Source organism: Balaenoptera physalus, assembly GCF_965194825.1.
Source record: "Balaenoptera physalus genome assembly, chromosome: 15".
In the NCBI taxonomy this organism is placed as follows: Eukaryota; Metazoa; Chordata; class Mammalia; order Artiodactyla; family Balaenopteridae; genus Balaenoptera; species Balaenoptera physalus.
This window is the reverse complement of record NC_138894.1, coordinates 25535778-25596725: the sequence shown is the minus strand read 5'-3', so window position 1 is coordinate 25596725 and position 60948 is coordinate 25535778. Positions and strand designations below refer to the sequence as shown.

At 35.3% G+C, this 60948-nt stretch overlaps 1 pseudogene across 1 annotated transcript; it reads right to left on the bottom strand.

The window, feature by feature from the left end:
- Window positions 1-20030: 20030 nt before the first annotated feature.
- Window positions 20031-30832, bottom strand: LOC309644409 (putative high mobility group protein B1-like 1 pseudogene; annotated as a pseudogene). Its single transcript has one exon. The product of its transcript is annotated as a putative high mobility group protein B1-like 1 pseudogene (transcript).
- Between the last annotated feature and the right edge of the window lie 30116 nt (window positions 30833-60948).

The following is a 60948-nucleotide window of genomic DNA, read 5'->3' as shown; positions in this document are numbered from 1 at the left end:
TCTATCATCTATCTATCTATCTATCTATCTATTTCTATCCATCTAACTCACATCTTGTTTATCCATTCATCCATTGACAGACATTTAAGTTGTGTCCCTATCTTGGATATTGTGAATAATATTACAATAAACATGGGAGACAAGAGTTCAGATATCTCTTCAATATCCTATCTTCATTTCTTTCTGTTTTTTTTTTTTTTTTTCTATCTTCAGGTGGGAGATAATCTTTATTGGTCCTGTTAATATCTGGAGCTTTCTCTGACCTTTTATGGATGCACCTGTTCCATGCTTCTTGTTCTCTCTCGTGGCTGAATTCTTAAGCTCCTATGTCTTCTTTAAATCTTACAATGCACTTGGTTGACTGTTGATCACCTCCGTTTTGTTTTCCCCATGGTGACACTATAACCCAAGACTGTGGTTCTCCCTTGCCCACAGATCCTCTTTTGTTTTCTGCACACACTCCTGTGTACCTGTATTTGTTCTCTACTCTGTCCTCTGGAGCACCCACAAGGAGCCAGCCACAAAGTGGTGGCAGTTATGTGTTTGGCATTTAGGGCATCTGTGGTACCCACTGACCAGTTGGGGGATCCTCAGGTGAGATTTCCCTGTGGTCGTGGGTAGGCTTCCTATTGGAATCTACAATGGAGTCAGCTAGAACCTTGTCCCTCTCATGTCCTCTGATATTTTTTATCTGTCTCTTTCCTAATCTCTTCCCTCCCCCCAGTGAGGAAACTCTCACTTTTATACTCTAGGAGAGAAATGGGTTTCTTTAGCATTATCGCCTACAGCTAAGGAAGCCAGACCTTCCCTCATCATTATTTTTTCCTGCAGAAACGATCCCTGGCCTCCTCTTTCTCTAAGTTATGCCACACTGTGAGGAGAGGTGATCCTGCCAAATTTCCTCTTGCCCACTCCAATGCAACAAAACTCTTTGCTCTACTAAGTGCTGGAATTTCTCCTCTAGAAATCTCCACTTCTACAAAGGCTCTCATGTCCATGGATATCTATCCAAGTCAGTGTCTTTCAGGTGATATTGTTGAAAGGAACTGGAGATCATTCACAGGATTCTGCCTGTTCCACAGCCAATGCCAGGGTTCGTCAACCCAATACCCCCACACACAGGTGGGTAATACTACTCCTGGGTCCCTTGGCCTATGGTGTTGCATCCCACAGCTCCCACAGAGGCACTTTTGTTTGTGGATAGTTGTCAAATTTTAGATGTTAGGAAGAGTCAAAAGCAAGGGTTGGCTTATGCTGCCCTGATGCTGATGTCACTCAGTACATTTTTTATTATAATATACATATTATAATATAATAATATTATAATATCTATTCTTAATGGAACAATGTAAGGGACCTCCTTCAAAATTTGACAAATTGAGTAGAAAAATAAATTCATGAAGGATAAAGAAACAAGCTTAATTGAATTAAAATATCTTTATAGAATTGGTAGAATAGCTACCATAGCATAAGAGCACTTAAATGCTCTTTCACTTGTAGTTATCTGTTTGTCTTGCTGCATAGCCAACCTGTGTAGAGCCAGAGCTTTGTTTCCCTCATTTTTATTTTACAACTTTTCATTTCTAATGGGTGCTGGTTATACCCTAATAAATTATAGAGTAAATTTTATAACTACGATAGCCAGTTCAGAGGTAAGGTAGGAATAATGAAAGGAGGGAGAGAAGAAAGAAAGAAAAAGGAAAACATAAAGTTAAAAAATAATTTATATGTAAACCACATTTTATGCATTATATTGGGTGATTTCAGAAGCACCAACCAATTATTTTTCAGAAACAATAGTTAAAATGCCACAAAGACATTTGTATGCAAATGAATCCATGATAGCAAACCATGCACTTAACCTTTCCTGCAGCTTCAGATGTAGAACTGTGTCTTTCCTACTTTTGCACAGTAATCCACGTTACTGAAAAATTTACTTCACAAGTCCTTGTTACGTAGTCTCTGTGGCTTGGGCAGTTGTATTCTATTCTGTAAGTAGTTTCAAGAAGTCCCATGAAAAATGACCAGTGATTTTGAAGTCTTCCTGCTCTCCCATCTGCTCCTGGGAGCTGCTCTACTTAAAGTACAATTTTTATGTCAGCAGGTTAACAGTCTGCCAAAGGATAGGTTCACAAACATTTACCTGTCAGAGTCTTTAGCAAGAGATCAAAACTAATCTCACATATTACAATTAAATGTGCTCAGTTTTTCATAACACTGTTTGGCACATGCTCTATCATGAGTGGTCAGTGAAATATGTATGTAAATAAATACATGCACATTGCCTTAGCACTTACTTACATAAGTATTCCCAGTGACATTAAATTCACATTCAAATGTCTAACCAGCTGTCTAACCCTTCTACCCCTTTTTTGTGTTTGTCCTGATGAATGTGAACTGATAATTACTAAGCAAATTTATGTATAAACTATTTTGGCTGACTAGGAAATCTATAGAAAATGAAAGAAAACAGAATGTTCTAAGTTGCTTAAAGCACATTTATTTTTACAAAGTAATTATTTAAAGTTGAATATGTTAAACTTTTACGTTTTACATGCTTTACTTTTCCTTTGGTTTATATTTCTCTTATGTTACTTATTAGTCCTCTGTGATGTCGATTGGTAAAAAGTAACCATCTCCAAATTACAAAAAAATAAATAAATAACAACTAAGTGAAAATAAGCTTAGTACAGTTGTTTTCAGAATCTAAACCTAAGTAAAGATCCATGGAAAAGTTTTTACCAATCCAAAACAAAATATTTTAAAATGTGATTACTTGGTGATTTTGTCACATTAGCAAATTTATTCAATTTATTGATGTGCCTTTTTACTCTGGGATTGTGCTCTTCTTACTCTTTCATTATTACTTTATCTTTCTTCTTATAAAGTGTGATAATAGGCAACAACTTTTATTTTAATGTTTTAATGAACAGATTTGAACAAATAACTTACTGTTCTTGTTTTCGTGCCCCTTGTCCTCCGTTCTTATTTTATTTCATCTTTTGGTCTCCTTCTTATCCATCCTTATTTTATTTTATTTATCTTTCAAATCCACCAACATGGGACTAATTGGCTGGATGACAAATAGCACATAATTGGTGAAGTTGATTAAAAAATTAGTTCTTTTTATTCTCATCCAGTTTATTTTTCCATTATAAAGGACTTTCTCTACATTTAAAAAAAAGAAACAGATCTGAGTTTTATGTACTTCTGTAATCAATACAGAAAGAAATATTCAAAATGGTACAAGTATATTTTCAATGTACTGTGTGGTAAGATGAATTGTTATGTCACATACAATGGAGATTTATAATAGTCATGGGAGTAATTGATCATCTTTAAGCACTGTAAGGTCTAATCAATCAATATGTTGACAGTATAGCCATAATAATAACCTCTTCTTATCTAAAGATAATCTTAAGAATCTTTCTTTTGTATTTTTGGATAAATAAATTGTATTCATTGACAACTACTGAAATACCATTGAGCGCATTGATTCTTTAAATTATGTTCCATTATCTAAAAATGAACCTCAAATTATTCTTAGTCCAAAATAGCTGGTGGAATAATTTAGAGGGTGTTCTTTAAGAACATGACCCTTCAACATATTTAGAGTAAAATTATTCCTCTGGTCCCCTAAGGCTTTTCTTCTTTCTGTGGGGGGAAAAAAAAGAAAAGCCAACAACAAAAAGTTAACATAACTTTGTCTAGACAGTTGTGAATGGATGTTTTTGTGTGTGCAATGCTATTAAGTTTCTAGCAATGAAAAATATTAATTCTGTATTAGATGAGCACTTGTTACTGGGACATTCCCAGTTTATACATTTTTACTTGAAGTTACATCCAGTTTAGAATTTGTCATGGATTTTTCAATATAGATTATGCTTTCCATATTGAGTCTATAAATTTTTGCCTATCCTTAGACCTTGAAAATTTTCTGTAGTGTTTCTAAAAGTTTTACAGTTTTAATTTCTAAATTTAACTCTATAATCCTTTTAAGCTGTTATATATGCTATTATTTATATAATACAAAAAACATATATATTTAAAGTTAAACATATTCTTAAAATTTTAAGCTCTACATACTTTTCTATTTATATAGACACACATACATATACATATATAAGTATACATATTATATATTTATGTATAATATATATTATATATCATTATTATATCAGGTATCATATATAACTATTACAATGCCTACAACTTCCAGTATAATGTTGAATAAGGGTTATGAGATTGAACATCCTGGCTTCATTTCCAATCTTAAGGGTAAAGCATTGTAGTCTTTTACTATTAGGTATGATGTGGACTATAGATTTTTGGTAGATGATATCAATACTTATCAAATCGATGCAATTACTTCTTATACCTAATCTGCTGAAAAAGATTTTTTATTTGAAAACTTTCCTTGTTTTAAATATTTAGTTCTATATATACTTTCATACTTAATGCTAAGAAACTAGATACTTTCCACCTAAGACCAGGGACAATGCAGGGATACTTTCTGTCTCCACTACTAGGAAATATCACAGTGGAAGTCACAGCTGATCCAATAAGAAATAAAATGAGTACCAATTGGAGAGGAAGAAAAATTGTCTTTGTTCACAGATGACATGATTATCTATGTAGGAAATCAAAAAAATTGACAAAAATCTACTGAAATTAATAAATGATTATTGCAAAGTTTCAGGATACATACAAGGTTAACATAAAATTGTCAAATGCTTTCCTATATACTAGCAATAAACAATTAGAATTTAAAATTACAACATAACATTATTCATATTAATACCTAAATATGAAATATTTAGATATGAATGTAATAAAATATGTACAAAATTTGTATGAGGAAATCTATAAAACTCTGATACATAAATTAATAGAGAGATGTTCCATGTTCATGGATAAGAATATTCAATATTATAAAGATGTCTGTTTATCCCAAATTGATCTACAAATTAAACACAATCTCAATCATAATAACAAATTATTGTGATGATATTGACAAACTGATTCTAAAGTTTGTATGGAACTGCAAAGACAATAGCCAACACTATATTGAAGAACAACAATTTCAGAGGACTAACATTACCCAACTTCAGAACTTACAGCTACAGTAATTAAGATAGTATTGTATTAGCAAAAGAATAGACAAAGGGGTTGATGACACAGAATAGAGAACCCAGAAAGAATAATCCCACACAAATATAATTAAATGAACTTTGAAAAAGGAGCAGAGACAATTCTTTGGAGAAAGGATAGTCTTTTCAACAAAAGGTCCTAGAACAACTTGGCCTCCATATTCCACCCCAAAAGTTAATCTTGACACAGATTTTACACCTTTCACAAAACATTACTCAAAATGGACCTGTCTTCTTTAGCTTGCTCTGCCATAACAAAATATCATAGACTGGATTACATAAGCAATAGAATTTCTTTCTCACAGTTCTGGAAGTTGGGAAGTCCGAGATCAAGATGTTGGCCAAATTGGTTTCTGGTGAGCATCTGTCCTTGACTTACAGACAGCTGCCTTCTTACTGTGTGTTGTTCAGGGCCTTTCCTTGGTGCATACTCTTGGAGCGAGTGCTCTCTCTCTTCCTCTTCTTATAAAGCCACTAATACTGTCAAATTAGGACCCACCTTTATGAACTGATTTAATCTTAAATACCTCCTAAAAGCTCTATCTCCAATATAGTCACACTGAGTGATAGGGCTTCAACATATGAATTTGGGGGTTATACAATTCAGTTCATAACATTCCACCCCAGGGTCCTCAAAATTAATGCCTTTCACACCCCAAAAATACTTTCATTCTATTCCAACAAACCCAAAAAATCTTAACTTATTTCAGCATCAATTATAAAATCTAAAGTCCAAAGTTTCCTCTAAATCAGATATGGATGAAACTCAAGGTACAATTCATCCTGAGGAAGATTGCTCTCCAATTGTGAACCTGTAAAACCAGACAAGTGATGCACTTCCAAAATACAATGGCATTGAGAATATTCTTCTTTTGTTCTATACTTTACCCTATAGGGCAGTAGTGTCACCCCTACTGCTCTAAGTGGGGGTTCTGACTCATGACTCTGCTGGGATGAGGTCCTGCCTCCAGGGCTCTGCTGGGTGGTCCCACCTTTATGGCTTTGCCATGCATTCCTGCTTCCAAGGCTTTGTGTGGAGACCTTCTGATCTGTTGAAACCAAGGCAGTGGTCCTGATGATCTGTAAATTGCCTTTGAAATGATTTATTTTCTCTTCTTGAAAAATAGCAAACTTTTGCTGCCAAATAGTTCTACCATCCTATCCTGTTAAATTCAAGAATTCTGACAGCCTTCCTTTATTGTGTCCTGTCTTTAACCCCTTCAGTTCAAACTGGCAACATTTCTGTTCATATAATACCATAAACTTTTTATCAAGTGATAGTCCAGCCAAACCCTTAGTGTTTCTTCAGAATATGCTTTCTCATTTTTTGCCAAATGGATGGGTTGAAAATTTTCCATATCTTCATGTTCTGCTTCCCTTTTGTTTAACAATTCCTTTTTCAATTCATCTTTCACATTTTACATTTTCAACACTTTGCTTAGAAGTATCCTCAGCTATATATTCAATATTCAATTTCATCATTCACAAGTTCTACCTCTAAAAAACACTGGAACAGAGCTCAGTTATTTGCTATTTTATAACAAGCATAGTTTTTTTTTTTTTTCAGTTTCCAATAACAGGTTCCTCATTTCCATCTGAGATCTTACCAGAATCACGTTAATGTCCATACTTCTAGCATGCATTTCAAAACTCTTCTAGCCTCTACCCATTACCCAATTCTAAAGCTGCATACATATTTTAGTTATTTGTTACAGCAGCAGTCTGCTTCTTGGTACCAATATTAGTTAGCTTGGGCTGCCATAACAAGATACCATAGATTGGGTGGCTTAAATAACAAAAAATTATATTCTTACAGTTTTGGAGGTCAGAAGTCTAAGGTCAGGTTGTGGCATGTTGAGGTTCTTCCTGGCTTGTAAATGGCTGCCTTCTTGCTGTGTCCTCACATAGTGGACTGGAGACAGAAGGAGAGAGAGAGAGAGGGAGCACAAGTGGTCTGGTATCTCTTCTTATAAGGCCACTAAACCCATCATGAAGGTCCTGTCCTCACAACCACACCTAAATCTAATTATCTCCCAAAGACCACATCTCCAAACAGTATCACTGGGTTTAAGGCTTCAGCATATGGATTTGGGGGGGGGGGCATAATTTTAGCAGCCACTTTAGAAGACTGTTTGACGGTTTCTTATAAGACTAAATGTATTCTCACCATGGAATCCAGCAATTGTGTTCCTTGGTATTAACAAAAATGAGTTGAAAATTTATGCCCATACCAAAAAAAAAAAAGCATACAGTTGTTTATAGCAGGTGTGTGCATAACCAGCAACACTTCAAAGCAAAAAAGATGTCCTTCAGTAAGTGAAAAGATAAATAAACTGTGGTACCCCCTGTTGTGGGAGGGCAGGATTATATGGAAACTATAATTTCTGCTCAGTTTCTCTGTAAACCTAAAAGTGGTCCATAAAATAGTGTACTTTAAAATAAAGTTAATGGAAGAGTCCAGGAAATGGGTGTTCATTTTAAGTATTTAAACTTTTCTGTATATTTGAAAATGCTCATAATAAAAGCTTAAGAAAAACAATCTGCCCCAGCATTTTTCTTGCCTTTAGTTCATGGTTCTTCTTCTTCCTTGCTCCCTTCCTCTTCTTCACATACATAAACCACTATACACATTGGCAATCAACCCCATTCTTTGGTATCAAAGATTTCTTACAATTCTTTTTTTTTTTTTAAACATCTTTAGTGGAGTATAATTGCTTTACAATGGTGTGTTAGTTTCTGCTTTATAACAAAGTGAATCAGCTATACATATTCATATATCCCCATATTTCTTCCCTCTTGTGTCTCCCTCCCACCCTCCCTATCCCACCCCTCCAGGTGGTCACAAAACACCAAGCTAATATCCCTGAGCTATGTGGCTGCTTCCCACTAGCTATCTATTTTACATTTGGTAGTGTATATATATACATGCCACACTCTCACTTCTTTCCAGCTTACCCTTCCCCCTCCCTGTGTCCTAAAGTCCATTCTCTATGTCTGCGTCTTTATTTCTGTCCTACCCCTAGGTTCTTCAGAAACAGTTTTTTTTTTTTTTTTTTTAGATTACATATGTGTGTGTTAGCATACAGTGTTTGTTTTTCTCTTTCTGACTTACTTCACTCTGTATGACAGACTCTACATCCATCCACCTCACTACATATAACTCAATTTCATTTTTATTATGGCTGAGTAATATTCCATTGTATATATGTGCCACATATTCTTTATCCATTCATCTGTTGATGGACGCTTAGGTTGCGTCCACTTAGGTTAACACTTAGGTTAACCTAACACTTAGGTTACTGGCTATTGTAAATAGAGCTGCAATGAACATTGGGGCGCATGTATCTTTTTGAAGTATGGTTTTCTCAGGATATATGCCCAGTAGTGGGATTGTTGGATCGTATGGTAGTTCTATTTTTAGTTCTTTAGGAATCTCCAAACTGTTCTCCATTGTGGGTGTATAAATTTACATTCCCACCAACAGTGCAGGAGGGTTCCCTTTTCTCTATATCCTCCGAGCATTTATTGTTTGTAGATTTTTTGATGATGGCCATTCTGACAGGTGTGAGATGATACGTCATGGTAGTTTTTTTTTTTTTTTAATTTTTATTTATTTATTTTTATATTTATGGCTGTGCTAGGTCTTCGTTTCTGTGCGAGGGCTTTCTCCAGTTGCGGCAAGTGGGGACCACTCTTCATCGCGGTGCGCGGGCCTCCCACTGTCGCGGCCTCTCTTGTTGCGGAGCACAGGCTCCAGACGCGCAGGCTCAGTAATTGTGGCTCACGGGCCTACTTGCTCCGTGGCATGTGAGATCTTCCCAGACCAGGGCTCGAACCCTTGTCCCCTGCATTGGCAGGCAGACTCTCAACCACTGCGCCACCAGGGAAGCCCCCTCATGGTAGTTTTGATTTGCATTTCTCTAATGGTTAATGATGTTCAGAATCCTTTCATGTGTTTATTGGCAATCTGTATAACATTGTTGGAGAAATGTCTATTTAGGTCTTCTGCCCATTTTTGGATTGGGTATTTTGTTTTTTTGTTGTTGAGCTGCATGAGCTGCTTGTAAATTTTGGAGATTAATCTTTGTTTAGTTGCTTCATATGCAAATATTTTCTCCCATTCTGAGGGTTGTCTTTTCGTCTTGTTTATGGTTTCCTTTGCTGTTCAAAAGGTTTTAAGTTTCATTAGGTCCCATTTGTTTATTTTTGTTTTTATTTCCATTTCTCTAGGAGGTGAGTCAAAAAGGATCTTTCTGTGATTTATGTCATAGTGTTCTACCTATGTTTTCCTCTAAGAGTTTTATAGTGTCTGGCCTTGCATTTAGGTCTTTAATCCATTTTGAGTTTATTTTTGTGTATGTTGTTAAGGAGTGTTCTAAGTTCATTCTTTTACATGTAGCTGTACAATTTCCCAGCACAACTTATTGAAGAGGTTGTCTTTTTTCCATGGTATACTCTTGCCTCCTTTATCAAAACTAAGGTGACCATATGTGTGTGGGTTTATGTCTGGGTTTTCTATCCTGTTTCATTGATCTGTATTTCTATTTTTTGCCAATACCATACTATCTTGATTACTTTAGCTTTGTAGTATAGTCTGAAGTCCAGGAGACTGATTCCTTCAGCTCTGTTTTTCTCTCTCAAGATTGCTTTGGCTATTCAGGGTTTTTTGTGTTTCCATACAAATTGTGAATTTTTTTGTTCTAGTTTTGTGAAAAATGCCATTGGTAGTTTGATAGGGATTGCATTGAATGTGTAGTATAGTCATTTTCACAATGTTGAATCTTCCAATCCAAGAACATGGTATATCTCTCTATCTGTTTGTATCATCTTTAATTTCTTTCATCAGTGTCTTATAGTTTTCTGCATACAGATCTTTTGTCTCCTTAGGTAGGTTTATTCCTAGGTATATTCATCTCTTTTTGCAATGGTAAATGGGAGTGTTTCCTTGATTTCTCTTTCAGATTTTTCATTATTAGTGTATAGGAATGCAAGAGATTTCTGTGCATTAATTTTGCATCCTGCTACTTTACCACAGTCTTTGATTAACCCTCGTAGTTTACTGGTAGCATCTTTAGGATTCTGTATGTGTACTATCATGTCATCTGTAAGCACTGACAGATTTACTTCTTCTTTTCTGATTTGGATTCTTTTTATTTCTTTTTCTTTTCTGATTGCTGTGGCTAAAACTCCAAAACTATGTTGAATAATAGTGGTGAGAGTGGGCAACCTTGTCTTGTTCCTGATCTTAGAGGAAATGGTTTCAGATTTTCACCATTGAGAACGATGTTGGCTGTGGGTTTGTCATATATGACCTTTATTATGTTAGGTAAGTTCCCTTTATGCCTATTTTCTGGGAGATTTTTTTATCATAAATGGGTGTTGAATTACGCCAAAAGCTTTTCTGCATCTATTGAGATGATCATATGGTTTTTCTCCTTCAGTTTGTCAATATGGTTTATCATATTGATTGAATTGCGAATATTGAAGAATCCTTTCATTCCTGGAATAAACCCCACTTCTTCATGGTGTATGATCCTTTTAACATGCTGTTGGGTAGTATTTTGTTGAGGATTTTTGCATCTATGTTCACCAGTGATATTGGCCTGTAGTTTTCTTTGTTTATGACATCTTTGTCTGGTTTTGGTATAAGGGTCATGGTGGCCTCGTAGAATGATTTTGGGAGTGTTCCTCCTTCTGCTATATTTTGGATTTTGGAAGAGTTTGAGAAGGATAGGTGTTAGCTCTTCTCTAAATATTTGATAGAATTCGCCTGTGAAGCCATCTGGTCTTGGGCTTTTGATTGGTTGGAAGATTTTTAATCACAGTTTCAATTTCAGTGCTTTTGATTGGTCTGTTTATATTTTCTATTTCTTTCTGGTTTAGTCTCGAAAGGTTGAGCTTTTCTAAGAATTTGTCCATTTCTTCCAGGTTGTCCATTTTATTGGCATATAGTTGCTTGTAGTAATCTCTCATGATCTTTTGCATTTCTGCAGTGCTTTTGTTACTTCTTTTTCATTTCTAACTCTATTGATTTGAGTTTTCTCCCTTTTTTTCTCACTGAGTCTAACTAAAGGTTTATTTATTTTGTTTATCTTCTCAAAGAACCAGTTTTTAGTTTTATTGATCTTTGCTATTGTTTCCTTCATTTCTTTTTCATTTGTTTCTGATCTGACTTTATGATATTTTTCCTTCCCTTAACTTTGTGATTTTTTTTGTTCTTCTTTCTCTAATTGCTTTTAGTGTAAAGTCAGGTTGTTTATTCTAGATGTTTATTGTTTCTTGAGGTAGGATTGTATTGCTATGAACTTCCTTCTTAGAACTACTTTTGCAGCATCCCATCAGTTTTGGGTCCATGTGTTTTCATTGTCATTTCTTTCTAGGTATTTTTGATTTCTTCTTTGATCTTCAGTGATCTCCTGGCTATTTAGTAGTGTATAGGTTAGAATCCAAGTTTTTGTATTTCATACAGATTTTTCCTGTAATTGATATCTAGTCTCATAGAGTTGTCATCGACAATGATATTTGATACAATTTCAATTTTCTTAAATTTACCAAGGCTTGATTTCTGACCCAAGATATGATCTATCCTGGAGAATGTTCCATGAGCACTTGAGAAGAAACTGTATTCTGTTGTTTTTGGATGGAATGTCCTATAAATATCAAATTAGTTCATCTTGTTTAATGTATCATTTAAAGCTTGTGTTTCCTTATTTATTTTCATTTTGGATGACCTGTCCATTCGTGAAAGTGAGGTGTTAAAGTCCCCTACTATGATTGTTTTACTGTTAATTTCCTCTTGTTTGGTTGTTAGCATTTGCCTTATGTATTGAGGTGCTCCTATGTTGGGTGCATAAATATTTACAATAGTTATATCTTCTTCTTGGGTTGATCCCTTGATCATTATGTAGTGTCCTTCTTTGTCTATTGTAATAGTCTTTATTTTAAAGTCTATTTTGTCTGATATGAGAATTGCTACTCCAGCTTTCTTTTGATTTCCATTTGCATGGGATATCTTTTTCCATCCACCCACTTTCAGTCTGTATGTGTTTCTAGGTCAGAAGTGGGTGTCTTGTAGACAGCATATATATGGGTCTTGTTTTTGTATCAATTCATCCAGTCTATGTCTTTTGGTTGTGGCATTTAATCCATTTACATTTAAGGTAGTTATCGATATGTATGTTCCTATTACCATTTTCTTAATTGTTTTAGGTTTGTTATAGTAGGTCTTTTCGTTCTCTTGTGTTTTCTGCCTAGTGAAGTTCCTTTAGCATTTATTGTAAAGCTGGTTTGGTGGTGCTGAATTCTCTTAGCTTTTGCTTGCCTGTAAAAGTTTTAATTTCTCCATGAAAGCTGAATGAGATCCTTGCTGGGTAGAGTAATCTTGGTTGTAAGGTTTTCCCTTTCATCACTTTAAAGATGTTCTGCCTCTCCCTTCTGGCTTGCAGAGTTTCTGCTGAAAGATCAGCTGTTAACCTTATGTGGTTTCCCTTGTATGTTATTTGTTGGTTTCCCCTTGTTGCTTTTAAGATTTTTTCTTTGTATTTAATAATTGATAGTTTATTATGTGTCTTCACATGTTCCTCCTTGGATTTATCCTGTTTGGGACTCTCTGCACTTCATTGACTTGGTTGACTATTCCCTTTCCCATATTAGGGAAATTTTCAAATATAAACTCTTCATTTTCTCAGTCCCTTTCTTTTTCTCTTCTTCTTCTGGGACCTTTATAGTTTGTATGTTGGTGCATTTAATGTTGTCCCAGAGGGCTCTGAGACTGTTCAATTCTTTTCATTCTATTCTCTTTATTCTGTTCTATTTCCACTTTTTTATCTTCCAGGTCACTTATCCCTTCTCTGCCTCACTTATTCTGCTATTGATTCCTTCTAGAGAATTTTTAATTCCATTTATTTTGTTGTTCATCATTGTTTCTTTGCTCTTTAGTTGTTCTAGGTCCTTGATAAATGTTTCTTGTATTTTCTCCATTGTATTTCCAAGATTTTGGATCATCTTTATTATCATTACTCTGAATTCTTTTTCTAGTAGACTGTCTATTTCCTCTTTATTTATTTGGTCTGGTGGGTTTGTCCTTGCTCTTTCATCTGCTGTGTATTTCTCTTTCTTCTTATTTTGCTTAACTTACTGTGTTTGGGGTCTCCTTTTGGAAGGCTGCAGGTTCATATTTCCCGTTGTTTTTGGTGTCTGCCCCCAGTGGCTAAGGTTGGTTCAGTGTGTTGTGTAGGCTTCCTTGTGGAGGGGACTGGTGCCTGTGTTTTGGTGGATGTGGCTGGATCTTGTCTTTCTGGTGGGCAGGACTGCCTCTGGTGGTGTGTTTGGGGTGTCTGTGACTTTATTATGATTTCAGGCAGCCTCTGCTAATGGGTGTGGTTGTGTTCCTGTCTTGCTGGTTGTTTGGCATAGGGTGTCCAGCACTGTTGCTTTCTGGTTGTTGAGTGGAGCTGGGTCTTAGCATTGAGATGGCAATCTCTGGGAGAGAGATCAGCTCTCTGAACTCAGCTCTCCCACCTCTGCCGCTCAGGCCTGACAGCCGGCTGGAACACCAAGACCCTGTCAGCTACACGGCTCAGAAGTAAAGGGAGAGAAAAAGAATGAAATAAAGAAAAAAATCAAATAAAATAAAGTTATTAAAATAAAAAAAAATTAAAATTTAAAAATTAATAAGTAATTAAAAAAAGAAACAAAATAAAGAAAGAAAGGAAGAAGAGAGCAGCCAAACTAAAAAACAAATCCACCAATGATAACATGCACTAAAAGGTATTAAAAAAAGAAAGAAAAAGGACCATCAGAACCCTAGGACAAATGGTAAAAGCAAAGCTATACAGACAAAATCACACAAAGAAGCATATCCATACACACTCACAAAAAGAGGAAAAGGAAACATACTATATATATATATATATTTAAGAAAGGAAGAGAGCAACCAAATCAATAAACAAATCTACCAATGATAATAAACTCTAAATACTTAACTAAAATAAACATAAAACGAGAAACAAATTAGATGCAGAAAGCAAACCCCAAGTCTCCAGTTGCTCCCAACATCCACCGCCTCAATTTTGGGATGATTTGTTGTCTATTACAGTATTCCAGAGATGCAGCATACATCAAGTTGATTGTGGAGATTTAATCTGCTGCTCCTGAGGCTGCTGGGAGCAATTTCCCTTTCTCTTTGTTCACTCATCTCCTGGGGTTCAGTTTTGGATTTGGCCCTGCTTCTGCTTGTATGTAACCTGAGGGTTTCTGTTCCTTGCCCAGACAAGATGGGGTTAAAATAGCAACTGAGTAGGAGGCTCTGGCTCACTCCAGCCAGGTAGAAGGCAGGGTACAGAATGCAGGGCGAGCCTGCAGTGGCAGAGGCTAGTGTGATATTGCACCACCCTGAGGCTAGCTGTGTGTTCTCCCAGGGAAGTTGTCCCTGGATCACAGGACCCTGGCAATGGTGGGCTGCACATGCTCCTGGGAGGGGAGGTGGGGATAGTGACCTGTGTTTGCACACAGGCCTGGAGCTCGTTTAAGTGGTGCTCTGAATCCCCTGTCCTCATGCTACCTGAAACAATTGTCTCTTGTCTCTTAGGCTGTTCCAGGCTTTTCCCCAGATTCCCTCCCTCCATCTGTGGTGCTCTAGTGCCCTTCAGGCTGTGTTCACATAGCCAACCCCAGTCCTCTCCCTGGGTTCTGACCTCTGAAACCCAAGCTTCAGCTCCCAGACTCCACCCACCCTGGTGGGTGAGCAGACAAGCCTCTCAGTCTGGTGAGTGCTGTTTGACACCAATCCTCTGTGTGGAAATATCTCCAGTTTGCCCTCTGCACCCCTGTTGCTGCACTCTCCTCTGTGGCTCTGAAACTTCCCCCCTGTCCACACCCAGCGTCCACCAGTGAAGGGTCTTCCTAGTGTGTGAAAACTTTTCCTCCTTCACAACTCCCTCTCCAATGCGCAGGTCCCATCCCTATCCTTTTGTCTCTGTTTTTTCTTTTGCTCTACCCAGGTACATGGGGAGTTTCTTGCCTTTTGGGAAGTCTGAATTCTTCTGCCAGCATTCAACAGGTGTTCTATAGGAGTTGTTCAACATGTAGATGTATTTCTGATGTGTTTGTGGGGAGGAAGGTGAGCTCCACGTCTTACTCCTCTGCCATCTTGAAGGTCCCCTCTCTCACAATTCTTGTCTTAGATATTCAGATATTTCAACCTCACATTTATTTCTGTTGGTTTTGTCTCCAGGAAGGAGGAAAAATGAAGCCCAAGTTTAGTTTGCCATGTTTCAAGGAAATATAGTTTTCTATATTTGGTTTATTTTTACTACTAGTATAATGAATTGTTTATTACCCACTCGACAACATCAACTACCAGATTCTCTTGCTCATTTGAAAATTTTGCCCAAATCCAAGTTTGTTGCATTGTTCTTATTATATTATTTCAAATATTTACTAAAAGTGAGTCTACAAATATTAGAGGAATAGAATTCATTGAGACTCATAGATTTTTACCTATGTTGTTTGAAACTGTTTTTCCACTTTGAACGTCACTCTCGTTTGTAAGAGTTTGAAATCGAAAGTATCATTTGTTAATGATCTGAAAAATAAACTTATCAGTCTTTCTTTTTCTTGTGGAATCCATTTTTGGTTCTCAAACTTTTATTAATAATGCATAAATTGATTGTGGTATTGTGTAAAAATCTATAGATCTTGTGACTATGTTCGGAACTGTTACAAAATGTTGTGAATCAATATATATCTTCCCAATAATAAAAAAATAGTTTTTTAAATCAGCATTTACCATTATATTTTAATTTTCTTTTTTAGCGCTAATAGATACATTTCTGGATTTTCCAAGGACTTTATTTTATCACTTACATTATATAGTTCATTGGCTATCAAGGAGATTTGAAGAATATTAGATATAAAGCATGTAAAAATGTGTGCAAAGGTTAAAGAAAGTTTTTAAATCAGCATTTACCATTATATTTTAAATTTGTTTTTTAATAATATAATAGATATACCTACTGAACATAGAGAATCATGCAGTTGTCAAATATATGCAATTTAGAGTTCAAATGATTGTATCTTTCTGTATTCTATGCCTTCTTTTTGTTGAATATAAGATAAACCATCTGAATAAGGACTTTGAACCAATCCTCTTTTAAATACTATGTGGAATTTTCAGTACTCTGTGTCATTTTCTAGAATCCATTTTCAAAATCATACTTAAAATTGCAGTTTCATAATACAAGTTCACCTGCCTTTCAGGTAAAAACAAGGGTATCAAAAAGCTCTAACTGGAATAAAAGCAAACATGAAAAATGTTAAGCTATGACAAGTATATTTAAAGTGTCTTTTTTATTAAATTTATTTATGTATTTTATTTATTTCTTTTTATTTATTTTTTTTGGCTGCATTGGCTCTTCCTTGCTGCATGCGTGCTTTCTCCAGTTGCGGCTAGCAGGGGCTACTCTTGGTTGTGGTGCATGGGCTTCTCATTGCTTGCGGTGCGTGGGCTTCTCATTGCGGTGGCTACTCTTGTTGCGGAGCACGGGCTCTAGGCACGCGGGCATCCGTAGTTGTGGCTCATGGGCTCTAGAGTGCAGGCTCAGTAGTTGTGGCGCATGGGCTCCGCTACACCACAGCGTGTGAGAACTTCCCAGATAAGGGCTTGAACCCTTGTCCCTTGCATTGGGAGGTGGATTCTTAACCACTGCGCCACCAGGGAAGCCCTAAAGTGTCTTTTTTACAGTGCAGTATTGTTATTTTATTTTCAACATTAATAATTAAAGTTCACATAGTTTTGCAAGAAAATCAAGAACATCAATTCAAGCTGCTGAAAGATTCAATCCTGCTAAAATGTGCTATATCTGTTATAAAATATGTTTTGCTCTTTAAATAAGAATCAAACAAATATTAGTGAAAGTTATAATAAACAAGGAAGGTCAAATATGACCCCTGCCAAGTCCACTAAAACCCGTCATACAATTGACACATTGATTTCTTGGAGGAATTACTGTCAAGTGGGTAAACATGAAATTCACATTTATTTTCTGATGTCAGAGCTGCAAGTCAGAGATAAGATTTGCACAACAAATTTTTAAATTTGCATATTTTATTATCTCTCTAAATATTCATGTATTTTTCTGTGGTGTTTTCTCAAGGCCAGATAGTCTCCAATCTGGTGCCCTTCCAGCATTCTCAGACCTCCACACTGTTAAAGGTCATTGCTTATGAGTAGAAGCAGAGACTAGATCACTACCTAAACAGATGGTGAGAAACATTTAATTGACCCACTTGAGAAGATGATGAGTAACTCAGACTATGGATTCATCAAGGGAAATGAATAATAAATTACATTTGTTTTAATAAATTCAAAACTGAAACAGTTTCTCAACTGCTTATTTCAAACAATATAATAAGTAAAGTATTTATTTAAAGTAGTAGGCAGTTTTCATACATTAATCCCTTAATTCTGATGACTATGTTATGGGGTAGCAAACTAGCATTCTCATTTTACATAAAAGGAATCTGAGGCACTGAATAATTAAGAAATTCATCCAGCATCAGTTAAAATATAATGAGGTGAGCAAAGAATCCAGTAGGCAAAATTTCTCCAAAGTCCTAAAATAACTACAGTATATTTATTCTGGGAATTTTAAATATTTATATTTATAATTATAAAATATGTTTATAGTTATAAAAGTAAAATGTGGTCACTGAACATAATTTGGAAAACATGGTAATGCAAAAAGCAAAGACAATCAACTATTACCCTTCCATTCAAAGGAAATTATTTTAAACTGTGGGTAGGTTTAACAAGGTTGTGATCATTTCTGTATATTTTGCATTTTAACCTGTTGTCCTTCTGTTTTAAAAAAATCTGTTTTTCCTTTTATATTATATTGGCAGCATTAGACTTTGGCTTTAGCTATAATCAGTAAAGATCTTGGTAGCTGTAACTCATGTTTTTACAAGAACAAAGAAGAATACAAAAATATCAATGACTTTTCTTGGATTCATTAGGCAATTGAAGTCACTGAGCAAACGGTCACTCAGAAATCTGGAGACATAGGTGAATATAGAGAATCACAGTTGAGATCAACTTACTTGGAACAGGATCTGCTGGAACCATACACTGATGGAAATGCTTGAGGCAATTTTGAAAAATGGCTGGAGGCTGAGGGTGGAGTAGGATGAGAATAAGAAACTTCTGAGGGTTACAGTCTTAGGGATCCCTGATACTTTTGAGGGTTTTACCTCCAGGAATTCCAGTAAGTTCTCTTGGTGAAAAGCCAAGAAAAATCCCCTAATAGTTCTTGCAGGGGAAAGGGAAAACACACCATTCTGAAATATGCCCAGAACATTCCCCATAACAAAAGCCAACTTTCCAGGAGAAAAGCCTTCCCCAGATTCTTACTGCACCTGGGGGAAGGGCAATTACCCAACTCGGAGGAAAGAAATCTAATAAATGTTTGTGAAGGTCACAGCCTAGGGACAAAAGACGACTAAAAGACTGAAACTTAATTATAAGATTGTAAAAAACTTTATTTCTCCTTCATGTAACCACCACATCAACAGGAATCCATTATAATATCTGTGGATAACAGCTCAGACTCTATTTAAGAAGTTTTAGGAAAACAGAAAGACAATACGAGAGACAAAGATAAAGACACTATAGAAATTTGAAATTTCTATCACCTATAGCTACAGTAAAAGTTAAATACAGTTCAAGTCATAGCCAGATTAACATAAAACCTCACACTAAAGGCAGATTTGCATCAATTCCTATTGTCTAATACAAAATGTCAGTTTTCAACAAAAAAATTACGAGACATTTTAAAAGATAAATAACAATCTGAAGAGACAAAGCAGACATAAAAACCTACCTCAAATATGATACAGAAATTGGAATTATCAGACAGTTTTAAAAAATAATGTTATGGGTAAAAGTAGACAATATGCAAGAACAATGGTTAATGTAAGTGGAGTGATGAAAGGTCTAAGAAAAAAACCAAGAGAAAATGCAATAAATCGAAACACTAACAGAAATTAAGAATATTATTCAGCCATCAGTAGAATAGACATGATAAAGAAAGAATCAGTGAGCTTGAGAATATATCAATATTCTAAGACACAGTAATCAGACAAGAAAAAGAAATGAAAGGTATTCAAATTAGGAGAGAAGAAGGAAAACTGTCACTATTTGCAGATGACATGATACTATATATAGAAAACTCTATAAAGTCTCCACCAAAAAAAAAAAAAAAAACAACCAAAATGAGAGATAATAAAAGAATTCAGTAAAGTTGCAGGATACAAGATTAATATGCATAAACCTATTGCTTTTCTATACACTAAAAATAAACTAGCAGAAAGAGAAAGCAAGAAAATAATCCCATTTAAAACTGTATCAAAAAGAATAAACTAGGAATAAATTTAGTTAAGGAGGTGAAAAACCTATACCCTGAAAATTATAAAATATTGATGAAGGAATTTGAAAATGATACAAAAAATGGAAAGATATCCTGTGTTCTTGGAATGGAAGCATTAATATTGTTAAAATGTCCAGGCTAGGGGCTTCCCTGGTGGCGCAGTGGTTGAGAATCTGCCTGCTAATGCAGAGGACATGGGTTCGAGCCCTGGTCTGGGAAGAGCCCACATGCCACGGAACAACTAGGCCCGTGAGCCACAATTACTGAGCCTGCGCGTCTGGAGCCTGTGCTCCACAACAAGAGAGGCCACGATAGTGAGAGGCCCGCGCACCGCGATGAAGAGTGGCCCCCACTTACCGCAACTAGAGAAAGCTCTCACACAGAAACGAAGACCCAACACAGTCATAAATAAATAAACAAAAATTAAAGAAAAAAAAAAAAAAAATGTCCAGGCTACCCAAAACAATCTACAGACTTACTGCAATCCCAATCAAAATATCCATGACATTTTTCACAGAACTAGAACAAATTATCCTAAAATGTATATGGGACCTCAAAAGATCCTGAATTGCCAAACCAATCTTGAGAATAAAAGAACAAAGCTGGAGGTACCATACTACCTTGATTTCAGCCTATCCTACAAAGCTCCAACAAAACAGCATTGTACTGACACAAAAACAGACACATAGATCAATGGAATAGAATAGAGAGCCCAGAAATAAATCCACACACCTATGGTCAATTACTCTACAATGAAGAAGGTAAGACTATACAATGGAGAAAAGACAGTCTCTTCAATAAGTCATGCTGGGAAAACTGGACAGCTACATGTAAAACAATGATATTAGAACATTTCCTCAAACCATATACAAAAAATAAATTCAAAATGGATTAAAGACCTAAATGTAGAACCTGAAACCATTAAACTCTAGAAGAGTATATAGGTGGAACACTCTGATATAAATCATAGCAATATTTTTTTTGCATCTGTCTCAAGGCAAAAAATAAAAGATAAAAGCAAAAACAAACAAATAAAAACAAATGGGACCTAATTAAACTTAAAACCTTTTGGCATGGCAAAGTAAACTATTAGCAAAAGAAAAGACAACTTACTCAATTGGAGAAAATATTTAAAAATGATAACGGATGATGAGTTAATATCCCAAATATATAAATAGCTAATACAACTCAACATCAAAAAAAACAAAAGAAAACAAAAACAACCTGATTAAAAAATGGTTGGAAGATATGAATAGGCACTTTTCAAAAAAAGACATACAGATGGCCAGCAGGAACATGAAAAGATGCTCAACGTTGCTATTCATTAGATAAATGCAAATCAAAATCACAATGAGATATCACCTCACACCTGTCAGAATGGCTATCACCAAAAATCTACAAATGACACATGTTGGTGAGAATGTGGAGAAAAGTGAACCCTCTTACACTGTTGCTGGGAATGCAAATTGGTGCAGCCACTATGGAAAACAGTACAGAAGTTCCTCAAAAACTAAAAATTTTAACTACCATATGATCCAACAATTCCACTTCTGGGTATATATCCAAAGAAAACAAAAACACTAATTCAAAAAGATACATGTTCCTCAATATTCATAACAGCATTATTTTCAATAGCCAAGATATGGAAGCAACCTGTGTCCACTGACAGATGAGCAGATAAAGAAGAAGTATCTATATCTATATTTATCTCTATCTCTATATCTATCTCTATCTATATCTATATATCTACATCTACATCTATATCTATATAATGGAATATTACTCAACCATAAAAAGGATACAATTCTGACATTTGTAAAAAAGTGGATGGACCTAGAGAGTATTATCCTTAGTGAAATAAGTCAGAGAGAGACAGACAACTGCTATATGCTATCACTTATATGTAGAATCTAAAAAATAAAACAAAGAATGTATATAACAAACAGAAACAGACTCACAGATATAGAGAACAAACTAATGTTTACCAGTGGGAAGAAGGAAGCAGGGAGGGGAAAGTTAGGGGTATGGGCTTAAGAAATACAAATTACTATATATAAAATAAATAAGCAATAAGGATGTATTGTACAGCACAGAGAAATATAGCCTTTGTTTTATAATAATTTTAAATAGAATGAAATCTATAAAAATATTGAATCACTATGTTGTACACCTGAAAATTATATAATATTGTAAAATAACTCTACTTCAATACAAATGTATACATAAAAGAAACTTCCTAAACTGAAATACATAGATAAGAAAGAATTGGAATGAATGGCTGAAATTTGCTGATTTTATATCATTGAAAAATGTTGAGTAATCATTTTCCAAAAAACTGTGACATACTTTAACCAACTGTATTTGAAATTGTCTATTTCTCGATGCTAAGGTAAACTGATTTTATTTTTTCTAATCTTAGTAAATCTAGGGGATATAACATAGTGGTTACTATCACTATTCTTAATATAAATTGATGCTTACTATGTGCTTGTCTCTGTTCTAAGACTTTATTAACTCATTTATTTCTCATAAAGCAATGAAGTAGGTGCTATTAATATTACCATTTGTTGAGGAAGTAATAGTCACAAAAAGTGGTAAGTAACTTGTTCCTCACAGCAAGGAACCAGCAGAGTTGATATTTCAACCCGATTATTAGTGCTACAAAATTAGTATTGTTAACCCCAATGTTGGCTACTTCTCTGAGATTAAATGTTTTTTTGCGTAGTCATTCTAAGCTATTAGTCCTTTGTTTCATCTTAATAGAATAAACGACAAAAAACAAAAATTTTTGAATACAGCATGAATGATTGAATGTTATTGAGAATGTTATTCTCAATATCTTTTTTGCATAAAGTCATTTATAGTATTGTATGGTAAATGGAATTTTGATTTTTAATAGAGAAATACATCTCTCATTTTCTTGATTCTTTGTCTTTGGTGTTATGTCTTAGAAATGAGACCTATCTCCTCTACTAATTAGATATTGGTCTGTATTTTCTAATTTCTTCAAATCATTTTTAATTTCTTATTCATTCAATGTGTGGGTGTTTGAGTATGTGTGTATATTTTTAAAATATTTTTCTTTTTTCCGTTTTCATCCTCTCCACCTAAAAACAAACAAACAAAACCACAGTTGCTAGCCTATTGGCTAATAGATTTATATATTCCCACATAGAAATATGTGACTTAAATTGTCATTTTGTTCATATAATAAAATTTTTATACCCTTGGTTCTCAATTGTTGCTTTTTTCTCTCTCTTTCCCTACAAATATACTATTTCTTTTATAAGTGAAACTTTCTACTATTTGATTGTATGTTTCTTCAATTAAAATTATCTTCAAAAATACATTTTTTTTTTACATATTTATCTAGTCTGCAGTTCTCAATCGGAGTGATTTTGCTCCCCCCAAGGCAAATTAGTTAATTAGCCAATTGGCTTTTTAATTCAAACTGTATTGCATATACAGAACTATTTGAGAAACAAATGGCATATTTATAATATGCTACTTTCAAAATCCAGTCATTTCAAGTGTCAACTTTCATAGTTTTATATAACTCATGCATATATGTATTAATGATTTCACACTATTTTAATTTGGTTTACCTTGAAAAACTTCTAACTACTTCTTAGTTCAGTTGGTTAGAATTTTATTGATTGCTGAAATTAAAAAAAGTAAGAACAAGTTGGTGTATATCAGTGTTAAATTGAATATTTTGATTATATTGTCTTTGACTAAGTGACATTACATTCTAGTATGTGAAAAGGAGGATTTTTTTTTCCTCCCTTTAATGTTTAGTTTTTATTCATGTGTATTTTCTTAAATTTTTCATTTAAAAATTAAACTTTAAATTAAACTTTAATTTAAAAGTCCTTAAAATATCTAGTTATTATTAGATACCATATATCTGATTTTACTAATTATAATATATTCTGACTCTTGAAAAAGGCTCTATTGTTTCACATAGTTGGAAGTAGATGTTTTTAAACAGGTAAGTACTATTTATTTCTAAGTTTACTAAGTATTTGTTCACTTCATCTTATAAGTGTTTTCTGAATGTTATTAAATGTCTTGTTGGTATATACTGAGATAATGTGCCATTTTATAATCTAATTGTCTTTGGGTATTCATTTTTTTTAGCCTTGGCTCTCCCAATAAGCATAATCTCTGTTTCCTAACTCTCATTCTTTTACTCTAAACTGATCAAGGTGATAGCCACCATATGTAGCATGCATCATTGCTAATGATTTAAGCGCATGTGTATACCTGGCCCCATCTGTGTTATAGTACTTTTGAGCCCCAAATGTCCTGAAATGTCATTTATGCATTCATTCAACCCAAATTTGTTGAGAGTTTACCATGTGCTGAGGGGATGAGCAAACATTTACTGTAAAGCGACAGACAGCAAATATTTTATGTTTTGAGGGACATATATCTTTTCTGTTCCATGGTCTCTCTTCCTTCTTCCCCTTTACTTCCACCTTTTCTTCCTCCTCCTCTTCTTCATTCTCCTTCTCCCCCTCCTATGTCTTCTCCTATTTTTTCTTTGCAACACTTTGAAAAAATAAAGTATTCTTAGCTCACTGATCATACATGTGCCATTTATTGACTCCTGTGTTAGTATTAGGGCTACAGTGGTGAGTGATGAGTGATGCTGATAAAATCTACACTTTTACAGAGCTCACACAAATTACACTTGACTAAAAAGAACCCTAGAAGAATACAGGCCACTATAATATTCAATAGTATCTGTCAGTTGGGAGATTCAAAGGAAGACCATTTAGGATTGAGACCCAAAGGATCATGAAGCCTGTGACTTACTGTCTTCTCCTATTAGTCTTAAATTTTCAGTCTCTCTGAAGAGTAAAATCCCAAGAAGACAAGGCCAGTGTAGATTTTCATGACCACTGTCTCTTCAGATTCAAGTTCCATGCTTGTCAAGGGCTAGATAAATATTTTTTGGATAAAACCAGGGTAAAAGAGATATTTCACAGGATCCCTTCACATTTCTCACTTGAATACAAGGTGGAAAGCTGGTTGCTTCTCAGGTTGGTAGAGAACAGGTTTCCAAACCTGTGTGGAAAATTTGATCTTAATCATTTTGTTGGCATAGGCTCTATTTCATAAGGGGAAGTAGGGGTACAGCTTAAGGTAAAGACTGGGTAGTGATTTATCAATCAACAGTCACATTTTATTAATGGGAAATTTCTTCCATATTCTGACAAGAACTGTCATTCTCACTTTCCATGGATTATTTCAATGCCTTCTTAAGCACTTTAAAGAGAGGTATGAACACCACTGTCTTATTCTGCTAGGTAAATCAGAAACCCAATCACAGATTTTGGAGGTCCTTTACCTTTACCCCAGGTTTAAATTTACATATTCAATTATTTGGTAAATGATAAAGTGGAAAGGTGTTGCTATTAACATGATGTGTGGGTTTCAACTGAGTTTGGCAAATTTGGAAACCAGAAGCTTTTAATCCAGTTGCCTCATCTCAGGGTATTTCTTGGCCTTAGTCACTATAGGCAGCTAAGTTTTCCCTTCTAGTTCCATGGATGTCTAGCGGTGTGTGTGTGTGTGTGTGTGTGTGTGTGTGTGTGTGTGTGTGTGTTTTCAACCACTAATGCTTTACCTCAATAAAAAATCTCCATTTTCACTGCCATGACTCTACTCTGAACTGTCATATCTGAAACTAGGACCACTGTAGTAGTTTTCTAACTGTTCTATCTCCATACAGCTTTTACACCAGGATTTTCTTCTAATGTTGCATCCTAATAATTTTAAAATTCAAATGTGATCATGTCATGAACTTGCTTAAAACCCTTCAGTGACTTTCCTTAATTGAAAAGACTTTCCCTAGTATGAACTAGACAAAAGTAGCTGTTTGAACTAACTATGGCCTACTAGACTAGCTGCATCACAAACCAGAAAACTTTTAGCTTTTCATGATACCAGCCTGGCCTTATTTCCATTCTAGAAATCATATTTTGTCTTACCATCATCAGGCTTTCACAAATTCTGAAAGCTGTACTTGCATAATGCTTCCCAAGCACTGAGCTGTTAATCCTTATTTTCATTCCAAGTGCAGATGAGATGGTTTTTTCCCCATGATGCTCTGGCATTGGTTAGATTTCTCCATTTTCTAGCTCTCGTAGAACACTGTTATTCACTTTCATATAATTTATCAGAAATATACAAATAAAGAAATAGAGTTTTAGCTATAGTGAAAGGAGAAAAATATTGGTGTTATTATAATAATTACAGTTAGTACACTAAAATATTAAAAATGATAACTTCAGGGAATTGGAATTAAAAGACATGCATGCACATTTGTGCTTATTTATGTATACTTTTACACTTTTCACATACCTTAGTAGTTTTCCTAATTATCATATATTGGTTTTGGAATTAAAAAAAATAATTGTTTTGTCTGTCTCATTTATCAGAAGTTCTACTTAAAGAGGTCAGCAACTGTTATTTTTATCCTAAAGGCACATGAAAATTTAGCACAATGTATAGTACTAACCTGTCACTCTTTATTTATTTGGTGAATATTTTAATAAAAAAGGAAATTAAGAAAAATATTTAAATAAGTGAATAAATAAATAAATAAATGTAATACATTTGCCATATTCCCACTGTGGCTTAATTAATTTTTATTATCTTCTATTTTAGTTCTGTACATCTACAGCCATGTTTTTCTAGACAAACAGCACAAATTGTGATAATCTGACCCACAACATTTTCTAAAGCTGTTTCTGCCTTTAAGTAGGTGTCTTCTGAGAACAGGCCTTATGAACTTAGAAATAGGGTAGTGGTCCAATAGTAGGGCCAATATTTTATGTGTAAGAGTAAACTTCATGACTCAATTCACGTCATATGGACACTCTCTTAGTTTAATACATTTTATAGCAAAACCCAGTCTCACATTCTTAGAGTTCAAGGAGCAGAAGTGACCTTCTACCTGAGGTTTCCAAGTTTCAAGCAGCATTTCTGAGGCTGAAAAAAATCTCTCAGTAGAGCTTTTCTTCCCTATAATTCTTTAATAATACTGAAGGAAAGGTGCAAAAATGCATTACTATCCAGTTCTAAAAAAATAAAGCATTTCTCTAACTGGGGAAGAAGTGGTACTACAGACTTCAATGATCTATCTGAAGCACAAAGAACGGTTCCCGGAGGGTAGCTTCTTGTCTCATCACAGAAAGAATTCAGAGATGAGACAGGAAGACCAAGGAAGTAAAGTGAGGATTTATTTAAGCGATAGTATGCTCTCAAGGGGAGAGTGGACAGGCTCTGGTCAATAGATGCCCTGAGTTTTTTTGGCAAGCTGTTTATGTGGGGTTTAAAATTCAAGGGACAATATATCCATTGGGGAGGTAGGAGTTTGGGGGTCATACTCCCTGATTTTCATCCAAGCTCCACTTTCCTGAGGGGAGGAGGGATTTTTGTCCTTATTTTGTCTTGGTTGGAAGTGTCATGGCTTCAGTGCATGATGGGTACTTCTTATCTGCAAGGCTAATGTCATTGTAATGAGGACATAATGAGCAAAAGGTTACACTTAGATGTTGGAGATTCCAACTTTTCCCTCTTTGTCTGCCTCCAGGATACTTATCATCCCAAAATGTGTGGTTTCCTGTCAGTCTGGAGGTTCCTGCTTTTCTTTGTCCAGGGACTCCCTTGGTTTACAAGATGCATTTTTTCCTGCCATCTTGCCCATGGCACCCTTTCTCTGCTCATATCTAGCCACCTGCTTTAACAGAGCAACATTCAGATTATTTGCAATTGATTAGCTTTGGATCCAAAAAAGCTTTTCTGTTGCTATGTAATCACCATTGTTCATTTCCTTACAACTCTGTGGTTTGCACTGAGAAATAAGTATGCACTGTTTAAAGGAAATTCTTAGATTTAAGTTATAGTAAAGGATTAATTTCTCTATATTTAGCTAATTTTCTGCTGCTGCTTCCATTATCATTTTTACTGATGAACATTGATAGGAATATCATATCATGAACGAAAGATTGTACAAGATTTCAGATTTTTGGAAAAGGAATTCACTTGTGTTGGGGTGGTCTTGATAAACTGCATAGTATTCTTATTCCCTTAGCCCTAAGATATCAAATATTTACATAGAGTAAAACGGTCAAAGCATCATTTTCCTGTAAAAAAACCCAAAATGTTAATCTCTATAATTGCACTAGTAGAGAGTATAATCCTGGAATTATGTAAAATAAAATTTTTGGAAATGAAATTATACTTATCGTGAGTGTATTATGAAGAGCAATGCTCAGGCAGAGAATTTGAAAGAAAAAGTTCAATTTAAAATAGTTGTCTTTTCTTGATGTTTTTGCAGGAAAATGGGGCGTGAGAGGATGCTCGTGTCCCAGGTCTCAGGCTAATCCCTGGGATGGGCCAACAAGTGAGGGTCCTTGGCTTCTCACATGAAAAAATTCAAGAGCAAGCCAAAGTAGAGTGAAAGCAGATTTATTCAGGGAGATACACACTCCATAGACAGAGTGTGGGCCATCTTAGAAGGCAAGAGGACCCAGGGTAAGGGATTGTTAGTTTTTATGTGATGGGTAATTTCATAGGCTAACAAGTGGGAAGATTATTCCAACTATTTTGGAGAAGGGGCTCGGATTTCCAGGAATTGGGCCACTGACCACTTCTTGGCCTTTTATGGTCACCTCGGAACTGTCATGGCACAGGTGGATGTGTCATTTAGCTTGCTGATGTGTTATAATGAGCATATACTGAGGCTCAAGGTCTAGTGGAAGTCAACTCATCCACCACCTTGGACCTATTTGGTTCTAATCTGTTTATGTTGTGTCCTTGGGCTATGTCATTCTTTTAAAAGTTGTGCCCTGCCCCCTTCTGTCCTGTCTTAATGTGTGTCAAAGTTCTTAAAATCTTTATCTTTTAGTGGAACAACCTGAAAATATATATGAAAGGACCAATTAAATAAAAAGTAGTATATTTAATTTACGTTTTAATTCAGACCTATCAACTTTATACTTGAAGGAATCATAGATCTCTCTGAATAGCTGATGAAAAACATGAATATTTTTCACAGGAAGTAATGCAAACACACAAAATACATATAAGTTTATATTGAACTTCTTCAACTCCCCCTGACCCTCCTTTTCACAAGAACTCCCACCCCTATACTTCCATCTGGGCCAAGGGCTCTGGTGGATCCTGCCTCAGAGTGTGAGTTCCTCAATGCCTCCAGATAATAAATATCACAGGCATAGAAATTACATTATACAGAAAATGAATAACAAATCCAAAAAATAGCTTATATACAGGAAGATTAAGTTAAGAATAGCAAAAGCTCCAATACTCTGATACCAGCATCCATACTGTCTAATTGAAGATGATTTTTAATCACAATCTTAATACTCCTCATTTACAAAATTAAAATCCTAAATAAACCTATACATTTTATATCTGATTTATAATTTAAAATTGAACCAACTTGGTACTTTAAAAACTATATAGTGAAACTGGCTTTCCTTCTTTGTACTTGTTTATAGTAATAGAAACACTAGACTATAAATTTGGCACAGAAATAAAGTCTCATTCTTTTTTCATATTTAGCACCTTGCAAAGTATTTACCATATTCAAAAAGTAAGAACATATTTGTGGAGAGAAGGAAAGAAGAAAGAAATTTAAGAAGTGTTGAAAGAAAAAACCTACAAAGGAAGGAATGAAGGAAAGAAGAATAAAAGAAGAAATAAAAAATAAGAAGCAGCTTAGACAATTACCTGTTATTTTACTGAAGTTCCCCAAAGATCTCCCTCTGTCTTTCTCTGAATTTTTCCTGTAAAATGAGAACCTTAAACCTCACAGAGAAAATAAGAACTTCTTCAAAATAGAATTTACTCAAACTCACTGAGTCTCCCTTAGACTAAGAATTGTGAATTAGGGATGGTACTCTGGGCACTGGAATAACAAAATGAAAATGCCCAAGTTGGTGCATTTCTTGTCTCCTTTCTGTCTGTTTCTTTCAAAATCTCCATATTCAAACCTTTATTACAATATTCTAAAATAATTTTTTTCTACTTCCCAATCCATTAACTTTACTCTCTTTCCTTTACAGTTGATCCTTATTTATCATTCAAATGGATGTTTTTACTCATATTACTTAGGATGGAGCTATAAAGAAGGCAAAGCATTTGCACTGTAAAAAAATGCAGTTAAATCAAAGGATTTTATTTACAGGGATGAGGTGAGATGTCTCTGTGTGGTACCTAAGGTATTTTTTCTCAGAAATCTCTTCTCAGTAATCCAGTGTTTCTAAAAATCATGTAGTTTACCCTAAAACCTATGCTTTATTTTTCTTTTTTTACATTTCAATTTTTTTCTTTAAAAGGAGTGAGTTGTGTACAGGGGGCTTAAATGCTTTATAGATGAGAAAAAAAAAAAACTGCACTAGAACCAACTTATTCATCATCATCATCTTCTTCCTCTTCATCTTCCTCCTCCTCCTCATCCTCTTCATCTTCCTCACCTTCATCCTCTTCCTTCTTTTTCTTGTTTTTTCAGCCTTGACGACTCTCTTTTTTGTTGCACCAGGCTTCCTTTTAGCTCAGTATGCAGCAATATCGTTTTTGTACTTTTCCTTCAGCTTAGCAGCCTTCTTCTCCTAAGGCTGCTTGTCATCTGCAGCAGTGTTATTCCACATCTCTCCCAGTTTCTTTGCAACATCACCACTGGATAAGCCAGGATGTTCTCCCTTGATTTTTGGACGATACTCAGAACAAAACAAGAAAAAGGCCGAAGGAGGCCTCTTGGGTGCATTGGGATCCTTGAACTTCTTTTTTGTTTCCCCTTTATGAGGGATATAAGTTTTCATTTCTCTTTCATAATGGGCTTTGTCCGCCTTTACCATGTCTTCAAACTTTGCTTTCTCTTTAGCAGACATGGTCTTCCACCTCTCTGAGCACTTGTTAGAAAACTCTGAGAAGCTGACTGAAGCATCTGCGTGCTTCTTCTTGTGCTCCTCCCAGCAAGTTTGCACAAAGAATGCACATTTTGTCTCTCAGCTTCTTAGGATCTCCTTTGCCCATGTTTAATTATTTTTCGTCTGCGAAGCACAGAGTCACCCAGTGCCCGTCCGGCTCTCACTCGCCCTGGTGCTGTCTCTATGGAGCTTAATGTACTAGTTTGGTAGGTTCATTTCATTTGTTTGCGTCTGCCATGAAAGAAGCAGAAACAGGTTGGGAAGCTCTGAAAAATATCCGCAGACTTGAAGGAAAACCAAAATAATTAAGATCTTTTGCTGCAGTTTCTAGATTTAGACTGTCTTGCCGGAATTGCTGTCACTTGTAAAAGGCTATTATCTTCATTATGAACTGGTCTAACAGAAAAAAACTAGGGAGTAAGTGCTAGAAAAACTCAAGCTTGAATTCTAGAATTTCTTCATCCATTCTTAATTCGTTCCCTAAATTTTATGAATCCTTTAAATCTTCTGATAGGTTATAACTAACAGTATCATTATGACGATTTAACAAGTTTAGGTGTATAAAACACAGTGCTACACACATATATTCTAACTGATCAATAATTTTAAGTTTCCAGCTCTCCTTTCCAACTTGCTTTTACTAGTAATGTGCTTCTAGGAGGAAAGGACATAATTTAATTTTTTCATTCAAATAAATATCTTGTATTAAATATTTAAATAACTGATAAATATATGTCAAAATATGAGACTATATTGTTAGAGTTCTTCTTTCTCCCATTTAAAGTTATTATTCAACTCTTTGTGATATCTTCTTTTAATATTATTTGATGATATGACTTTTAATAGCTGTGTAATACTCAATTTTAATAAATGATGAATTAGTAGACCTTATATTTTTTGATATTTTTGTTTTACAACCTTCGTCTCATTATGTAAAAATAATGAGCTGAAATGAGTAATGTATGTAAAATTTTATGTCTAACAAACATGACATTTCATTTTGAAAATTGAAAGTCTTGGGACAGTGTAGGGGAGAAAAAGTTTTCCTTGACTCTGTTAGGATTCTGGCTAGATCTGAAAATTAAACAAAGACAGATTAATAGGAAAAAAGTACACAAATTTTATTGAATTGTTACATGCACATGGGAGCCTTCACAAAAGAATGAGGACCGGAAGAAGTGACCAGAGCAGGAAGGTTTCATATCTTTTAGACAAAGAAACTATAAATTTGTAAAGAATTGACAAGACAAAGGGGTTTGGGCTAGCTGTAGTAAATGTTGAAAAAATATGCATCAAAAAAATCTGCAGAATGGGAGAAAATATTTATAAATCACACAACTGATAAGGGGTTAAGAACAAAAATATATTCAGAACTCATACAACTCAATAGTAAAAATACCTAGCTGATCAAAAAATAGGCAGAGGACCTGAATAGACATTTTTTCAAAGAAAACTTCCAAATGACCAACAGGTACATGAAAAGATGCTCAACATCATTCATCACCAGGGAAACTAAATTAAAACCACAATGAAATATCACCTCATACCTGTTTTAATGACTACCATTAAAAAGACAAGCGATAACAAGTGCTGGTGAGGACGCAAAGAGGGAACCCTTGTATACTGTGGGTGGGAATTTAAATTGGTGCAGCCACTATGGAAAACAGTATAGAGGTTCCTCAAAAACTTAAAAGTAGAATTATCATATAATTCAGCACTTCTGGATATACATTGGAAGGAAATGAAATCACTATTCAGAAGAGATATCTTTATTCCAATGTTCATTATAGCATTATTTGCAAGAGTCAAAACATGGAAACAACCTAAGTGTCTATCAAAGGATGAATGAATGAAGAAAACATGGTGTGTGTGTGTGTGTGTGTATGGGTGTGTGTAATTTTGCCATAAAAAAGAAGAAAATCTTGCCACTTGTAAATGCATGGCTGGACCTTGAGTGCATTATGCTAAATGAAATGTCAGACAGAAGAATCTGTCTTTTTTACACTTTGTATGTACTGTATGATACTATGTATATGTGGAATCTAAATAAACTCATAGCAGTAGAACAGATTGATGGCTGCCAGAGGTGGGGGTGAAGTGTGGGGAATTGGATGAAGGTGATCAAAAGGTACAACTTCTAGTTATAAAAGAAATAATTTCTGGGGATGTAATGTGCAGCATAATGATTATAATTAACAATGCTATTTTGTAGATTTGAAAGTTGCTAAGAGAGTAAATATTAAAAGTTCTCGTCACAGGAAAAAAATTGTAACTGTGAGCTAATAGATGTTAACTAAACTTATTGCGGTGATTATTTCACAATAAACACATATATCAAATCATTATGTTATACATCTTAAACTTATACAATATAATATGTCAACTATATCTTAATAAAATAGGGGAATATGTCATTAAATTATAAGCATTAGTATAACAAGGTTTGTTTGAACAGATTTTTTGACTCTGAGTTTTCCTTTTCTAGTAATAAAAATGTCTTATTTCCTCCTGGTACAGAGAGGATACCTTTCGCATTGGAATTTTACGACCTGTTTCAAGGAAGAAGGGAGGGTGTGAGGTCAGAGTAGGCTTCCTTCCTCTGCCATTTTAATTGTCTTAAACTCTTTCAGCTTAAGATATTTAATATGCTGATGTGTTATATTTTGGGGTAACATGTAAGATTCAACAGTGTTAAGGCTCTTAAAATTTAGTTGCAATGCAAACTTTTCATTCAAAAGTATCTTGGTGACTTCTGTTTTCTGGTTCCACATGTGAGGAGCTTGAAAAGCTACTTCGTCCTAAAAAGTAAAAGCTAAACAGACCAAAAAATCAACAACTCTTCCTGGATCTATAAGAGTGGAGGACACAGGACAAACCCCTGCCCCTAAGATTGGAGAGATTGGTAAATATGGGGACTCATGGCTTCCTGGAACAGAGACACCTAGATGAGCAGAAAACTCCTTGGGAACAAGTGCCTGGGCAGGAAAACCTGAACTGTAACTGAAGAATTGCTGGAGGCTCAGTGTGATCAAGTCTAAGAGTTAAAACTCCAGGGGGACCCAGTCATAGAGATGTCCCCACAATATCGTGGGATTTACTTCCATGAGCTCAACCAGGTTCCCATAGTGAATATCACAGAAAACTTGCCACATGTTTCTGGCATGGGGAGGGGAAAAGTAACCATTCTGAAATATACCCTAGCACTCAGTTCTTAACAAAGCATGCTCTCAGAGGAAAATATTTAACCAGAGCCTAACCTGCTGGGGTATTATCAGGGCCTAACTAACTGGGGGAAGGGAAATACCCAACCTCAGTCTACTTTAGCTATCCTGCCCTACCTACCTATGGGTAGTGATGTCATGGAGGAGGACTGAACAACTCTTGTGAAGTTTAAGACCAGAGGCACAGGATCAGTGAAAGACTGAGACAGAAATCATGGGATTATGGGATGCTTCCCTTCCCCCCACACCTCACCATCACATAACTAAAGGCCTATTTAGAGCAGTACCTTTTTATTTATTTACTTTTCCTCAAGCTTTTTTGAGGTATAATTAACAAATAAAAAATTGTATATATTTAAGATATACAACATGATGGTTTGATATACATTGTGCAGTGTACATATCTGTAAAATGTCAAACACATAGAGAAGTAGGTAAATGAGTCATAGTAAAACCGCACAATGGCATGCAGCAGCTACAAATTATGTAGATTGTACCTATTGATATATTTCTCCATACTGATGTGACACACATTCATAATACATATTTTTAATAGAAGAGCTCCAGGGATTTCCCTGGTGGTGCAGTGGTTAAGAATCCACCTGCCAATGCAAGGGACATGGGTTCGAGCCCTGCTCTGGGAAGATCCCACATGCTGTGGCGCAACTAAGCCCGTGTGCCACAACTACTGAGCCTGCATGCCACAACTACTGAAGTCCACGCACCTAGAGCCCATGATCCACAACAGGAGAAGCCACCGCAATGAGAAGCCTGCACACCACAACGAAGAGTAACCTCCACTCGCCACAACTAGAGAAATCCCATGTGCAGCAACAAAGACCCAGTGCAGCCAAAAATAAATAAAATAAAAATAAATAAATTTATTAAAAAATAGAAGAGCTCCCTTCTTTAATATGAATGGCCATATTGGTAATATTCTGATTTTCCTCTCTTGCCTTAACTTTTTGTTTAGTATTAATATTATAACTCCTACTTATTTTGTATTCATTTTTTAATATTTTTCTTTCTCTATTTCTGAGTCACTTGGCTTTAGATTATAATTTTTATACTGCATATTGTAACTTTTGCTTTTTCTACAGGGTCTGACAGACTGTCGATTTACAACATCATGTCAAACTTTGATATTTATTGTTATGATTGTTATGTTTGATGTACCTCTTTTATTTATGCAGTATAGTGATATAGTATTTTAGTTTTAAAATTTGTTTTGTTCCTGTATTTGGCTGTGTGGATAATACTTGCAGTTTTCCCTTTGATGATTTAAATAAAAGTTAAGCATTCTTTTAAAGTTTCTGTTTCCAAGTGCTTTCAATTGTAAAATGTGTATATGTACATGTATGTGTAAATGTTAAAATTTTCAACAATCAATTAATAAAACCTGAAAACTAAATGAATATTCACTGTTGCTATCATTGTTGATTCAGCCTTAGTACTCTAGGCATTTCTACACTTATTGTCATGAAACGTATTTTTTCCTTTCTTTGTCTTCTCCCTCGGATCTTACCACTCCTGCTCCCTGTTCTTTTAACAAACCCGAACCCTATTTTGCCAAAGATGAATCTATGATCCTGTGAGATTAAATAACTTTCCCAGGTCACATAGATCTAAATATGGAGAACCTGGCTCCATTCAACTCCAGAGTATTTACTCTTTATTAGTGCATTTATGAATTTGCAATCATCTTCTTATCATTTATCAGTGAAATACCAATTATAGCTGAGATCTTAGAAAGAAGATTTCCTTTAGGACACAGGCAAGTTTCAGGAACAGAAGACATTGAACTTTAAATGTGCATCATGACTGAGGATTTGTTAGAATTTCACAATATCCCCAACAGTCAGGTATTGATTATCACTCACAGAGTTTCATTTTAAAACGACTTTCCATTTTGATAAAAGAGTGATGAGTTTCTTTACTGTAGGCACTACTTATAGGTTCTGATTTAAGTGCTCCCCCCTTTTTTACAGCACCTCTATTTCTGGCTCAAATAATATAGATCATCATCTTCTTTCTCTGATCCAAGAACTTTTTAATTTGATGCTGTAATGTTTTTCCTTGGGAGAAAACATTCTCCAATATACTTCTTTCCCCCGCCATGATGTATTTTTAGTTTATAAGAAAATTAGAAAAATAGTTGAATCTGTTGATATGTCCTTTAATTGAGTGGTCCTGGGTATAAGAAGAATACTTAGGGCCTTCTCTCCTGGTAATGTCCATGAGCACTTATCAGGAGGCACTGGTACTGTATTTACAAATAGAAAGTCCTCTGGAAATAGAGATCATAAAAAAAAAAAAAAAAACTAACATAAAGTCATTGTAATAATGAAGGGAAAAAGCATACTCAGTTACGTTGGTTAAAAAAAAGAAAAAAAGAAAAAACACCTCATCAGATAGTATCACAATTATAAAACAAATAAAATTTATTTTCATCTTGCCTTTGTTATCATTATTTGACAGGTAGATATTGGGACAATATCTTATTAAGCTTTTATTCTGTAATAACCTCTCTAATGTTTGATTGAGAACAGAATCCTTTTGATTGAGAACATCATCCTATACAATATTCCAGACATCCATTTTTAATTAATAGGGGTAGGTATGCAAGATAAAAATTATTCATCTTTCTTCTCTGCATAGATATCTGGAAACACACTTTAAATGATAAGTATCTGTTTTAACTAACCATAGACTTAACTATGAAAATGCACATTATTCTTACTACTATTAGTGAGGTTCACTCTGAAAAACAGTCTTATGTGTGAGTGTGTGTTTTATTATTTGGTTCTCCCAGAAATAAGCCCTAGCATTTGAGTATAAATGATTTAGTAAGAATTACTCCAGGAAAAATTAGTGATAGAGTGAAGAAAGCAGTCTACGGAAAGGGAGGACATGATTTCAGGTGATGTCCAGACTTGTCTCTTAAGGTACTCTGGAGTATAGACTAGACTCAGGCCAGGAAGTCGGACTTTCTTCCTCCTGATACGTCAGACATTGACCATGAGCTGTCTCCAAAGTCATAAACTTCTCAGGAAATTCTGGCTCCTTTGAAAATCTTGCAGCTGTAGCATCCACTGATGGTCCCAAGTATGAGCTACGAAAGCTTGAGGAAGATGATGGTTAAATGTAAAAAAATTGTAGGAAGGACCCAAGGATTTAGACCAGGCTCTCACAGTATTGGCCACCATGTGGCTAATACTGCTGAACATTTTTTTTTTAAATGTCTGCCATCGTTTAGCTATTCTGTGTTTTTAATACTTTCTTGCTTCTTTCCATCCTTGTAATAGGAAGAAAATAAAAACAAAATGAGATGGAGGGGCAAATTTTTCAGAAACAACTGAAAAAAGTTCCTGCTAATATTAGAGAAAATTAAACACATCTCTGTTTATCTGACTTCTCATAGACCATTTAGCTTCACAATGGTCCTTCCACTGCTCAGTTATGCATTGCTTATTTGTTCTAAATCTAGGAATAACCCCTGACCTTAAAATTGGTCCACAAGACTCACAGTCTGATATTAAATAAGTCTATTTATTACACATAAGAACACATTCTCTTTTTCTTTTTCATACATAATAACACTAATACCCTGGAAAACATTACTAAGAGATACATATTTTTGCATTTTTGTATCCTCCATGTCATCCTGTTGCCTCATACCTGGAAAATACCTTGTAACTTTATTTATTTGTTTATTTATTTATTTATTTTAAAACATCTTTATTGGAGTATAATTGCTTTACAATGGGGTGTTAGTTTCTGCTTTATAACAAAGTGAATCAGTCACACATATACATATGTTCCCATATCTCTTCCCTCTTGCGTCTCCCTCCTTCCCACCCTTCCTATCCCACCCCTCTAGGTGGTCACAAAGCACCGAGCTGATCTCCCTGTGCTATGCAGCTGCTTCCCACTAGCTATCTATTTTACCTTTGGTAGTGTATATTTGTCCATGCCACTCTCTCACTTTGTCCCATCTTACCCTTCCCCCTCCCCATATCCTCAAGTCCATTCTCTAGTAGGTCTGTGTCTTTATTCCCGTCTTGCCACTAGGTTCTTCATGACCTTTTTTTTTTTTTTTTAGATTCCATATGTATGTGTTAGTATACGGTATTTGTTATCTCTTTCTGACTTACTTCACTTTGTATGAAGACTCTAGGTCCATCCACCTCACGACAAATAACTCAATTTCGCTTCTTTTTATGGCTGAGTAATATTCCATTGTATATATGTGCCACATATTCTTTATCCATTCATCTGTTGATGGACACTTAGGTTGCTTCTATGTCCTAGCTATTGTAAATAGAGCTGCAATGAATATTTTGGTACATGACTCTTTTTGAATTATGGTTTTCTCAGGGTATATGCCCAGTAGTGGGATTGCTGGGTCGTATGGTAGTTCTATTTTTAGTTTTTTAAGGAACCTCCATACTGTTCTCCATAGTGGCTGTATCAATTTATATTCCCACCAACAGTGCAAAAGTGTTCCCCTTTCCCCACACCCTCTCCAGAATTTATTGCTTCTAGATTTTTTGATGATGGCCATTCTGCCTGGTGTGAAATGATATCTCATTGTAGTTTTGATTTGCATTTCTCTAATGATTAATGATGTTGAGCATTCTTTCATGTGTTTGTTGGCAATCTGTATATCTTCTCTGGAGAAATGTCTACTTAGGTCTTCTGCCCATTTTTGGATTGGGTTGTTTGTTTTTTTGATTTTGAGCTGCATGAGCTGTTTATATATTTTGGAGATTAATCCTTTGTCCGCTGATTCATTTGCAAATGTTTTCTCCCCTTCTGAGGGTTGAGGGTTGTATTTTCTTCTTGTTTATGGTTTGTTTTGCAGTGCAAAAGCTTTTAAGTTTCATTAGGTCCCATTTGTTTATTTTTGTTTTTATTTCCATTACTCTAGGATTTGAGTCAAAAAAGATCTTGCTGTGATTTATGTTAAAGATTGTTCTTCCTATGTTTTCCTCTATGGGTTTTATACTGTCTGGTCTTACATTTAGGCCTTTAAGCCATTTTGAGTTTATTTTTGTGTATGTTCTTAAGGAATGTTCTAATGTCATTCTTTTACATGTGGCTGTCCAGTTTTCTGAGCACCATTTATTGAAGAGACTGCCTTTTCTCCATTGTATATCCTTGCCTCCTTTGTCATAGATTAGTTGACTGTAGGTGTGTGGGTTTATCTCTGGGCTTTATATCCTGTTCCATTGATCTATGTTTCTGTTTTTGTGCCAGTACCACATTTTCTTGATTACTGTAGCTTTGTAGTATAGTCTGAAGTCAGGGAGTCTGATTCCTCCAGTGCCATTTTTTCCCCCTCAGGATTCCTTTGGCTATTCAGGCTCTTTTTTGTCTCCATACAAATTTTAAGATTTTTTGTTCTAATTCTGTAAAAAATCCCATTGGTAATTTGGTAGGGATTGCATTGAATCTGTAGATTGCTTTCGATAGTATAGTCATTTTCACAATATTGATTCTTCCAATCCAAGAACACGGTATATTTCTCCATCTATTTGTGTCATCTTTGATTTCTTTCATCAGTGTCTTATAGTTTTCTGATTACAGGTCTTTAACCTCCTTAGGTAGGTTTATTCCTAGGTAGTTTATTCTTTTTGTTGCAGTGGTGAATGGGATTGTTTCCTTAATTTCTCTTTCTGTTTTTTCATTGTTAGTGTATAGGAATGCAAGAGATTTCTGTGCATTAATTTTGTATCCTGCACCTTACCAAATTCTTCGATGAGTTGTAGTAGTTTTATGGTAGCGTCTTCAGGGTTTCCTATATAAAGTCTCCTGTCCTCTGCAAACAGTGGTATTTTACTTCTTCTTTTCCCATTTGGATTCCTTTTATTTCTTTGTGTTCTCTGATTGCCATGACTAGGACTTCCAAAACTATGTTGAATAATAGTGGCGAGAGTGGATATCCTTGTCTTGTTCCTGATCTTAGAGGAAATGATTTCAGTTTTTCACCATTGAGAATGATGTTTGCTGTGGGTTTGTCATATATGGCTTTTATTATGTTGAGGTAGGCTCCCTCTATGCCCACTTTCTGGAGAGTTTTTTATCATAAATGGGTATTGAATTTTGTCAAAGTCTTTTTCTGCATCTATTGAGATGATCTTATGGTTTTTATTCTTCAATTTGTTGATGTGGTGTATTACACTGATTGATTTGCATATATTGAAGAATCCTTGCATCCCTGGGATAAATCCCACTTGACCATGGTGTATGATCCTTTTAATTTGTTGTTGGATTCTGTCTGCTAGTGTTTTATTGAGGATTTTTGCATCTATATTCATCAGTGATACTGGTCTGTAATTTTCTTTTTGGTAGTATCTTTGTCTGGTTTTGTATCAGGGTGATTGTGACCTCGTAGAATGAGTTGGAGAGTATTCCTTCCTCTGCAATTTTTTGGAAGAGTTTGAGAAGGATGGGTGTTAGCTCTTCCCTAAAAGTTTGATAAAATTCACCTCTGAAGCCGTCTGGTCTTGGACTTTTGTTTGTTGGAAGATTTTTAATCACAGTTTGAATTTCAATACTTATGATTGGTCTGCTCATATATTCTATTTCTCCCTGGTTCAGGCTTGGAAGGTTATACCTTTCTAAGAATTTGTCCATTTCTTTCAGGTTGTCCATTTTATTGGCATAGAGTTGCTTGTAGTAGTCTCTTAGATGCTTTGTATTTCTGCAGTGTCTGTTGTAACTCCCCCTTTTTCATTTCTAATTTTATTGATTTGAGTCCTCTCCCGCTTTTTGTTAATGAATCTGCCTATAGGGTTATTAATTTTCTTTATCTCCTCAACAAACCAGTTTTTAGTTTTATTGATCTTTGCTATTGTTTTCTTTGTTTCTATTTCATTTGTTTCTGCTCTGATCTTTATGATTTCTTTCCTTCTACTAACTTTGGGTTTTGTTTGTTCTTCTTTCTCTAGTTCCTTTAGGTGTAAGGTTAGATTGTTTATTCAAGATTTTTCTTGTTTCTTGAGGTAACATTGTATTGCTATAAACTTCCTTCTTAGAACAGCTTTTGCTGCATCCCATAGGTTTTGGATCATTGTTTTTTTGTTGTTATTCGTCTCTAGATATTTTTTGATTTCCTCTTTCATTTCTTCAGTGATCTCTTGCTTATTTAGTAATGTATTGTTTAGCCTCCATGTGTTTTGTGTTTTTTACGGTTTTTTCCCTGTAATTTATTTCTAGTCTCAGCATTTTTGTCAGAAAAAATGCTTGATATGATTTCAATTGTCTTAAATTTACTGAGGCTTGATTTGTGACCTAAGATGTGATCTATCTGGAGAATATTCCATGTACACTTGAGAAGAAAGTGTGATCTGCGGTTTTTGGATGGAATGTCCTATAAATATCAATTAAATATATCTGGTCTATTGTGTCATTAAAGCTTGTGTTTCCTTATTAATTTTCTGTCTGGATGATCTGTCCATTGGTGTAAGTGAGGTGTTAAAGTCCCCCACTATTATTGTGTTACTGTTGATTTCCTCCTTTATAGCTGTTAACATTTGCCTTATATATTGTGGTGTTCCTCTGTTGGGTGCATATATATTTATAATTGTTGTATCTCCTTCTTGGTTTGATACGTTGATCATTATGTAGTGTCATTTCATGTCTCTTGTAACATTCTTTAATTTAAAATCTATTTTATCTGATATGAGTATTGCTACTCCAGCTTTTTTTTTTGATTTCCATTTGCATGGAATATCTTTTTCCTTCCCCTCACTTTCAGTCTGTATGTGTCCCTAGGTCTGAAGAGGGTCTCTTGTAGACAGCATATATATGGGTTTTTTTTTTTTTTTTTTTTTTTGTATATATTCTGCAAGCCTGTGTCTTTTGGTTTGACCATTTAATCCATTGACTTTTAAGGTAATTATTGATATGTATATTCCTATTACCATTTTCTTAATTGTTTTGTGTTAGTTTTTGTAGGTGCTTTTCTTCTCTTGTGTTTCCCACTTAGAGAAGTTCCTTTAGCATTTGTTGTAGAGCTGTTTTATTCATGCTGAATTCTCTTAGCTTTTGCTTGTCTGTAAATCTTTTGATGTCTCCACCGAATCTGAATGAGATCTTTGCCTGGTAGGATAATCTTGGTTGCATGTTCTTCCCTTTCACCACTTTAAATATATTGTGCCACTCCCTTCTGGCTTGTAGAGTTTCTACTAAGAAATCAGCTTTTAACCATATGGGGGTTCCCTTGTATGTTATTTGTTGTTTCTCCCTGTTGTTTTTAAAAATTTTTGTTTGCCTCTAATTTTTGTCAATTTGATCACTATGTGTCTCGGTGTGTTTCTTCTTGTGTTTATCCTGCCTGGGACTCTCTGTGCTTCCTTGATTTGGGTGGCTAATTCCTTTCCCGTGTTAGGGAATTTTCATCTATAATCACTTCAAATATTTTCTTGGGTCCTTTCTCTCTCTCTTCTCCTTCTAGGATACCTATAATGTAAATGTTGGTGTATTTAATTTTTTCCCAAATGTCTCTTAGGCTGTCTTCATTTCTTTTCATTCTTTTTTTCTTTATTTTGTTCTGTGGCACTGAATTCCACCATTCTGTCTTCCAGGTCACTTATCTGTTCTTCTGCTATTGGTTCCTTTTCATGTATTTTTCATTTCAGTTATTGTATTGTTCATCTCTGTTTGTTCTTTAATTCCTCTAAGTTTTTGTTCTTTAATTCTTCTAAGTCTTTGTTAAACATTTCTTGCATCTTCTCAATCTTTGCCTCCATTCTTTTTCCAAGGTCCTGGATCATCTCACTATTATTATTCTGAATTGTTTTTCTGGAAGGTTGCCTACCTCCACTTCATTTAGTTGTTTTTCTGGGCTTTTATCTTGTTCCTTCATCCTGTACATAGCCCTCTGCCTTTTCATTTGTCTATTTTTCTCTGATTGTGGTTTTTATTCCACAGGCTGCAGGATTGTATTTCTTCTTGCTTTTGCTCTCTGCCCTCTGGTGGATGAGGCTAACTCAGAGGCTTGTGCAGGCTTCTTTTTGGGAGGGACTTGTGGAGGGTAGATCTGGCTGTTGCTCTAGTGGGCTGATCTCAGTAAAACTTTATTCTGCTTGTCTGCTGATGGGTGGGGCTGAGTTCCCTCCCTGTTTGTTCTTTGGCCTTAGGTGACCCAGCACTGGAGTCTACAGGCTTTTTGGTGGGGCTAATGGCAGACTCTGGGAGGGCTTACACCAAGTAGTACTTCCCAGAACTTCTGCTGCCAGGGCCCTTGTCTCCATGGTGAGCCACAGCCACCCCCTGTCTCTGCAGGAGACCCTCCAACACTAGTAGGTAGGTCAGGTTCAGTCTCCTGTGGGGTCACTGCTCCTTCGCCCTGGGTCCTGATGCAAACACTACTTTATGTGTGCCTTACAAGTGTGGAGTCTCTGTTTTCCCCAGTCCTGTTGAAGTTCTGCAGTCAAATCCCACTAGCCTTCAGAGTCTGATTCTCTGGGAATTCTTCTTTCCATTGCTGGACCCTCAGGTTGGGAAGCCTGATGTGGGCCTAAGAACGTTCACTCCAGTGGGTGGACTTCTGTGTTATAATTGTTCTCCAGTTTTTAAGTCACTCACACAGCAATTATGGGATTTGATTTTATTGTGATTACACCCCTCCTACCGTCTCATTGTGGCTTCTCCTTTGTCTTTGGATGTGGGGTATCTTTTTTGGTGAGCTCCAGTGTCTTCCTGTCAATGATTGTTCAGTAGTCAGTTGTGATTTCAGTGCTCTCAGAAGAGGGAGTGAGCTCACATTGTTCTACTCTGCCATCTTGAACCAAGCTATTCTTTTTTCTTTATTCTGGTCCACAACAGTGATTTCCACTATTCTGTCTTCCATGTCAGTTATCTGTTCTTCTGCTTTAGTTATTCTGCCATTGATTCCTTCTAGTGTATTTTTCATTTCAGTTATTGTATTGTTCATCTCTGTTTGTTGTTCTTTATTTCTTCTAGGTCTTTCTTAAACATTTCTTGCCTCTTCTCGATCCTTACTTCCATTCTTTTTCTGAAGTCTTGCATCATCTTCCCTATCATTATTCTGATTTTTTTTTTTTTTTCCAGCTGGTTGCCTATCTCCACTTCACTTAGTTGTTCTTCTGGGTTTTTTTTCTTATTTCTTCATCTGGGACATACTCTTCTGCCATCTCATTTTGTCTAATTTTCTGTGATTGCAGTTTCCATTCCACATGCTTTGGGATTGCAGTTCTTCTTGTTTCTACCATCTGCACTGTGGTGGATGAAGCTGTCTAAGAGGTTTGTGCAGGTTTCCTGATGGGATGGACTCCACTGGTAGGTGGAGTTGTGTCTTGTCCCTCTGGTGGGTAGGGCTGGGCTCTGGAAAACTTTAAGCAGCCTGTCTGCTGATTGGTGGAGCTGTGTTCCTGCCCTGTTGGTTGTTTGTCCTGAGGCATCCCAGCACTGGAGCCTACACAGGGGCTAATGGTGGCCTCCAGGAGGGTTCATGCCAATGAATACTTCCCAGAACTGCTGCTGCCATTGTCTTTGTCCCCATAGTGAGCCACAGCTGCACCCCATCTCCACAGGAGACCCTCTAATACTAGCAGGTGGGTTTGGGCCAGTCTCTTATGGGGTCACTGCTTTTTATTTCCCCTGACTTCTGGTGCACACAGGACCTTGTGTGTTCCCTCCAAGAGTGGAGTCTGTTTTCTCCTGTCCCGTGGATTTCCTGTTATCAAACCCTGCTGGCTTTCAAAGTCAGATTCTCTGGGGGTTCCTCTTCCCATTGCCATACCCCCAGACTGGGAAGCCTGACGTGGGGCTTGCGACTTTCACTCCTGCAGGAGGGCCTCCATGGTATAATTGCTCTCCAGTCTGTCAGTCATTCTCCCTGTGGGTAGGGGATTTGATCATATCACAATTGTGTCCCCTCCTACTTTCTTGTTGTGGCTTCTTTTTAGTCTTTGTTTCAAGGTATCTTTTTTGGTAACTTTCAGTGTTACTTCTGTTTGTGGTTGTTCAGCAGTTAGTTGTGATTTTGGTGTTTCCATGAGAAGGGGTGGGTCGACATCCTTCTACTCTGTCACCTTGAGCTCAAGATCATAAATGTTTTAAAGAAAAAATTTGCTAAAAATTCAATGAAGTATATGATGTTTTAAATTGATTAGTGAATAGAGAATTCCTTAATTTACAAAAATAAATTCAATTCAACTTGGAAAATCTGGAAAGATCACGTAAGGCACAGAAATAATTATAGAAATGATCTAGACCAGGTCTAGCATTTATTTTTCATTAAAAAGCCAAATAGTAAATATTTTAGACTTTCTGGGCCATATGGTCTCTGTCTAAACTATTCTGTGGTTATAACAAAAGCAGCCATAGACAATATGTAAATGAAAGAGTATGACTGTGTTCTAGTAAAATGTTATATTTGTTCACTGAAATTTGAATTTCATATAATAATCACAAGTCACAAAATATTACTCTTCTTTTGCCTTTTTAACCATGTAAAAATGTGAAAACTCTTCTTAGCTCACAGAGAAATAGGGGGCAACCTGGATTCGGCCTGTGGTTCTTAGTGTGCTGACCACCGATCTAGAGTTCCAGAGCATCACCCCTCTGCAGATTGACAGCACTTATGTTTTGTCATTTGCTTTTCATCTTCTACTTACATAACAATATACAAACACATATATGTATAGTTTATTACTGTGTTGAAGTATATATACATAAATAACTACTTCCTTTGTAAAATATCATATAATAAACACTCTCATATGAGCAAGTGGTTTTATACATTAGGGTAATTGGTCCATGCCATTATTAATATGTTTCTCATTTTATAGATAGGATAACTAGGGCTTAGAAAAGACCTAGAATTTCTAGGTCAGGCCCTCTGTTCTTATAGTAAAAGGTTGAAGTTAAAAAAGACAACTTTCGATAGAATAAAGTCAATGGACTCTGCTGACTCTGTGACTACAGGTCTGGAACCACTGTGCTAGATAAAGAGGGGGAAAAAGACATAGGGAATAAATAATAATAATTATCATTTTAACCAAGCAATGGAGAAAAATAATGAATCATCCTTTCTCTTAAAAAAATACAACTCACCAATGTGACAACATTGATGATCATTGATTTATCACCTAGAATCAAGATCTATTTTATCTAGACAGTGCTCAATAAACACTCTCAAACTGACCTTCTTTGAGTTTTACATTTTTTAACCCATGTTAACCATCAATCCATTCTTTTATTTTTTTCATCAATCCATTCTTAGCAAATATTTTCCATTGAGTGCAATAAACTCAATTTGATTTTCTTATATTCTACATTTCCAGTTCTGAGTTTATATTCGTCAGCTTGATTGGAGTTGGTTGTGGTCAAACTCCTTGGGTTTTCCTTCACAAGCCACATAATGACTTCCACTATTAGTGAATATCATATCATTTACTATTATTATACATTATTAGTGAAATTAATTAGCCCAACTGTCAGAAAGCCACCTTATGCTCCTTATTTTTTCTAACTTATTCCGAGAAACCTTAATGTTTTTTCCCCAAGTATTTCTATATCACATTGTTGTATAAACTACATTGAATGAGGCTTGACTCATAGTATCTGCAAAGTCGGTTTTTGTGGCTTCTTGCTTTCTTCTTCTCAATTAAAGACTATGGCAGAGGGGTAAAAACAAACAAACATGTTTTAGCTTAATATAAATGAAGGTCTGCTGAAAAGTTCACATCTTTCCTTTGTAGTTCGTTATATAAAACATTTAATGCAACCAAAAATTACAACCCCAAACTCAACTATAGTGTGTGTGTGTGTGTGTGTGTGTGTGTGTGTGTGCACATTGTAAAATCTGTAAGATAATTTTCTGGCATAGTACTTTAAATTCTTAAATATTATTTAATTTTTATGCATATTTGCTCTGAGATACCAGTTTTAAAATCACACTGTTACAGAGGTAAAATGCTTACTATATTCTCATAGTATGGATATTATTTACTTTTCTTGGAATTCATACAAATGTTCAAAACATTAACCTAATTGTATTTTTAATTTTGCCTTGAATAGATTTTCACTGTATTTTCAAGAAATTCTACCCTGTATCAATTGTGAATTGATGGACATCATAGAAAAGGATAAATTAGCAGTTTTTAAAGTGTGGCTACACATTGGCGGTCATGTTAGAAATACATGAAAGTGACATTATTAAAATATATTGACTTAAAATTTGACATTTTACCACTAAATTGTCAAAACACTATCATGAACACATTCAGCTCCATATTTTCAGAAGCACTAACTGACAGCTATTAAATGCCTTTCTTGGTGCCAGACAGCAAATCAATGGTATGATCAATATCACAATCTGCAGGCTTTGAATCAAATGAAAAATATGTGGATTTTGTCCAAATATTAACATTCACAAAAAAACAAACATTAAGGTCATTAGTAAGATCATATATAATCGTTAATACTATCAATTATATTACAGTTTGGTTATTTTTTTCCCAAAAGGTGATTCTCAGCAAATTTTTTTATTCCTGATCTCCTGAGTTCAGATGTTGGACTTATGTTACTGATACTTAGATGTCTGGAAGCGTATGTGAACATAAGAATATGACTTTAGCCAAACAGCAAAACAAAATGCCTGGCATGTGGTCATGCCCAGTAAATGCTAGCTGCACTTGAATATGCTAATCTGAATGATGCCAGAAAGATTTGTTGTTCATTCAGTGTATTTTTAATTGTTGGTTAAAAAGGAAACTGATTGTCATCTATAATTCTACAAATATTGTTTTTAAATTTTACAGAAAGACTGTGTTAAATGTTGTCTCAAATAACCTATTATGTCTTTCTAATATACTCTGAATGATAGCAGGTAAATTAATATTTTGACTTCAAAGAAATGAGAGAGGAGCTTATATAAAGCTCTAAGCCATCTTTACTTGTTCTATAAAAAATCAATGATATCTATTTTTCTAAAAGCAAAATCAAAACAAACAACTGAATAAGGGAGATAATGGGTGGAGATATGGATTTAGTGGAATTAAAATATATCCAGAGGCTGTATTTCTTATGTTTCAGAGACAGAGAGAATCCTGGTTACTCCAGATTTAGGCTTGTCAGCTCTAAGGAGAAATGACAGGTGCAAGGAAAGTTCTCATCTCTATAAGGAACCTGCATATTTCCCTCTGGTGTTCAGATGGGCCTCAGACATAACTGTAGTGCAGACTTAGAGGAGTAAGATCAGGTTCATCAACGCACTTCTCCACAACACCATGAGGATTGAAGTGCTGACAAATTTTAAATGTGGTTTGATTCTGAAGAGACGGAAACATTTAAGAAACTGATCAGCTCCAGGTTCATGGGTTGACTAACTAATAGTAATGGTGGTTAATTATTCCACTATTTTTTACTAGAAAACCTCTAATTTCTTACTTGTGGAATTTCTCTGGTATTCATTTATTGTCTACATATCCTCTTTTACTTTTCATGTGTAGGTGACAACTCTATCTCAAACCTTAATGTTTGCTCAGCATGAAGGAAAACTTTGTTTTTCCTAATAATCTGAGATAGTACTTCAGGATCCTTGACATCTTATACAAAAATACTTACTCCTCTGACGAAACACATTTCAAAACAATATTTTGATGAAAATTTCAATAATACTGCTCAGTATATATGTACTAATTCATTAATACTGTCACATAATAAAACACATATAGAATAGTAATGTCCCAAAGGTGATTAAAAAAACTAGCATTTTTAATTGTATTTTTCCATTGCAAAAATTTTTTGAAAGCAATTCAGCAATACTAATTAAGGGATATTAGATTTTACCTTAACTTTTAACCTAAAGATCCACTTTGAAATATTTATGTCAAGGAAATATATACAGTCTATGGTAGGACTGAAATGCAAGAATGTTCATAACAGTCTTCATTAGAACAAAATTGGGAATATTATAATTATCTAAATAGGGTTTTCTTTAGATAAATTACAGTGTAATACAATGAATTTCAATACAGAGAGTAAATTGTTTATTGGAAATATTTATCTGCATGAACTTATTTTATGATGTATTGATAAATGAAGTTTGAATTACAAAACTGGATGTATATTTGATGTCACTGTGGATAAGAATAGAGACACAATATAAAAAACCAATAATAACAGAAATAAATTTATTAATGGAGAGAAATTTAGCATGTACAATGTATATTGGCTGCTTATCTGTATTTTTTAACTTAACAATTATTTTTGTAATAAATATATTTTAAAGATGTACACATTTCTTTATGCTATAGCATTAAATATGGTGATTTTGAAGGCCTAAAACTTGACCTTTTTTCTTCTTCTTTTCTTGACCAGAATAAGGCAAAAAAATGACATATTTTCCAATAGTTCTCCTTACATAATAAATTGCAGCAAATTAAACTGTCAACACAAATCAATGGGAAAACATCTTTCTGATAACTGCCTAGCAAAATGTCACTTAGGGATATTTGACATTTTGATACGATCATTGATAATTGTTGTGAAATGCTCAGTAATTTGTAAACCAGGTGCAAATAAAGTGGCATAAAATATTCATTATGCAAATTAGATGGTTTAAATCTTCACATGGAGCTAATGCGTTTATGCTGAAGTTGAAGGCATTTACTTTTCTTCCCACCTAGTAGAACCTAACTGCACATCCTTCTAATTGTCTGCATGTTGAGAAAACTATCTATACTGTTACACAAACAAACTCACCAAAGAAAGACTAAATTGGATGTGATCCTCTTAGTCTTGACATCCAAGTGGTATGGTAGAAGAAACAGGCTTGAAGATAAAAGGACTTACACATAATTGTAGGAAAAGAAAGATACCTAATCAAAGTGTCTCCTGTTTTCACTTAGTCAATGAGGACATTATAATATAAAGTAATTAAAGTAATTGAATTTCTCACTTAAAACTTTGCAACTAATGGAAGAATCATAGTATAACTCTAGTGAGATCATACATTTACCTACATATTAAATTATGTATATGAAGAAAATATATTTTCTTTATTTCTTTGCTGCTGATTTTATCTTCCTTACTCTCTACTTGGTGTGAGGAAGAGAGGGATGGGTGTCATAATGGGCAGTTCCAGTAATTGCTGCCCAAGCTAATAACCATGTTTTTGGTAACTTATTCTGTTTGAAAAATAAAAATAAAACTGAGTTTCAGACCACATAACGTTTCTTTTTTATTGTCATCTGGGTGTATGTAGAAATGCTGTAAAAAACATGACCTCATGTGGTGCAAGAGATGAGGTCCACACCCAGACGTTGTGTCTTCTTAATACTCTTGTGCAGCCTGCAGAAAAAAAAAAAAAAAAAAATTGGGGACCTGCTCTGATTCCAGGATAATGAACAGCAGAAATAAATGGGTTTCATTTGCCTTTTATGGGTTGATGATATGCCAGCACTCATTGCTGGAGTGTTTGTTTCTGGCCATTTACTTCTGGTCACTAATTATTCTCCCAAAGATACCCTTCTGCTTTGGCACTCTTCTGATTTCCCACTGAAATATGCAAACACTTTGGGCCCCTTTCATAGAATGCACTGGCCTTGAAGAACTAAAGGTGATGAGAATAGAAAAGGAAAAATAATCATAGTAAACTAAGTAACTCAACTGTAAATAGAGCTTAAATATCATCATAGTAAGTCCTAGCATCACCTATCTAACTTTTCACCACCATTCTGTTGTTGTGAAATAGCTTCATTTTGTGAGTTATCCACTCTAAAAAATATTAGTACTTATATTCTTTCTTGGATGTATATACCTCCAGGGATGCTACATAGTTCTGAATACCTGCCTTCTAGTCATGGAAAGCTGAGTGCTCAGAGTCTGTTTTAAATTCTGAACAGTTAGCTTCCCCCCCACCACCCCATTTGCAGGGATTAGGGAGTCTGGGCTGAGTATTTGGCCATATAATTCTAATACAACTTTTAAAATGTTATTTGTTTCCTGTTGGCCTATGTTTCAGGAGATCTACCCAAAGTACTTTCCTTTACCCACTTCTCCAATTTGCTTTATTTCTCTGCTTTCTCAGCACCAAGCTTCTCCTTTTCAACCTAATGGTGACTACCTTGAAAAAGACAATTTTTGAGATGTAACTTAATGAAAGTTATGAGTAGGTATCTTTCTAAAATGTTCATTATACAATGTGACTATAAAGAACAAGTCACAAGGCAATTCCTCCCAGAGGGTAAAATCAAAGCTTGATTAAATCTCTGCCACCATAGGCAAAGGGGCCCTCACAATATCTGTTGAGAAGTATTCCAGAATTGTTGTTAAAAATTGACTGCTGTGTGTTTCCCATTTTTCTCTCTTTTGAATGGGATGATTTATTAAGGTTATCTTGTCCCTATTACATCTTTGTGTACTGGGGATATAAATGGAAGTGGAATTTAGATAAATTGCCTTTTTAGCTTAATGGTTGCCAGGGGTGGTGGGGGTGGAATCCAGACTTAATGGCGATAATTGAGCATTATCCAGAAATTCTTACCCTTGGCCTGAATGCAGTGACTAGATGGGAATTTGGGAATGTCTTTTAGGGAGAAAGTGAGTTTGTTCTATGTTCAGGAGAAAGAATAAAATGAGTATTTGGTGATCAGGAGGAGGGATGATGGTAGAGACCTGTTAATATTCACCAATGTCAGTTACTTTTTATGAGAACACATAAAAAACTATATGTCTTAGTCTCCCTTATAATTAGAAAGAGATGTACACAGAAGTGATAGATCCCATTTCCAGGCTTTGCCATAAAGCTTCAAGCATGATTGTCCAGAATCTCTGTTCCTCTTCTATGGTGATATCTGAACTACACATTTAAAATAACAGAAATCTGCATCACTTGGAGGAGAGCAAGGAGAATCTGCGTTGGATTGGAGCTATAAGAGGTAAATCTTTATTGTTTGTATTAAGTTCCTATTTCTGCTCTAACAAAGTATTACAAACTTTGTGGCTCAAAATAACATAGATGCATTATCTCACAGTTCTTCACATCAGAAGTTGGAAATGAGTCTTCTGAGTCTAAAATCAAGTTGTTAGCAGGACTGCCTCCTTTTGGGGACTCCAAGAGACAATTCATTTCCTTGCCTTTTCCATCTTTTATAGGCTGCCTCTATTCTTTGACTCATGGTCCCCTTCTTCATCTTTGAAGCCAGCAGCACAGTAACTTTCAGACTCCTTCTCTGTTACCCCTGCTTCCACTGTTGTCACATCTCTTCCTTTGATTCTGACTCTCTTGCCTCCCTCTTACAAGTATCCATGTGATTACACTGTCCTCACCCAGATAACCCAGGATAATCTCCTCATCTCCAAAACTTTAATTTCATCACATATGAAAAGTCCCTTTTACTATGTAAGTAACATATTCACAGACACTTGGGATTAGGACCTGTAAATCTTGGGGGAAATTTACTCAACCCACCACAGTGTTAATCTTTGTTGTATAAATTAGAGGATTGTTTGTTGTAGCCTCTATACTATTTATTACCCTGGTTAATATAAAAGGAATGAGAAATGATGATTTTTGTATTTTACAAGATGAGTTTGAAGTGTCAGAGAAAATACCAAGTGGATATGTCCAATAGGAGGGTTTTTTAAAATTTTTATTATTTTTTAATTTATTTTTGGCTGTGTTGGGTCTTCGTTGTTGCACATGGGCTTTCTCTAGTTGTGGCGAGTGGGGGCTACTCTTCATTGTTGTGCACGGGCTTCTCATGGTGGTGACCTCTCTTCCTGCAGAGCACAGGTTCTAGGCATGCGGGCTTCAGTAGTTGTGGCTCCCGGGCTCTAGAGCACAGGCTCAGTAGTTGTGGCACATGGGCTTAGTTGCTCCATGGCATGTGAGATCTTCCTGGACCAGGGATCGAACCCGTGTCCCCTGCACCGGCAGGCAGATTCTCATCCACTGCACCACCAGGGAAGCCCCTGTCCAATAGGAGTTTTAATGTATGGACTTTGGGTTTAGAATCAAAAACTAAACCAATGTTACCCATTATCCCTTTGAGGGTACCACTTTCAATCTATATATTTTATACATTAACATCTCTCAAAATCCTTATTGAAGTGATAGTTTGTCTCTAGTAAAAAATAACTTTTAGAATCAATTATTAATAATATGAATGTACTCAATCTCTTGGGTATATTTGGACTGGAAAAGGTTAACAAATGAAGATATTGGAGTAGGCTTACCAAGAAAATATATACGGTAAGAACAAAAGTTCCAAGGGAAAAACCTCTAAAAAAAGGCCCAATATATAAACAATGAGTAACAGAAGAGAACCTAATAAGAAATCCAAGAGTTTTCAGAACATTGGGAGGATAATAAGAGTATAGCAGTCTACAGGTCAATGGCAAAACACATTTTACTACTAGACAGACACTTTAACAAACTAAGTGACTAAGCTGTTTGCTGCAAAATATATTTTAATGATTACTGTACAGTCAACAAGGTCAAATGCTTTAGAGAGGTCAAATGTAATAACTTGTAAGTATTCACTGGAACCAACAACATGTGTGCCTTTTGTGACTTAGACAAGAATAGTTTCCCTGGAGTGGTAGTTCATATTCCTTATTGTAGGAGTTCAAGGAAGGTGAAAATTGGAGACAACAGATATATAAAATTGTTTCAGGCAGCTTATTTATGAAAAGGTTGAAAAAAAGTTGTTGATTTTTTGCTTATTATCTTGGAGAAAACATGAAGTAAAGGAATGCATTTTCAAATGTGTGAGACCCTTAAACATTGTTAGGAATAAGTCAGTACAAAGATATAGGATAGAAAATTATGAAGTGGTGTTACCAGGAGATAACATTCCAATGTGATGTGGTTGCAAAAAGTGAATGATATTCCTGGGAAGATGCTCCTATTTCTCTCTCATGCTGCTCTGAATAAGGGGCAGGTATGGTGGAATAGATTATTTTAGGAAATTAGAGAATATTTTAAATAGGTACTGTATCTAGATTAATACAGAATGATTCATGGGCAGTATGATGCCACCAGCTTACCTAAAGATGTGGTTTTCTCCAGCAGCTTTTAAAAGCTGGGTTGAAAAGCTGAGAACCCAATATTTAGACTTTTGCAAAATTGCAATTTTACTGGCAGCATGTAATAAAAATGCAAATCAGGAAAAGAATTTGATGATGTTGGCAAGAGAATGATTAAAATGTTGTACCATAGAATTTAGGAAAATAAGGAAGATAGAAAATACAGTAGTGAGGATTTGGGTAGGATGCTAATCAACATGGAGGCATTAGAGAAGTAATAAGATTGAATTCTTGGTAAGATTGCAAAACAGATGTATTGGGCAGCCACATGTGAGAGCTGCAAGGATGGATTTGGGAGATAGACTGAGATATTTGATTTCAAGAGTTCAGAATTGCAGCAATATAGATAATTCTGGAAACTAGGTGTTGAAATAGAGTCAAAGTGAAGGTCTCAGGAGTTGAAAATGTTAAGGGATGAAGGAATTCACATGTTGGATGTCTGTTTGGGTGTTGAATTTACTTTGTAGGATAGATTACTAGATTTTAGGTGAACAGAAAGACAACGAGTCAGGTGACAAAAAACAAAACCTTAAGTTAATGACAAAGCATGGCTAAAAAATCTATAGGTGGGGGCAATCAAAAGGAATAGTGGTTGGTTTAAATATATGACACAAGTGAGCAGGATAAAGTGAACATGATAAACAAACAAAACAACATAAAAATCTCAATTTAAAATCCCTCATATTCTCAGGGCTTGTATGGATTAAAAGGTACAACAATGCTTTTGAAATATATGGGGCTAGACTAACTTTCCTTCAGAGCTTGGTTATAAAATGACCATCGGATAAATAATTTCAAAAATCAACACCTATGAATATGATTTATTATCTATAGAAATGCTTCATCCCAATACATTTTCTGAAAATAGATTGCTGACAATATATCTAAATCTAATCAAAGACAATTACTAGATAATCTTAAACTAGCTAAAATTAAAAGAAATTTGATGTAGATAAATATATGAGCATGTAAGGAAACAAAAAATACCACGAATAGCCAAAGCAAACTTGAAAAAGAAAAATGGAGCTGGAGGAATCAGGCTGCCTGACTTCAGACTATACTACAAAGCTACAGTCATCAAGAGAGTACGGTACTGGCCCCAAAATAAAACTATAGATCACTGGAACAGGATAGAAAGCCCAGAAGTAAACTCACACACTTATGCTCACCTAATGTATGACAAAGGAGGCAAAAATATACAATGAAGAAAAGACAGTCTCTTCAATAAGTGGTGCTGGGAAAACTGGACAGCTACATGTAAAAGACTGAAATTAGAACACTTCCTGACTCCATACACAAAAATAAACTCAAAATGGATTAAAGACCTAAATTTAATGCCAGGCACTGTAAAACTCTTAGAGGAAAACTTAGGCAGAACACTCTTTGACATAAATCGCAGCAAGATCTTTTTGGATCTACCTCCTAGAGTAATGAAAATGAAAACAAAAATAAACAAACGGGACCTAATGAAACTTAAAATCTTTTGCACAGCAAAGGTAACCAGAAACAAAACAAAAAGACAAACCTCAGAATGGGAGAAAATATTTGCAAACAAATCAACCAACAAGGAATTAATCTCCAAAATATAAAAATAGCTCATGCAGCTTAATATCAAAAAAACAAATAAGTCAATCAAAAATGGGCAGAAGATCTAAATAGACCTTTCTCCAAAGAAGACATACAGATGGCTAAAAAGCACATGAAAAGATGCTTAACATCACTAATTATTAGAGAAATGCAAATCAAAACTACAATGAGGTGTTCTCTCACACTAGTCAGAATGCCCATCATCAAAATTTCTGCAAGCAATAAATGCTGGAGAGAGTGTGGAGAAAAGGGACCCCTCCTACACTGTTGGTAGGAATGTAAACTGGTATGACCACTATGGAGAGCAGTATGCAGGTTCCTTAAAACCCTAAAAATAGAACTACCATATGATCCAGCCATCTGACTCCTGGGCATATCCAGAGAAATCCAGAATTCAAAAAGATACATGCACCCCAATGTTCATTGCAGAACTATTTACAATAGCAAGGACATGGAAGCAACTTAAATGTCCATCAATGGAGGAATGAATAAAGAAGATATGGTACATATATACAATAGAATATTAGTCAGCCATAAAAAAGAAAGAAATAATGCCATTTGCAGCAACATGGATGGACCTAGAGATTGTCATACTGAGTGAAGTAAGTCAGACAGAGAAAGACAAATATTGTATGATATCACTTATATGTGGAATCTAATAAAAAGGTACAAATGAACTTATCTACAAAACAGTTACAGATGTAGAAAACAAACTTATGGTTACTAAGGGGTAAGTGGGGGGAGGGATAAGTTGGGAGATTGGGATTGACATATGCACACTACTATGTATAAAATAGATAACTAATAAGGACCTACTGTACAGCACAGGGAATTCTACCCAATCCTCTGAAATGACCTATATGGGAAAATAATCTAAAAATGAGTGGATATATGTATATGTATCACTGATTCACTTTGCTGTGCACCTGAAATTAACACAACATTGTAAATCAACTCTACTCCAATAAAATTTATTTTTAAAATGAAAGAAAATAAAGAAAAATTTAAAAATCAATTAAATAAAGTAAAATGTTCTTAGAATAAGTATTTTTCAGTGTTTCTTGAGCTCTCTCCAGAAGATCTTGTCCTCAAAGATGAGTGTTTTGAACTAGACTGCAAATATTTCTTTTCAGCAACTATGGGTATTACAGGATCCATAGCTTGTTTCCATCAACAGCCTCCAGGTAAATTTCCTTGCTCTGATTCTATATAGAAAAAAAAAAAAAAAATTCTAGTATACATCATTCTTTTAAACACTTGGGGAAAATGAGGGTGGGAAGATAATCATGTGCCTAAAACTAAGGATCAGATTTCACCCTTCAAGTTTCCGTCTCCTTGTGCTGTCTTACACCAGCGATCAATCTTTCTCCTTTATTGTCTCTAGTCTGTCACCTTCGGCATTTATGCAAAAACGAGTATAAAAGTATGATGTGTGAAATATAAGAAACATATATGAAAACACTATACTTTTATCCCTATATTATTTGTAGGCATGGATACAGTCAAATTCTTCAGTTGTTAAGAAAGATACACTTACAGTAATACTAAGCTGAGTGATGGATTGCAGGATGGTCGTTTACCTGTTGACAGGACCAAAGTGTGCTGAATAAGATGTGCACGGAGGTGGCTCTCTCTCTCCTTCCTTCCTTTTCATATCATTGTGGCATTGTGAGATATGGTCTAGTACATGAGATGAGGTCCAGACATGCCTGCAGAGGTTTCCTTTCTCTCTTACACATATGCTGTCTAAGCAATAATGGGTCCTAAGGCATGCCCCCTGTGTCCAGGCCCAGCTGTCTCCTCTATTTTCCCTCATTCCATCTGATGGCCAGCAGGGAGACTAACCAGCATCAGTTTAGCAAACAAGGCCAAATCATCACTAGGCACTTGAGACAAATGCCAAGTCCCAAGCTATTTTGTTGCCTTTCTCTAATTGAATGTACTCCCTTGCAATTGTTCAGTGTGTTGTTTTGGTGTCATTTAGTACAAATAGCTTATCAAAACCACACTGATGCATGCAATTCAGATACACTTCCCAAAATTATGGGTTTGGGCATCAATATAAATTATAAAAGAAAAAGAATTACTCTGCTTCTTTTCTTCATTGCTCTTTGTGGCTATATCATCTTCAAATATTTGAATAGTACAAATGATGATAGTTTAGGACAGATGCAACATTCAGAATCGTTAACAATTGGTGTGGCAATCACCTATCAGAATAGATGCTGGCTTTATACCTGGAGCAGGATCCTCGATCAGCTAGATATGCCAGGAATTAAGTCTTTAGTTGTTTAACTGAAGAGATTTCTAGGGGACCAACTGGGTGTCCAAGTGGTGGCATGGTTCAGGTGGGCTCCTTGCAATAGGATTTTGCTCACTAATAATTGAAAAACAGTGTAGCTGCACAGTTTGTTCCACGTTGCTAAAAACTCTGATTTAGTGTAGGTTTTGGTGGTATTATTTCTATGGCTTTCAAGTTATTTTAACAATATAAAAAAACCCCATGCTTTTGTTTAATAACATTCAAAATACCACATTGAATATTTTAAGATATAACATTGTGACACAAGTTCCATTTATTTGATTGATTTCTTGTGTTGGGTTAAGGAAATTAGTAGTGAATAAACTTAGATTAGAAACTACACAGTAGTTAGTGCTAGCAGTAGCAATTTTTCTATATTTCATTTTTTTCTTTATACACTTTAACTACATGCATTTGCCTGTCTTTATTACCTCAGAGTCAAAGAGCATCTTAGTAAATTTTCATTTAGGTATAAATTTGTAAACTAATCAAATTATTGTGAAAATTTTGGTTATGTTTTAATCACTTGATATTTCTGTGCACAGCAAAGGGCACTGCAACACTCTATGGCTGTACTATCACAACTCAGTCTTGCTTCAAAAAGGAGATATGTCAAGGAAAATATCTGGGGATCTGAAATAGCTTCAGTAAATTTAACTCTTAGTGCCTGACCTCCTCTATTTCAGTAAGCCCATCATCAAGGTAGCCAATAAAAAAAGAAGTTGTAGACTATGCCCATGTAATACTATATGCGTACACCACATACATACCCCAATTCTCTCCTTTCCTGTTTTTCCCTCTTCTTCTCTCTGTCTGTCTCACAAATACAGACACACACACAGGCTAAAATATGAGGATTATTTTTTATTGGAGTCTAGTGTAATCCAAAATTCTGGAACACAGTGGAATCCTTCTATTAGCAACTCTAACCAAGTTGAATGAGATCAATTAACTAATTGTTTCAGTCTATGGTTTTTTTTTTTTGGTCTGGAAAGTTCTAATACTGAGGAATTAAAACAAGGAAAAAGAAAGAAAGCTCTCTACAGCTGATATTAATATTTAAAACCCACCTTTCATTACATACTATTCAATGTCTTTCAAGTCCCTAGATTTGTGATTTTGATTATTTTCTGTTTGTTTAATTCCTTATAAATACATGTTCTCCTCTGCTGCAAATAATCAGTCAAACCTCCTCATGTTTCCTTTGTGCAAGACTGCTTCCACGGTGAATACACTTCTTTCCACACCAGAAAAATTGAAAATGAAAGGACATGCTAACATCAATTGGTGACTCATTTGAAAGTTAAATGGATTTGCCTTTGAATTTCTGAATTTCGGTTTCCATTCCAGATGAAGTCATGGCTACCAAACTCTTAAATTTTAGTCTTATATATTCCTGATCTAATTCTGAATAGGAAAAGAACCAAATAATGCACTTCCTCATAATAGTAAAAAGAGTAGGGAAATAAGTCTGGATTTTGTCATGCTGTATTCAGAATGCGTATTGGTCTTACCAGGGCTCTCATAACAGCAACTAGTCCCATTCTCTCTCTGTTCCCTGCTATGTTGCTCCAGAAGTACAAATAGGCCTTATATCATTCTTCCAAAGTGTCCATCTTACTTCCTTTAAATAAAAGTTCAATACCATTCTAAGCTTTTCATTTTACCAGTTGACTTCCTAGGGATAGGGATGGGGCAATGATGATAGTACTAGAATTATGAATTAAGATATTTTGGGTGTTCTGGAATACCGAACGTTCAAAGGCTGGTGACATTAATCATGAACTAGACATACCTATTTGATGAGAGAATATTGAATAAAACAGTGGCTGCTCTGTAGAGCTCATCCTTTGTCTTTGAGCTTTTACTCTTCATCTCTGATTCATTGGTTTCCAACTTTGTATCCACATGGGTTCTTTAATCCAGTCATGTCACCTAAATAAATCATATCATCAAAAATTAGCAAGGAAAGTCATACATATGGCTACATTCACCTATTTAATAAAATAAGAAAGTAATTATTCTTTTTAAAAATGTTTTCTCTTCATTCCAACATTTATCAATTAGGTCTAAGCTTTCACTCTTTTAGAATCTTTTCTTCACTATTTTATAATTTTCAAACTCCAATTAACTTCACCTCAGCATCTGCCATGCCCTTACTTGTCATAACTTTTATCAGTGATTATTTCATCTATGATTTGTAAATAATCATGGATCCAGGAACCTACGTAGTTATAAAAACTCCAAGCAATTCTGATTCAGGTAGCTCTCCTGATCACATGTTGGAAAATAGTGACCTAGGTATTCTCATCCCCAAAGGCTTCTTCACCATATAAATATTAAAATCCAATACTACTGGGACTTCCCTGGTGGTGCAGTGGTTAAGAATCCGCCTGCCAATGCAGGGGACACAGGTTGGAACCCTGGTCGAGGAAGATCCCACATGCCATGGAGCAAATAATCCCGTGCGCCACAACTACCAAGACCACATGCCACAATTACTGAAGCCAGTGTGCCTAGAGCTTGTGCTCCACAACAAGAGAAGACACCGAAATGAGAAGCCCGTGCACTGCAATGAAGAGTAGGCCCTACTCGCTGCAACTAGAGAAAGCCCACATGTAGCAGCGAAGAACCAACATAGCCAAAATATAAATAAATAAATAAATAAATAAATATTAAAAAAAAAATCCAATATTACCATCTTTGGCCACAACTTCATAACTTTGTTTAATTCTTCTTCTCACTCCCAGTCATTCATAGATTCTAGACCTCATAAAATTATGCTCCTCTGATCCCTCAGTGTTTCTAAGAATATAAATCGGCTAAACTCCTATTCCATTTGCATTCTATATTACATGTACATATTCTCTGGCCAGCCTCCTAATTACTTTTCATGCCATATCCACCCAGAAAAAGAGAAAAAAAAATAAGAAAAAGAAAACTTAGGTAACTGTTACAACCCTATATCTGCATTACTAAATGCAAGTGGAAAAAATCATTCAACTAGATGGTCATCACTAAAATTTCTGGATTTCAAACTAGAGAATGACCTCAGAACTATTTATTAATCATGTATTTTACCCCATACCCTCCTTCACCTATTTCTCAAGCACTATTCCAAAGACAAAACCTAGTAATCGAAGTGCCAGCTGTACTTTCAAAAGAAAACTGTGCTGTTTCCCATCTCTATGAGATAACTGAAGCAATCCTGTATAATTTCCCACA